The 67,793-nt window shown below is 46.4% G+C and overlaps 6 protein-coding genes across 23 annotated transcripts in view; 2 read left to right on the top strand and 4 right to left on the bottom strand.

The window, feature by feature from the left end:
• Positions 1 to 3,174, bottom strand: part of LOC120691965 (protein WEAK CHLOROPLAST MOVEMENT UNDER BLUE LIGHT 1-like) — a 4,386-nt gene extending 1,212 nt beyond the window's left edge. The window contains exons 1-4 of the mRNA XM_039975169.1: positions 2,829 to 3,174; positions 2,423 to 2,520; positions 911 to 1,579; positions 1 to 769 (exon numbers count right to left, since the gene is read on the bottom strand). The exon at positions 1 to 769 is cut by the window's left edge and continues 1,212 nt beyond it. Of these exons, the coding sequence (XP_039831103.1) occupies positions 1 to 769; positions 911 to 1,441 (1,300 nt within the window). The 5' untranslated portion in view covers positions 1,442 to 1,579; positions 2,423 to 2,520; positions 2,829 to 3,174. The remainder of the gene's footprint in view (positions 770 to 910; positions 1,580 to 2,422; positions 2,521 to 2,828) is intronic.
• A 5,893-nt stretch (positions 3,175 to 9,067) lies between these two features.
• LOC120690713 (E3 ubiquitin protein ligase DRIP1-like) lies at positions 9,068 to 15,978 on the bottom strand. Of its 14 annotated transcripts, XM_039973485.1 has the most exons (8): positions 14,646 to 15,974; positions 14,445 to 14,551; positions 14,300 to 14,364; positions 14,108 to 14,194; positions 13,519 to 13,995; positions 13,378 to 13,428; positions 13,222 to 13,294; positions 9,068 to 9,533 (listed from the first exon to the last, which is right to left on the bottom strand). In XM_039973485.1, the coding sequence occupies exons 4-8, from the start codon at positions 14,164 to 14,166 to the stop codon at positions 9,285 to 9,287; spliced, it is 909 nt and encodes a 302-aa protein (XP_039829419.1). In that variant the 5' UTR covers positions 14,167 to 14,194; positions 14,300 to 14,364; positions 14,445 to 14,551; positions 14,646 to 15,974; the 3' UTR covers positions 9,068 to 9,284. The 14 variants fall into 14 exon arrangements, with proteins under 14 accessions (XP_039829419.1, XP_039829424.1, XP_039829426.1 ...); XM_039973490.1 differs by having other exon boundaries at positions 13,519 to 13,708; positions 13,799 to 13,995; positions 14,108 to 14,551; positions 14,646 to 15,978; XM_039973492.1 differs by having other exon boundaries at positions 13,519 to 13,708; positions 13,838 to 13,995; positions 14,108 to 14,551; positions 14,646 to 15,978.
• A 17,915-nt stretch (positions 15,979 to 33,893) lies between these two features.
• Positions 33,894 to 43,353, top strand: LOC120687622. 2 transcript variants are annotated; one of them, XM_039969646.1, is made up of 7 exons: positions 33,894 to 38,726; positions 38,819 to 39,045; positions 39,126 to 39,276; positions 40,780 to 40,966; positions 41,039 to 41,356; positions 41,449 to 42,137; positions 42,243 to 43,353. In XM_039969646.1, exons 1-7 carry the CDS (start codon positions 34,170 to 34,172, stop codon positions 42,933 to 42,935), a joined length of 6,822 nt encoding a protein of 2,273 aa, XP_039825580.1. In that variant the 5' UTR covers positions 33,894 to 34,169; the 3' UTR covers positions 42,936 to 43,353. The 2 variants fall into 2 exon arrangements, with proteins under 2 accessions (XP_039825580.1, XP_039825578.1); XM_039969644.1 differs by having other exon boundaries at positions 33,933 to 38,726; positions 41,446 to 42,137.
• Positions 43,354 to 43,527: 174 nt separating this feature from the next.
• On the bottom strand, positions 43,528 to 48,004 carry LOC120687623 (cold-regulated protein 27-like). Of its 3 annotated transcripts, none has more exons than XM_039969648.1 (6): positions 47,891 to 48,004; positions 47,743 to 47,825; positions 44,585 to 44,785; positions 44,255 to 44,483; positions 44,052 to 44,149; positions 43,528 to 43,966 (listed from the first exon to the last, which is right to left on the bottom strand). In XM_039969648.1, exons 2-6 carry the CDS (start codon positions 47,779 to 47,781, stop codon positions 43,934 to 43,936), a joined length of 600 nt encoding a protein of 199 aa, XP_039825582.1. In that variant the 5' UTR covers positions 47,782 to 47,825; positions 47,891 to 48,004; the 3' UTR covers positions 43,528 to 43,933. The 3 variants fall into 3 exon arrangements, with proteins under 3 accessions (XP_039825582.1, XP_039825583.1, XP_039825581.1); XM_039969649.1 differs by adding an exon at positions 46,503 to 46,603 and having other exon boundaries at positions 47,743 to 47,972; XM_039969647.1 differs by having other exon boundaries at positions 47,743 to 47,972.
• A 7,089-nt stretch (positions 48,005 to 55,093) lies between these two features.
• On the bottom strand, positions 55,094 to 58,277 carry LOC120692216 (protein TRIGALACTOSYLDIACYLGLYCEROL 1, chloroplastic-like). Its single transcript, XM_039975458.1, has 2 exons — positions 57,063 to 58,277; positions 55,094 to 55,342 (listed from the first exon to the last, which is right to left on the bottom strand). The coding sequence occupies exon 1, from the start codon at positions 58,196 to 58,198 to the stop codon at positions 57,182 to 57,184; it is 1,017 nt and encodes a 338-aa protein (XP_039831392.1). The 5' UTR covers positions 58,199 to 58,277; the 3' UTR covers positions 55,094 to 55,342; positions 57,063 to 57,181.
• Positions 58,278 to 58,419: 142 nt separating this feature from the next.
• Positions 58,420 to 65,579, top strand: LOC120692215 (CLK4-associating serine/arginine rich protein-like). 2 transcript variants are annotated; one of them, XM_039975457.1, is made up of 13 exons: positions 58,420 to 58,689; positions 59,036 to 59,074; positions 59,158 to 59,306; positions 59,483 to 59,558; positions 62,924 to 63,218; positions 63,294 to 63,400; positions 63,514 to 63,561; positions 63,635 to 63,841; positions 64,165 to 64,266; positions 64,475 to 64,605; positions 64,694 to 64,823; positions 65,101 to 65,196; positions 65,287 to 65,579. In XM_039975457.1, the coding sequence occupies exons 1-13, from the start codon at positions 58,493 to 58,495 to the stop codon at positions 65,309 to 65,311; spliced, it is 1,602 nt and encodes a 533-aa protein (XP_039831391.1). In that variant the 5' UTR covers positions 58,420 to 58,492; the 3' UTR covers positions 65,312 to 65,579. The 2 variants fall into 2 exon arrangements, with proteins under 2 accessions (XP_039831391.1, XP_039831389.1); XM_039975455.1 differs by having other exon boundaries at positions 58,421 to 58,689; positions 65,098 to 65,196.
• The last annotated feature ends 2,214 nt before the right edge of the window (positions 65,580 to 67,793 follow it).

Below are 67,793 nucleotides of genomic sequence, written 5' to 3'. Positions count from 1 at the left end.
TTTCCTTTGCTTCGTCGAAACCTTGCTCCTGAACCACTCCAGCTTCTTCGTTCAATTTGTTACCCATGTAGGCAGCTAGCTCACTTTTCAGACTAAGCATTTTGCGCTCATTTTCATCAACTTCGGCCTCCACATTAGTTTTGGACATAATTTGTTTATTGAGCTGTTCCAGCTCCTCTTGTGCCTGCTGCAGCTCTTTCTCCCAAGCCAGGCAATCCTGCTCTTTCGCCAAAGCTGCTCCAAGTCTATGCTCTTCAGCTTCGTGGTGCGAAGCATGGGCTAACTCAAGAGACTCTTTGGATGCAATAAGTTCTAAAGTGAGTTCCTCTACTTGCTTCTCAGTATCCTTCGCAGCAGAAACAACTTCCTTAGCCCTTTTCATTGCTACATCCCTTTCAGTTGCTAAGACAGCATATTGTTCATGCGTTGATATCAACTCCTCTTTCAGCAATTTCAGTTCCTCAACAGCCTTTTTATGTCTTTCTTTGGCAACTGTCAACTGTGTTTGGGCTATTACACTAGCTTCATCATCAATCCCCTGCTCCATCTCTTGTGCCCTTAGCAGGGCGAGTTCAGAATCTTGCTTCGCTTGGTCCACTTGAAGTTGTGCCCTCTCCAGCTTATGCTTCAGCTCCTCAACAAGTCTGTTAGTTCTGTCTAGCTCCTCCATCACGTTTGATTTGGCCACCTCAGCAGTTTTCCAGTCTTCTTTGAATTGTGGAATCTCCTGTTGAACCTTTTCAAGTTCAAGTTGCATGACCCTGCGTCTCTGCATAAAAAAAATTACTTTGTGATGGAAGTCGTTTCTCAAAAATAAAGAACTGTATCTGTACATGGATGGAAATGAATAGAACAAGATAATCATTTGTCCGACTAGGATCCATATTCAGTGTGAAATAAGAGACATTACCTCTAATGATTGAGCCCTGTAGGCTTTCCAATCAACAATTCCTCCAAATTTGGTGACAGCTTCTTTAACAGACTCAAATGGTGCAGTAGTGTCAACAAGACTTCTGTATGAGCCTTCAGATCCCTTTGCTGAGTTAACTATATTGTCTTGTGCGGCGCCATTGTTCTCGTGATAATTCGTATTGTCTTCTTTAGATTTAACTTCAGCTGTTGGCATCATACTTACTCTGGTAAAACCATTGTCAGATATGTCTTTCACTTCAGTCTTATTTGTTAAAGGAGCATGATCTCCCTCCTCCTTTGACGAATCATCAGATGCCTGAGCTGGTACTATGTGGGATAGCATTTCCAATGACGAACTCACAGTGTGGCCTACAGGGGACCCCAATTCTTCTTGGAGCTCTGCCAAATTGTGAGGTAACTTTTCTTGGATTTCCAAGGACATATCTGGACTCTGAACAGAAACTGGTCCTGGATTTTCAGCATTCTTTATCCTTGTTTCACTGTGACCATTACTATCAAGAACTTCCATCGAAGCAGGAAAAGATGGCAGTAAAAGAAATCTTTCTGTTATTGACGAAGATGAATATGGAGAGAGACTATTTGGCTAGTTTATTCAGCAGAATTTGCCATCTCCACTCCCAAACTTAGTGCTCACAGAGCTTTTTTCCTAAACAAAACAGAAAAATAGGGGAATCAGCTTATTGAACGTGAGTTGATACTACAGGTAAATCAAGCAGAATATGTTCTTATCCTGCACCTCGTTGCCATGGGAGATAGCTTTATTATTATTATCGTTATTATTCAATGCAATAGGGAAATTTTAAATACTGCATTTAGTACTAATTAAATAATTATGAATCATCCCGTTTTTCCTCGAACAAGCAGTAGAGCGCAACATTGTTTTTTTTTTGTTATGAATCATCCCGTTTCATGTGTAATTATCATGCAGGTATCCATAAACATGAAGTAAGGATGATAACAGGCAACACAGGAGAAGTATTATCTGGTGCTATATGCACTAATCATTGCCACCCATTGACATGAATTCACTAGCTCTGCAATTATTCAGCCTCTGTTCCGCACTTGCACCTAACCTTTTTTTCCCGTGTGATCTTTCCAACAGATAGCAAGCAACAATTTTCTATAAAACCTTTGCTTTTAAATTTTAAAGCAGAGTAAAAAAACATCATGATCAAACAAGATGATGATTGAGATTGGGCCTGCTAGCTCAAAGTTTGTGTTCTGCCATCATCTCTAAACCATGGAGTCACTGGACTCCATCAATTTTCTAGGTTCTCTCCCTAAAATCTGTCAAAAATTCTGGGCATCAAACGCTTGAAATTACTATGTACTTGCCCGCAGGTAGCACGCGGGAAAGGCTTAACTGCTGAACCATTCATCGAAGCTATATTAGCATGACAGATGAACTCGGCAAGAACTGTTGTTGACCACAGCTAAAGTGTAGCACTGGATGTTTAGCAGGGAAGCATTCATCTTGTGATTTCCTCACCTCGAAATTCCAGGACGTGTAGGAGGAGGAGGAGCAGAGGAGCTCAAGTTTCCTTCACCCGAATACCATGTATAAAGGATGCATTCACCACACCACGCCTACCAAAACAACGTTTGCATCAGACGACATTAGACAGGAAGAACCACCACCACTTCGCTGCCACACCAACTCCAGAGTCCAGACCAAGAGAGGTCAAACCCCCAACCAAATAATCCCCCCGCAAGAACTGAAGAACAGCAAAACCCTCCGAACCCTGGCACCTCGCCTGCATGATCGAGAAACATAAACGGTCGCAAGCCAAAGAACCCCGTGTCCCCGTCAAACACGCCAAAGCCCAGCTACAGGAGCTCCACCGGATCAAAATTAAGCTCAGAAATTGCAGCGAAAAGGGAGGCGAGCTTTTTACCCGGTGGCTGGCCGGGGGGACGGGATGCCTTGGGGGCGAAGCGACCGGAGGAGAGCCTTCCTTTTCTCCGCCGGCTGGGGTCTTCGTCTCCTGTCCGCTCCGCTCCTCGGGTCTCCTCTCGCCTCCCTGCGTCCGCCCCCTCTTTTTCCTCTGTGCCGTGCTGTGCTGTGGGCGCGTGTTCTTTGCGGGGAGGGAGTAGGAGCGGGTGCGTGTCAAAGCTTTGTCCTTTTGCGCTCGCGTCACCGGCGCACTCGTCGTCGCCTCGCCGGGGGACCTCAGCTCCGCCCAGCTCAGCCTCAGCACGGCTCGGGATTGGCGATAAGCAGGGGGGTCGGGGGATTAGGCTACGTGGCGTCCTTTTCTGAAAAGACCCTCATGCTTTGTTGGTTTTAGCGTGGAGACTAGTCTGTGTCTGAAACTTGGAAGGATTGGGGTTAAACTTTAGATCATATCGTATTAAAAAGAATTTTAGTATTTAAAAGTATTAAATAAAATTTAATTATAAAATTAATTGTAGAATTTCGGGGCTAAACTGCGAGACGAATTTAATGAGATATATTAATTAATAATTAACAGATGATTAATGTAGCATCAATGTAGCAAATAATTAATTAATTAGGGTCATTATATTAGTCTCATGAATTAGCACCCATGTACAAAAAATTTTGTAAATAAATTTTATTTGATACTCCTAAATATCTATTTACAAGGGCCATAATTAGTAAGAGTTTTTTTTAATGTGATAGGGTTAAAAAGAAATCTCTGGAAATAGGGTCTAAATAAAGAAGGCCCTTGGAGAATCCTTGTTTGCTGAAATGCTCCCTAGCAGGCTCGGATCGGAGCATGCGAGAGTTTCTGGAAACGGTCGGCGTTGGCTTTGCGAAAGGAGAAGGCTGACGGGTTCGGGATGAGTAGGTGAGTGTGACGCCTCGCCGACGGAGTCGTCGGGCTCGTTTGGAAGCCGAACCCCGCTCCGTGTACTCCAGCCACGTCCACATCGGTTCTCCGGCGCGCCACTCAAACTCATGGGTGCCTTTATACTCCGAGTTAACTTTATCTTCGTGTAGAAGCGCATAATCGATCGTGGACAGCGGAAACTTAAATTCTTTTCAACGTAATCTGATGCTCCCTTTGTTCCAAATTATATATCGTTTTGATAAATTTAGATACATATTTTTTTGTCAAATACCTAGATATAGTGTTTGATCTAGGTGCATAATAAAATCTACGTATCTAGATTTGCCACAACAATGACCTACAATTTGAAACCAGGGAAGTAATTCTTTCATAAAGAAGACATAGCTGTTTGATAATTGGCGCATGGAGAGAATTCAGGGTCGCAGTCTAGACCTACAAATTGTTAGTGGCTGCTTCTCTGTATTGCTGTTTAACTAGTGACACGGGAACATGTATGATTATTGGAAGAAAGTTCTTAACCTCCCAAAATGCCAAGAAATTCAACTCAGAATGCATATCACTTTAAAAATGGAAAACTATATTTGGTGTTACAACCTATTTGGTGGTGCTTATATCTTTTCTAAACCTTGTTTCTTTTTCTTCAAAAAAGGTTGTTCATGGCTTGTGTCGTTTTTCTTATATTAATTTTTAACACTAACAATTTGTAGCTTGCTATAACTTTAGAATTCATCCTATGATTCTTTTCAATATTTAGCAGTTAATGTGTAGTAATTGAGGTATCCTTTATGGTTTTTTTCTAGATTTAAATCTTTACAACTCCCTGTATGTCCTCTAGTTGTTCATCAATGGATCGCATAACTACAACTCTTTGTCGCCTCCATTGTCCTAAGTTTTGGTCAGGTTAATTGAACAAGGAAGACAAGATGCCTATACAAATAAAAACATTTCTTCTTTTTTCATGGTCCAAGTCACCAGTGGTGACCCGTAGCAAAAATATGTACCGACCATGGTCCCATCGTTCTTTACCGACCTCATTAATAAGTTGATTCCGTGAACATGTCTTGCTCCGCACCCCTTGGTTGTTTTCAATGTTGCCTCTGCCCAAAATTTTCAAATTCCGCTGTATTGTCTGCCCGTTCATAGCACAATTTATAATTTCCACTTTCATTGTCATTGTTTTTAGAAGACTTTACGAATAGATTCTATTAAAGGAAGTTGGAGAGCCCTAAAGTCCTAAGCGAAAACTCGGGAGTATAAACATAACGAGGGGTAAGTAAATGAAAAAAAATCAAAATTTCTAGTTTAGGACTTTATATCACTTTAATGGAAAATAAATAGGAATCATCATTTTTTTTGACATAGGGCGGGCTCTTTTTGTCTATCTTTTGTGTCCAAACCTATACTTAGCTCTCCAACACAAAATAAATAGGAGGCATCATTTTTTTTTACAAGGGGCTCTTTTTATTTCTCTTTTGTGTCCAGTCCTATACTTATCTATCCAACACAAAATACAAGAAAATCCGACAATAAGATGCTGACGATTGGTATGGCAAGAAGCTGGTTTCAGTTCAGTCAAAGCGCAAAAGGAGCGGAACAAGGAAATTCCCATATCGATCGATATCGTTTTCCGTATTATGATATTGTTTCTGCTTTTAGAAAAATATTAAAGTTATCATTTATAATTATTTTCATAGTTATTTTTCACCATATTTGATTTTATTAAATGCATAAATACGGGAAAATTCCGACCCGACCGTTTTCATTTTTCGTATTGTAATACCGAATCCGACCCTTTTCATCCCTCGAGATCGACGTCTGCTTGGTGGTCTCTTCCATCGGAAGGATGTATTAAGATAAACATTGATGGGTCGTTTGTGGAAGCATGGGGAAGCAGGACTTGGAGTTGTGGCCAGATATTGTGATGGTGAGGTTCAGTTCACAGCATTGCGAGTCCTCTCTCGATCAGGGTTTTAATTTCCGACCGGACCGGCCAAACCGCCGGGCTCCGGTACCGGTATACCGGTCCGGTTTGGACGGTTACCGGTCGGAACCGGTGGAATTCAAATTTGAATTCAAATTTCGCCGTTCAACCGGTTCGTACCGGTATACCGGCCGGTTTGACAGGTATACCGGCCGGTTTGGCCGGTATACCGGTGATTTGAGAATACCGGTATACCGGCCGGTTAGACCGGTATACCGACCGGTTTGGCCGGTATACCGGCGATTTAAAGAAATTTTCCGACGGTTACAAAATAAATCCCCGGTGTGAAATAAAAGGAAATTTCGGCATGAGCAATGCAAATATTAATATAAAGACAACATCAAAGCAACAATTTATAATTATGCATACAAATACAATAGTAATAAGCGTGCATACAAATACGGAGTCATACACTTATACACATGAAATAAAAGTTCAATGTAGGTATGGGAAGACCCCCCATTTGTGACACAGTTTGGTATTCGGCGGTGGACATCAAAGCGATACCTCGCACTCTAAGCAGGTCAGCCTTATAGTGTTGCCAAGTTTGGCCCGTCCACGCCGATGTTGTCTGCCATTCCTGAACTAACATAGTGTAAAAATAGGGGTCTTCCCATTCGTACACACATCTCGTCGGTGGCTGCATGCTGATGTCAGGAATGGGATAGTGAAAAGAGTGCCTGGAATCGCTGTAGGAGGAAGAAGAGTACTGTGGAGTGTCGTTGTCCGTCGGTCCACCTGTTCTCCTCTGCGATTGCGGTGCTCCATGGTCGGTGTCCTGAGTAGCATGTGTGAACTGAGTCTCCCCTGCAATCAATCATATATCATAATTAGTAATTAATACTCATAATCAGAAATATGTGTGCATTTATATATGCAATGTATACCTATAAAATGAACACCACGAGCACCACCACTACCACTAGTAGCACCACCAGCACCATCACCAGCATCAGCACCATCACTATCATTATCATCATCGGCCGAGCTGCTATCCTTGGACTCTTGATACGGAGGACTACGCTCACCTTCGCCATCATCAGTATCGGTGTCGCTGCTCACTGGTTTTGCTGTTCGTTTGCCTTTTGGACACTTCGGGTGACCCTTCGTAGGCCCCTTCTGCAACTTCCTCTTCCCTAGGTGAGTCACCCACATTTTTACGTGCCCGGTCAGCAGTTGCCTTCTTTGCCCTATCCAACTCATGCTGAAAGAAGTCCCGCACATCAGGTGGCACATTCCTGCAATGGACCACCTCTGTCCCGCGCCCAGTCAAATGTTGTTTCAATCTAGTCGCACCACCTCCTCCTTTCTGCGTACGACAATAGTTGCATCGCCATCTGGGATAAAGATTTTCACCGTGTTCCCATACAACATCTCTGCCTGCCATTGTCTATCTGCATACATGGACAACAAAAATATATCAATCATATAAATAAAATCATAAATCCTACACCTAAATCTTACCTAAATCCTAATTCCTACACCTAAATCTTACCTAAAACCTAAAACATATCAGCCATGCACCTAACTCTAACCTAAATCTTAAAACAAATCATCTAATATTCTAAATCATACACCTAACCAATCATTCTATTAAAAAATTTCACTTCTTACCTTCTCGCACCGGCTTACCGTCGCTTTTTTTCTTTTTCTTTTTTTGATTTAACTTCTAAATTCCGCCAACTATACTAAATGAATGAATTTTTGAGAAAATTTGACACCATTAGATTCGTCACACCTTGAAGTATTTTTAGAAATTTTTTAGGAATTTTTTATTTTTTAAATTCAAATTTGAATTTTGAATTTGGGCCGGTTTGGTGCCGGCCCAAACCGGAACCGGGCCGGACCGGTTTGACCGGTAACCGGACCAGTTCCCACCGGTTTTGCAAACCCTGCTCTCGATGCGCTAGAGCTGTGAAAGCTAGCTAAAGCTCAAGCCGGTGTTGAGGGCATAGGACTGGTGGCGCCATGGTGCCGCAAACCCATCCTAATCAAGTTAGACTGTGCGAGGATCGTCCAAGCTATACAAAGTAAGAGCATGGATAAATCAGAGATTGGTTTTGCAATCACCAAATGAAAGTACTATCCCAAGCGTTGGACGATTGGAGAATAGTTCAGGTGAGGAGGGAAGGTAATAAAGTTGCAAACGAAATAATACTGTTATCTAGAAGAAATATTTATTCCATAGTTTGGTTAGACAGTGCGTCTATTTGCATTATGAGCCTAATTTCAGATTATTGTAACTCTTTTGTCTAGATAATAAGGCACCCGCTTTACCCACAAAAAAAATTACAAGAAAATGAAATTTTGGCTCCAGTTAATTCAACACAATTGGATATTTATATGCTGTTGGGGAGAAATGTGTAATGTGTTTGGAAATATGAAATTCCCATTCCTTCCTCCCCTACATGAAATCCACACGTGGGTCCAACTGCACTCAGACGCAGGGTCTCTTTGTAATGCTACATAGGAGGCTCATCCGAAATCCTCATAGTGGGAACCGGTCGAAAAGAAAATGATCTATGTTTCATCAATCAAGTTGAATTAGGAGGTTAAATGATGAAAGGAAAGGAAAAGGAAAAGGAAAACTTTGTAGATGAGGTGGGGAAACATCATGTTTTAGAATTAGCCTAGTAGCCATGATAACACATTAACACAGATATTACATAACACAGATTTAGCTACTTGTATATACTGGTCTTATTTCTGAAAATGTCATATGGATATGGATAATTATATAATGCATCTCCGTCTTTCTGTTTTCAAGTATCTGAAGCCATCAATAAGAGTTATCTCAACCTCTTGATGCTAAGACTATCTCCGACAAGGGCACCAAAAAACAAAACATATTTCACGTTTTAGCTAGTGCTACAGTTCACAAGTCTCTCACCCAAAATCTTCCTTCTCCAACAAGGGCACCCATTCCACCCAGCCAAGCGTCGTGCCCGTGAGCCCCCCTCATCTTGGGCTGGAGAGAGAAGGATGGGGGCGGATTGCGTCGTGGAGAGAGAGACTCATTTTTGTGTTCCCCCTCGGCTGGTAGGCAAAATGGGTGGCCAGTTTCGTCGTCCGTTGGAGTCCATTTTCAGTAGGCAAAAGCACTGTGTGTGACCCATTTTGGGTTTGGGTCTCCCTTTGCATGAGCTGTTGGAGATAGTCTAATAGAGAAATACTATATGGGTATCCACCTTGCCATAATTGTGTGTTTTTTTATGTTGTAATTGTGTGTATATTTGAAAGCACTAGTGGTTATGCACGTGCCCAGGCACGTGTTTACTTAATGGTTTTGCACGTTTTCAGTCACATATTTAAAACTAATTCTATATCAACTTTACGGAGCTACATAATATACTCCATGGTGTAAGAGTTTCACCAAGTAGACAAATCAAGAATATATAAACTTGTTTACAGACATGGTTGTCACTAATTAGATTTTATACACTTGGCCAAAAAAGGAGAGGATTACATACAAATGTTTCCCACTTTGGCAACGTAAGAATCATTTTCAGGAATGAAATGACGCGTCGCTGCTTCAGAAATGAAGTGGAAGCTCTTGATCAGCCTTGGTTATTTTCAGTTTCAGGTTTGGACGACCCTGACCTGCCATAGAATACCTTCGCAATGAATCCATCAGCAGGTGTGCCTACAGATGACCGCACTCGGCCCTTTTGTCCTTTGTTGAGCCAGCAACCTGCTAGATCGTGCAGTGTCATTCCTGGGCTTACTGGCTTGCCACCGCACAATATATCCACCTGCAAGAACAGACACCTCTGTTGGTACCAGATGAACCTGGAACAAAATGGCCGCTGTCGCGGTCCCACAACTATGGCCTTCCCACTACCTAAACGCAAAAAAGCCGTAAACGCAAAAAAGTGAAAAAGAATTTTACTAATTTGAAGTACTAAATGAAGTTTATTTACAAAACTTTTTGCATGGTTGGACTGTAAATCGCGAGACGAATCTAATGAGCATACTTAATCCATGATTTGCAATAGTGATGCTACAGTAACCACCCGCTAATTATTGATTGACCATGGATTAATTAGCATCATTAGATTCGTCTCGCGATTTACAACTCATCTGTGCAAAAAGTTTTATAAATAGACTTCATTTAGTACTTCAAATTGGGAAGATTCTTTCGCAATTTTTTTTTGCGTTTACAGCTCCCCTGAACTAAACACGGCCTATATCATCAACCAACGCCAAATGTGTAACACCCTAAAATTCGAATCAGGAACCCAAATAAATTTAATTAGTTTTGTTATAGGCCGATAAGGTTTTATTTGCTTTGTCTTGCATTTTAAAGCATTTATCGGGAATTAAATAATTTATTTAGCCATAAAATAAATATAAGGAAAATAGGTTGTGAGCATTCATGCCGCTTTGCATCTTTTTATTGTCTGTTGTTCCACTTGAGTTTGAATTCCTTGAATTCAAATTTAATTTGAAAGTGTTTGGATCAATTTAGAAAATGGAAAGCCTTTCCTTCCCCTTTTCTTCTTTCAGCCCAGCCCAATCTCTTTTTTTCTTTTTCTTTCTCTCGTAGCCCAAACCCGGCCTAATTTTTTTTCCTTCCTTTCTTTTTCCCCGTGGGCCGACCCTCTTCTCCGCCGGCCCAACCCCCCTCGCGGCCCAGCTCCCGCGCCGGCCCGTCCTGCACCCTTTCCCCTCCCGCGGTCGCTGCCAAGCAGGCCCCGCGTGTCGGGCTCGTCCCCGAGCTCGGGTCCGAGCCGGACTCCCGGCCAAATGCGACCGGGATCTTCGCGTCGCCGTGTTCCCCGGGCCCGCACGCCCAGGCGCCAGGTCGCCCCTATAAAAGCGCCGCCCCTGCGCCCCCTTGATCTCGCCAAACCCGCAGCCACCGCCTTAGCCCTCGCTAACCCTAGCTCCCAAAGCCGCCGCCTTCGTCGAGTTCGGAGCTCGCCGCTGTTCCGCTCTGCTTCCTCGGCAACATCGCCACTCCGGAGCTTCACTGTAGTGAGAGGAACCTCGCCGACCCTCTCTTCTTTCCTATCTCGCTTTCTTGCCGGTGCATTAGCTCGCCGGAGCTCTGTTCCGCTGCTCCGCAGCCGCACTCGCCTTCTGCTGCCTCTGCGCGTCGCGCAGACCCCGCTATCGCGTTCGCGATCTCGCGAGCTCACTCTCCATCCAATCCTGAGCCAAAACCCCCGACCGGACGGCCGATTCCGGTCAATTCCGGCGAACCGCTGCCGCGTAGCCTCGCCTCCGGTGCACTGCGCCGCCGCCCCAAACCCCCTCCCGATCTCAGCCGTCAGATCCAAAACCAACGACCCAGATTAGATCTTGAACCGGTATCAAACCCTAGCCGCCCGATCTCGATCCGACGGTCCTGTTTAGATCTGAGCCGAGTCAACCCGGTCAGCCTTGGCGTTTTTGCAAAAGAACCCCTTAGTTTTCCCAAAATCAACCCACCATCCAAGCCTTTTGAAGAATAAACTCAGAATAGTCCTTTTTCTTTGTGTTTAACCCCTGTTGTTTTAAAACCTTTACAAATAAACCCTTAGAACCTTGTTTTACTCATAACTTCACCGTTTTAAATCCGTTTTCGGCGATTCTTGCGCTCACGCGATCCTTGCAACGTGTAGAATAGTTTTATGCTCTCTTTTTGTACTATTCATGCTGTATGGTGTACTGTTTCTTATTTGTTGTATGTGTTTGCTTGTATGTGCTCGTGTGATGCGTAGACGATGCGCCGTTCGAGGGTCAGCAAGACTTTGAAGACGTTGGTCAGCAGCAGCAGTTCGAGGAAGGCAAGTGGCCCCTTGATCATATTTTTGTCCCAAATAATTTACAATTTATTCACATTTACTTTATTGCATGCATGTGTCTATAATATGATGGGAACCCAATTAAGGATTTTACCTAGATTGTTTATCCATGCCTTGATCAAACCGGGTTCTATAATTAAGTTGTGTAGTACTGCTAGTTGCTTATACATAGATCATGGTTAGAGATACTTGATACAAATGCTACACATGTTACTTCATGTTCTATGGTTAATGTTGTAAAGCAAGATCATATGATTAATTGGAACATGGAGAACCACCCAGGAAACTAGTACAACCACAATACTACATGGCTCTGGTCTTGGCTAAGTAATTAGATGAACTATATGTGGTGTTGGGGTGGCTAGTTTGGTGGTGTTTGGGCTTGTGTCGTGGAGCAGGTGAAGGAAGCGGCGTCTTCTGAGGGACTGCAATTGTTGGGACCAACACTTAAATATAGGGATTCTTTGGAAAGGCCTCGTAACGTCCCTATGCAACCATACCTTGGAAGTGTGGTATTCTGTCTGATCAACACATGCGTGGTTGGGTTCAAAGTTCTTCGGGACTTTTACGCGAATTGTGGGGAAAGCGTACAACCTCCACAGGGTTAAAACTAACCGGTTAGCCATGCTCACGGTCAAGAGTGGCTTGGATCCTCACATGATAATTAAATTTGAAGATGAACTAAATCGATGCTTTATTTATGATGTTGATGATGGTTACTTCATATGCTTATTTTTGGGTTAATGGTATAAACTTACATCTAGTTAATGCTTGCTAATAAAACTTGATCAATTAAAAGTGCTTATCGCAGTTAAACCATGTCAGCTATTTCTTGTTTTAGCCATGCATGTAATATATAGATATTTTATTGCCACTTGTTGAATACCAACCATAAGTGTACTCACCCTTGCATAACGCTGTTCAGACCAACATAACGACTGCCCGGAGTACCCAGAAGACTTTGAAGAATACTAGGCGTATGTCTCCCAGTCGACTGCCTGTGCTAGAGGATTCCGCTGTTACTCTGAGACGCTATTTATTTGTTTAAGATTAAGATATTCGGTTATGTAATAAAGTCTTTAATACTCTCTTTCGTTATGACATTGTTATGATATTCGCTTTATTGTCTATCGTATGTGTGTAAACTGATCCTGGCGCACATATGAGAATGCATTCGATTTCCTTCACAAACCGGGTGTGCCAAAATGGTAACAAAGTTTATCAAAACATGCTCAAATGGCATTCTTAAAAAAAACTGCTCAAATGACATTCTTGAAAAAAAAACATGATCAAAAGCATTCAGTTATGCAAAGTTTGGGGGCTATTGCACTTATGGAAGCTATGTACAGCACACAGCTTTGCTACTTTTTTTTTGTGAAACACAGCTTTGCTACTTGTTATCAGCTGTATTGAACAAGGAACAAAAGAGAATTGGATGGAATGATGGTGCCAGGAACCGGGTTTGGGTGGTCTTATTATTCGCTTTCGTAGATGTTTCTCACCGCAAACAGAATGACAAGAAACTCATCAAACTGGAACCAGCTTCAAGGAAGCAATATTTGAAAATGAGAGGTTGAGTTTTTCCAGGATAATACAGATATCAATATATCATAATGAAACGATATACATTGTTTTTTCAAACATAAGTAACTGGACCTTATGAGACGTAACTAATTGATTATCACAGGGAGAAATAAAGACAAACCTCAGCTTCACTTGAAAGATTAAGTTTCTGCATGAGGTACTTCTGTATGAAGGACGCAGGCAAGTCTACATCCCTAGGACAGAGTAATAAGAGCATCTCAAGTTAGTGCAGAAAAGCATATAACATTTTGAGAAAGAGCGCCAGGGGATAACTCACTTGATCCTCAAAATTTTTGACACTACCTGTGGTAGAGGAGGCTGACCTTTCCTGAAAATGATTGTAAACCCAATAGCATGATTTCTTATGCTCCTTTTTTAAAAAAAAACAATAAATGAAAAGACAAGTCTAGTTTCTTACTGGTCAAAAGCAGCAACAAGGTTGAACCATAATGCTCGCAACTTTCTCTTCTTGTTAGGCAGCTTTGGCTTGATGTTTTTCTGTTTTCCCGTTAAAATCAACAGTTTCTTGCTTCCTGTTCTCTTCTCCAGATTTCCACGTCTTGTAAACTGCCTCTTAGTCTTTGATTGACTGGTAGGAGTTTCATCAACTGGATCATCAGATTTATTTTCTGTCATCTTTGCATCTTCTGATTTGGATCCAAGAGACCTTTTATTTTTAGCAGCTATAAATTGAGAACCTAAAGGTCTCCATCCCCCAACTTTCTTTGTGATATTACCGCCGGAACACCTAGTGCTACAGCGACGCCGTGGTGAGGAAGAAGATGACCACGGCACTGGCGACGCCATACGCCATCCACCCGATGATCCGCCGCCGGAACAGCAGGTTCTGGGGGCTCTCCTGGTACAGGGGGCTCTCCTGGTATAGCATCGGGAACTGCATCGATCGCCATTACAGCAAGTCAGCAGCAAGGATCAATTGTATTTTGTATTGTACTTGTAGTGATCCACCAAAATAGATGCCATAACTCAGGTGGTTGGTACGATACCTTGAGACAGAAGCGAGCATCAGGTGGTTGGTACGACATCCATTACATGCTAATACCATTAAAATTTAGCAATGCAAGGGTATGAACCTATGTCCGTAGCAAAAAAATATAACATATGTTATTTACAACTATCAGTTAGCTAGGCACAGCAGACACCAAGATAGCATCAACAACCAAAAGGAGCTCTAGCACCTTTTCGTCGACCAAAACAGGCTCTAGCCAGGCATGGCAGGCATTCATCAAGCAGTTCTCCTATTCTGCCAATCTTGACTATTGAATACCAATGTGACAAGAAATGAAAGAACTTTGAGTCTGTCCAACTATAAGTATTGCTCACAGTTTTTATGGAACAGATAAGTCCTGCTTGCAGAGATTGTGTGCGCCTTTGAGTCATGGAACGATTTATAAGCTGTACCAAAATCCAGCTCTGAAAATCTTTAAAACCTGCAACAGTACAGAAGAATTTTGCTCATTAGGAATACATAATATATGCACTGATTTAAAACAGGATCAGATACAAAGAGTTTGGGAAAGGTACCTAATATAATCACTGATAATATGTACTTTTCAGGCCAATATAGACTGAATATAAACAGCTTGAAGGTGCCAAACTTTTAAATTCTGTAGCTTCAGGTGTGCAGAACAAAATCCACACTCATAGCTCCATCAGATTAACATGGTAACAAACAGCTGTCATGAGAGCAAGCAAAATATTGAGATTACCGAGCACCTGAACCAGGAAATAAAGCATAATAAATCAGGAAGAAAAAATGTGAGTACAGACTTCTCATTAGGAGGAGAAGACATGTCTGGTTCTTGTGGCCAGCGATCAACTTTGTCCAACAAATCTATCTATAAAAGCGTTAGGTAAAGCAGAAAAGTGGATGATTCGCATGGCATGACCTTAATGCAAAATGGAAAAGACATATATACAACTAAATAGCTAATTGTCCTTTGCAATAGTTTATAGCTATACATCAATTAATTATAGGAGCCTATTTTCAGAAGATTAAACAAACACAAAAGAACAAATAGTTAGCATGTCCATTTCATGCCGCCTGATGCTGCACATACGTGTGTTAATTTCTCAAACTGATGCTGCTCAAATAACAATCTTATACGGTTCAACTTATCGCCCTTGCTCCAAAACAAGACATGCGTCCAGAACCAAAAAAAAAAATCGATGCTTTCACCGCAAAATTCCCAGGTACTCAGGCTAGAAACCCTACCCCAGGCCCTATACTCGAATCGAACCCGCCTCATGCGAACAATTACAGGCTCCAATCGCCCAAAATACCACCGAGGAACCAAACAGACTCGCAATCGAGGTGGAGGAGACCGGTAGCGGGGTCGCGCGGCATGCCTTCTTGCAGGTGCGGGGCGAGGCGAGGAAGTAGACGCCGAGGGTGCCCGGCAGTGGCGAGCGGCGAGGAGAGGTAGAGGGGCTGGCGTGTCGGAGCTCGAGGGAGAGGGGCCCCGCCCGCCGTCGAGGAGGCCGAGCAACCGGCGCGCGTGGACGCCATGGCTACTGCACCACGCCACCGCTGCACCACCGCCGTGACTGGCGCGAGGACGCCGGCGCCGTCCCCTGCAGCTCGCCATGGCCGGGGCTCGAGTGCAAGCCTCGAGGGAGAGGGGCCTCCGCCCACGCTCGAGGGGGCCTCGCCGGAGGAAGGAGGTGCAACCGCGCACCGATGCGCCGTTCCGGGCCCCGGATCCGGCCGCCCGCGCGCGCCCTCCTGGCCCTCGCGGCCACCACCGCCGCGGCCGAGCCCGTTGGGGAGCTTGGCTCGCCGTTGGGGAGGCCAAATCGAGGCCGAATCGAGGGACCAGGAGAGGGACCAGGAGCTTGGACGCCGACGGAGAGGGACCAGGGGCGTGCATGTGTGACAACCCAGGTTTTTAAAATGTTAAGCAGGAGAAATTAAACCTGTCATCATGCAGCATTAACCAAGGAGTATCAGAATGAATGCATGTGCATGCATGAATGTCTATGTGTATGTTTGTCTATGTGCATATGAAATTGAGTTGGCATGTCACTAATGTCACGATAAACCAAAGTCTAGTTGAAATCAAAGTGAGAAAGTAAAATTTTGTACATGAAATGATGAGTTCTTCAAATTACAGTTTCGAAATGTTTAAATTATCATTCAAATTGTAACAAACATGTTTTCAAAATAAATTATAAACCATTGCTTAAATGGATTTTTGCCCAAAACCAATATTATAGGTTTTCGAATGACGAACAACTTTCGTGTTCAAAGCTTTTGGAGTCGTCACACAAAAATGGGAGAAAAATTTGAATTTCGAACTGTATAGGACATTAATGTCTTGATTTCAAAATTTCAAATATTAAACCATGATTTAATCTCCAAATGAAGTTTTGCCTGAAACAAAAGTTGGAGGAAATCAAATTTTGAACAACTTTCGTTCTTGGAATTTTTCACGTTTCAACACAAAACTTTGAGAAAAGTTGAGTTTACAAAGCAGACTCTGCAATTTCCATCTATTTACCATTTTGCCCCCAACTCCATCTCTCTTCTCCCTCCTCTGTTTTCCCTGCGCCCCGTCCACGGCACCGGCGCCGTGCCGAGCCGGCCGACTTGCGCCCTCGCCTCTTCCTCGCCCAGCCCTCTTCCCTTGCTTTGCGGACGAGCACTCCTCCTGAAGCGTCCCCTCATGAGAGAAGACTTAAATGTGATACAAACATCAGTCCCAGGAGGCTGATGACACATTTATTACATCAGATGGTTCATCACCGTACAACTCTACGCGGTAGTGAGCAGAGAAGTGCCACTATCGCGAGGATTACAACCCACACCCACACAACGATATTAAATATAAAAAGGGGGTCATTAGAGTCTTGCGCCATGCGGTATCTCCTGCGGGTGACCCTAATCCACAGGCAAGGCTGGGTGCAGGACGGTACCCTACTCAACGTCCTCTGGAATGAAGTCGGGGTCTTCCTCTGTAAAAATTAAGAATGGGGGTGAGTACAAACATACTCAGCAAGTCCAACCACACCCACGGAGGGGGGGATAAACAGAATATAATGCACAGGGTAAATCAAGGATAAGGCTAGGGTTTGATTTGCGGAAAGCAATATTTTATGCAGGGGTTCATTTGAAAGAAAGCACAACTGCCGGACACATTTCCAAAACAACTCATGCCAGCCCATCCCACAATAAACACTAGTTATGCGACCACACCGTAACTCGCCCAGTACCGTGGGCACGACTATTCGAATAGATTCTTAACTCTGCAGAAGTGTGCAACTTTACCCACAAGCGGGGTACCGCAACTCGATCACCGTAGTGTCGGTGCAGATCCCAACAAAGCCATTACCCACCTTAGCTAGACCTGACTAGCCATCACGGGATGCACCAAGGGTTCATTGACCTATCACAGAGGTTTTAACCGGGGCATAAGTCACACAGAGCTAGTCCCTTCTCCTTGATCACCCGTTGCTCTCAGCTCTCCTGATGGCTATCAGACTAACTAGTGGGGTTTATGCTAAGTCGTTGCCCATACAACGGTCGAGTGGTTTGCACGATAGTGGAGTTAGGTGAGATGACACATCAACTCGGTCCTTAATTGTGACAAGATGGATATCTCCCTTCCTTGCTCTACCACACAGGCACGAGCACACCAATCGGCAAATCACACAGAAATGCCATCCATCCCGTCTAGACTCATCTTTTGAAATTCCACTTTTATCCCTTCCCACACACGCACACCTTTTCTTTGTAAAACAAGTTGTATTGTGTATAAGATCCTATGCGTTCGAGCAGCGATTAACATCCAAACAAAGCACATTCAGACATTAATTTAGGTGGTCAAGGAATGGTTATAACAAATCAAGGGGTGGCTATCCAACCGTGTTTTCAGCAGGCAAAATATATGCAATTTTGTAAAACAGGCCAATAGATTGTGTTTATAAAAACTGGGACAAAAGCATGCATCAAAGGATGGGAATGAACTTGCCGTCTTCGAAGCCTTCGGGGAGGTCCTGGTCGAAGCACTGTCCTTCGGGCTCGGAGTCGCAGAACTGGTCCTAGTTCGCTGGCTCGCAGTACTGCTCATCAACAGGCTCTCCTTCATTCACACCGTGGTCTACGATGCATACAAACAAACACACAATCAAGAAAAAGAAATAAAAGTTTTATCGTTGAGCTCGAATCGGAAATAATTAAGATATGTAGATAGAAATGATATTTTCAGGTGGTTTCTTAATGGCACAGCCAGAACTATATTAGAAATGGCGTGGTAAAGTTTCGGGTCGGTCAGAGATTATTTGGTGCATGAAATGATAGGTTAACGGGGTGATTAGGGTCTCCACAGGGGTCCAGGGACTTGTTTATAATTAACGAAAGGACTTGATTAGAATTTCGGGAAAGGTTTGGGTTATTCGGGAAAAGGGTAGGGTTCTATTTGTAAATAAGTTTATATAGTGGTGGATTTGTTTGGAAATATAATAAAGGATAGGGCTATATTTGCAAAAGGGCCAAAAGTGGAAGGTCTCTTTAATGAATAAAAGAGAGGGGAGGGGGTTTTGGGCTAATATGCCCCCTCTCTTCTTCCTCCCGACCGCAGAACAGGGGAGGGAGCCGTGCGGCGGCCAATTCGGCCGTCCAGGGCCATGGCGGCGCTCGGGCCTAGGTGAAAAGGGAGAGGGAGCTACGGGGGATTGATTCCCTGCCTCACCTCGGGTGGAGGTGGCGCGTGGCGTCCTGGCCACGGTGGCCAGCGGCAGCGGGTGGAGGCGCTAGCGGCGGTGGTGTTGCAGCTGAGGAGAGGGGGCTAGGGGTGGCTGTGTGGCTCGTGGTGGTGGATCTGGTGCTCGGGGGGCTCTTTATAGCCGAGGAAAGGCCGTGGGGGGCGGGGCGCATCGGTGGCGGCCGGTGAGCGGCGCGAAGCGTCTTGAATGGTGTTCGGCCGGTCACGTGCGTCGTGAAGCAGCGTGCGGGCGGCGAGGACGAGGTGCAGGACGATTGGACACCTCGGGCAGGGGCGAGCCGCGCGGGCGAGCAGTGCACGCGCGTGCATGGCCGGCGGCGAGAGCGGGCACAGGGCGGAGCTATTGCGGGTGGCACGCGGCGTCACGTGGGTGGGGTCGGGAGCAGTGGCGGGCGGGACCAGGGTGGCCGACGAGCGGCGCGCGTCCCGTGGCGCACGCGCACGTCGAGGCGGCGAGGAGGCTCGGCGTGCTTTGCGTCGTCGGCGAGTGGCTGAGCAGCGGCGTCGCGGCGGGTGGCGCGGCGGGTGGCCCGTGCGCATGGAGCACGTGCGTGCGCGCACAGTAGCGCTCGCGCAGCGTGGGCAGGGTAGGGGAGGCGGGCCGGGCGTGCGTGGGCCAACGGCCGCGGCATGGCGCTGGCGCCACGGCTCGTTGTGCCGCGCGCGCGGGTGCGCACGTGCGTGGGCAAGCCGGGGGCGCGCGGGAGCGGTGCGTGGGCAGGCCGGGGTGCACGGCCGAGTGAGGAGGCGCGCGCGAGGGCTGGGCCGGGAGCGGCTGGGGCGAGCGCGGCGTGAGCGGCTGCTCTACAGCGCGCGGGAGAGAAGGGGAGAGAGAGGAAGTAGAGAGAGGGAGAGGAGAGAAAAAGAAAAAGAGAGAAAAAGAGAAGAGAAAAGGAGGGAAAGGAAAAAGGAGAAAAAGAAAAGGGAAAGGGAAAAGAAAATGGAGAAAAGAAAAGAAAAATGGGGGAGAAGAAAAAGTGAAGAAGGAGAGGGAGAGTGAGCGCGCCGGCGGCGATTGCGGCGAGCGGTCGTGCGTGGCGACAAGCCGCCGAGCGGCGCGGGACGGGACAACGACGAGGAAAAAGGGAAGGGATACGGTCGGCGGATAAAAAATGGAACGGCGATGGAATTTGGATGTCAGGACAGCGGAAAATTCAGGGATTAGGTCTTGAGCTCAATGATGAAAAATTTTGAAAATAAATTAGCGAGTGATTTAATTAGTAAATTTTTCCGGGACGTCACAAACCTACCCCACTTAAAATGAATCTCATCCTCGAGATTCGGCTGGCTCCTAAACAGGTGGGGGAATTCTTTCTTCAAGGCATCTTCACGTTCTCATGTAGCTTCTTCTACTCCGTGTCTGCTCCACTGGACTATGCAAATCCGTACTTCGTAGTTTCTCGTCCTCCTTGTGACAGTGTCTAGAATCTTGACTGGTATCTCCTGATATCATAAGTCTGGCTGCAGATCTATTACTTCTATTGGCACGTGTTCTGCCTCGGGTACCTTCAAACACCTTCTTAATTGCGAGACGTGAAACACCGGGTGTATATCCGACATTTCTTCCGGTAGCTCCAAACGGTACGCTACTGCTCCGACTTTCTTCAGAATTCGGTACGGTCCAATGTACCGAGGGGCCAACTTTCCTTGTATCTGAAATCTTCGAGTTCCTCGGATGGGTGAAACCTTGAGATACACGAAATCTCCTGGATTGAAACTTATTTCCTGTCTTTTCTTGTCCGCGTAGATCTTCTGTCGAGACTGGGCCGCCTTCAGCTTTTCTCTAATCTCAGCAACTCTTTCTTCCGCTTCCTTTATGAGTGCGGGTCCAACTAAGGCACATTCTCCAACCTCTGACCACATCAAGGGAGTTCTGCATTTTCTCCCGTAGAGAGCTTCGAACAGTGACATGCCTAAACTCGCTTGATAACCTTTGTTGTATGAAAATTCTGCATAAGGTAAACTTTGTTCCCAATCCTTGCCATAGGTGAGAACACATGCTCTCAACATATCCTCAATAATCTGATTCACTCTTTCTGTCTAGCCATCCGTCTGTGGGTGATAAGCGGAGCTGAAATCCAACTTGGTGCCCATGGCTTTATGCAGACTTTTCCAAAATCTGGAGGTGAACTGGGTCCCTCTATCTGAAACAATTCTGCTAGACACACCATGTAACTTTACTATGTTTTTCACATAGAGCTTGGCTAGCTTTTCTCCGCCGTAGTTGGTTCGTACAGGTATGAAATGGGCTGATTTAGTAAGTCGGTCCACTATTACCCATATGGAGTCGTGTCCTTTCTGTGTTTTGGGCAAACCCACTACAAAGTCCATTCCTATCTCATCCCATTTCCAAACCGGGATGGGTAGGGGTTGCAACAGCCCTGCTGGCTTCTGGTGTTCGGCCTTGATCCTTTGACAAGTGTCACAACGGGCGACAAACCGTGCAATATCTGCCTTCATTCCATTCCACCAATATTTTTGTCTTAAGTCCATATACATCTTGGTGGATCCTGGCTGGATGGAGTAGGCCAAGTTATAGGCTTCATCCATGATTATTTGTCTGAAGTCTCCTTTCTGGGGCACACAAATTCTATCTTTAAACCATAAGGTTCCCCTATTATCCACCCTAAAATCTGGTGCCTTATTTTCTCCAGTCTGCCTCCGGATTTCCATCAACCCCTTGTCCGAACTTTGTGCCTTTCTGATCCTGTCTTCTAGTGTGGATTGGACGTTCAACACTTGGCTGGAACCTCGAGGAACAATGTGCACATTCAATCGTGCCATTTCCTCTCGCAGATGATCACCCTTGGGCCCATAGGATTTCCGGCTTAGGGCATCAGCTACCACGTTTGCTTTTCCGGGGTGGTAATGAATTTCCATATTATAATCCTTAACCAGTTCTAACCACCTTCTTTGCCTCAAATTCAAATCCGGCTGAGTGAAGATATACATCAAACTCTTATGGTCGGTGTAAATCTCGCACTTATTTCCGATCAGATAATGTCTCCAAATCTTAAGGGCATGCACTACGGCTGCAAGCTCCAAATCATGGGTTGGATAATTCTGCTCATGAGGCCTGAGCTGGCGGGAAGCATATGCAACAACTTTCCCGCCTTGCATGAGTACACAACCCAATCCTTGTCGGGATGCATCACAATAGATGACAAAATCCCGATGAATATCCAGTAGAGTCAGCACTGGGGCGGTCGTCAACCTATTCTTCAATTCTTGAAAACTTCTCTCACATGACTCTGTCCAGGTGAATTTCTTCTCCTTCTTGAGCAGCTCGGTCATGGGCCGGGCTATCTTGGAAAATCCTTCAATGAATCTCCGATAATACCCAGCTAATCCGAGAAAACTTCTGATCTCACTGATGTTGGTCGGTTGCTGCCAGTTGGAGACTGCTTTGACCTTCTCGGGGTCCACTGCTACTCCTTCCGCGGTCAGAATATGACCAAGGAAAGCTACTTTGTCCAGCCAGAATTCACATTTGCTGAATTTGGCATATAGCCTATGTACTCTTAATTTTTCCAAAACTACTCTCAGATGTTGCTCGTGCTCCTGGACACTTTTGGAGTAAATAAGTATGTCGTCAATAAAGACTACGACAAACTTATCTAACTCGTCCATAAATATCTTGTTCATGAGGTTCATGAAATAGGCAGGAGCATTTGTGAGTCCAAAGGACATTACAGTGAACTCAAACTGTCCGTAGCGGGTGACAAAAGCTGTCTTTGGAATATCACTTTCTCTGATCTTAAGCTGAAAATATCCTGACCTTAGATCAATCTTGGAGAAGTACTTGGCTCCTTTTAATTGATGGAAAAGGTCATCAATCCAGGGAAGGGGGTACTTATTCTTGATGGTAACTTCGTTCAGTGCCCGGTAGTCCACACATAACCTCATACTCCCATCCTTCTTCTTGACAAATAGGACTGGGGCTCCCCAAGGCGACGAGCTTGGTCTGATGAAGCCAATTCATTGCAATTCTTCCAGTTGCTTCTTTAATTCTGCCAATTCAGAGGCTGCCATTCTATAGGGTCTCTTGGCTATAGGGGCGGTTCCAGGGACAAGGTCGATGACAAACTCTATATCCCTATCTGGTGGCATTCCAGGGAGTTCCTCCGAGAAAACATCTGGATACTCATTTACTACTGGGACTTCTTCCAAGGACTTGGCTTCCATGCTAAACACCATTGGGTCTGATCCACTTACCCGGGTATGGCAGGTCACTCGTACTCCTTCCGGGTTTGTTAGGTGTACCACCTTGTCAGTACAACCTATGGGACCATTGTGTCGGCTTAACCAGTCCATTCCAAGAATCACGTCTATTCCCTTAGACTTAATTACTACTAAGTCTGCTAAAAATTCTACCCCACTTAAATTGATCCTTACCCGTAGACACCCTAGTTGACACTTGATGTCACCTCCAGGCGTCCGGGTTATTAGGGGCGTTTTTAGTAGTACTGTAGGTATGTTATGCTTTTTCACAAAACTCGAGGATATGAATGAGTGTGATGCTCCCGAATCAAATAATACTGTTGCAAGAGCTGAGCTAACTAGGTACTCACAGAGCACCACGTCTTGAGCTCCCTGAGCCTCCTGTGCGTGGATGTGGTTGACGCGGGCTCGTCCAAATGACTGCTGGGGCTGCCTCATCTACTGACTGTTGTTGTTGGTGTTGTTGTTGTTGCGGATGGGCACTCGGTTGGCACCTGACAGAACTGGCCTTGGTCCATTCACCGTGTTGGAGAAGGCTGATGTAGCAGGCTTGTTCTTGGCATATGGGCAGTTAGCAATGAAATGCCCTGTCTCTCGGCAGTTGAAACAAAGCCTAGCATTGCTGTTGTTGGTGGTGACTTGACTGACATTGCTCTGCGGGGCCCTTATGGTGTTCTGGCTCCCAAACTGTGTGTTAGGGGCCTATGGTCTGGTCACCTGGAACTGAGTCCTATACTGCATTGGGGCCTGCGATCTTGGTGCAGTGTAGCTGAAGCTTCTTGGTTTTTGGAAGCTTTCCAAAAACTTGTGCTTGTTATCCTTCCTTTCTTCAATCTTGGCCCTTTCTGTAAGAATCGTCTTGTTCATCAGAGTATTGAAGTCAGGGTAGATCTGAGAGGTAAGCAAGGTCCGAAGTTCTGGGTTCAGTCCCTTCTTGAACATGTCCTGCTTCTTTTCATCATCGTTCACTTCTTCTGGTGCATATCGGGCCAACTCCGTGAACTGATGGGTGTACTCTTCCACCAACATGCTTCCTTGCTGTAGTGCACAGAACTCATCCGCCTTGCGCTTCATGGTGACCGAGGGAATATGATATCGGCGGAACTCCTTCACAAACTCTTTCCATGTGATGGTGGAGGCATCTTCGGCAGCGGCACAGTAATTTTCCCACCAGGCTAAGGCAGTCCTGGTGAGTTGGTGAGCTGCCAGAAGGACTTTGTCTCGGTCCTGGCATTCGAACGGCTCGAGCTTCCTCTAGATCACACGTAGCCAGTCGTCTGCATCCAAGGGGTTGCTGGATCCGGCAAAAGTGGGCGGCTTGGTCCTCAGAAAAGCCGTCAGCTTGTCGTTCATGGTTTGCTCTCGTGGCCGCTTGTTGATAAGGGCATTGGCCAGTGTTTCTAGGATGAGGGTCTGGTTGTGAATTATCTGTGCTAGGTCTCCGAGGGGTGGTGGTGGTGGCACTTCTTGATTTCCCCCCTGTTCTGGCTCACTTCCTGTTCTTCCGGAGGACGGTTCTGTCCATTAGGCTGCACTCCCGTACCAGCGACTGCAGGGTTCCGAATGCGGGAGGCCCTCATAACGCTTCGGGAAGCCATCTGTAAATTGGGTAGAGTTTTTGTGAGATTGGGATTAGGTGATGTTTAAGTTGTTTAATTCGTTTTTTTTAAAAGGCAGAATCTACCTTCTGCCTACAAGCACACAACTAACAAGCACACAAACATGGCAAACAACAAGCACAAACAACTTTATTACTGCAAGGGAGGGTACAACACGAGGACACGACTAAAACGCGTACTACACGTCCGGGTACATGTTCACACTTAAGATTACAAATTAAACCGGTGGGGCTGGGGAGGTACAACACTAGGGTGGCGTCGGGCATTTTACTCGCGGGGCGAGCCTTCTTCCGGGGCGGAGTGTGCGAGTAGTTCTTGCTCGCCGTCCTCTAGGTTTCCATTTGCCAGGGGTTGCGTAGCAGCTTCCCTTCCGATGGCGGCAGTAGGCCCTTCGGGGTTCTCGGGTGGGGCTTGTGGGGTTCCCAAGAGTGGTCCCCATCCTATGACGAGCGTCCCGAGTAGAACTTGGTCTTCTCCAATTGCCGGGACTGGGGTTCCACTTCCGGTCCATTCTTGCATACGCCGGTCTCGGGCTTGCCTGAGGCTCTCCTGAGCAACTGCTTCACTGTTGACTGCTGCTGCGGCTCTTGCCTCGGCTTGGGCTGCTCGTATCTGTTGCAGTCTCACCGCGAGCTCTGCTTGCTCGGCTCGATGGGTCTGCTCCCTCAGAATATTGGCTTGCTCGTCAAAGAGCTGATCCAAGGCGGCTAGGTAAGTGGCCACTTGGTACAGAGGATCTTCTTCATGGCGGCGCCGTTCCAGACTTCTTATGCGTGCTTCCCAAACTGGGGTTCTGATGGCCGGCGGAAAGAACCTCATTGGTGTGGAGGCGAGGTGTCTTTCAAAAATCCGGCACAGGTAACGAAGCACCTTTCTGACGGCCAAGGGATAGGTGTCTTGGTGCCTAAACCCGGTAGCGGTCACTCGCCATGGTTGGATGTCGGGGTAGCGGTCACTTCTGGCGATGACCAGGATCACCCTGCAGCGGAGAGTGCCATGATGCTCATACTCTCTGCTGTAGTACCTTGGGCGTTCCGTGACGCCAAGGCTTTCCAGGGCGTTGATCAAGAGTCTGGGGAAGCCAGGTGCAGCTTGGCAATTGCCCAGGGTCCATCCTTCCTCAGCCATCTGAAAGCAAATATAGGGTGAATAAACTTGCACAATTATTCGGGGTATACAAAGGGAGTAGATGATATTTATTATTGCAACATGGTGGGATACAGACTTCATGGATACACAGTTATTAGGGCAAAGGTTCTAGTCTGGGGTGCTACTCCTATCATGGGGACTCTTCCTCGATCCGGATAGGGCGCTTCTTCAGTGGAAGACACTGATCCATCACGTCATCTTCGGTCTGAGTACCTTTATCCCAATGGGTTTCTTCGGGTTCTTCTTCTTCGGTCTGAGTGCCTACATCCCATTGGGCTTCTTCGGGTTCTTCTTCTTCCTCCTCTATCCACCCACCTATTCCTTTGCGAGCCTCGTATTCTTGCATTCGGGCTTGGAGAGCGGCTAGGGAATTCTCGGCGTGTGCGGCTCTTGTCCGTTGTTCCTCCAGTTCTGCCGCACATTCTTACATTTGGGCTTGGAGAGTGGCTAGGGAGTACTCGGCGTGTGCGGCTCTTGTCCGCTGTTCGTCCATCTCTTGGGTTGCCTTTTCTGCTCTGTGGACTTGTTGCTTCAGTTGTGCCGCTTGTTCGTGGTAGAGCTCATCCAGGCCGGTGAGATAGATGGATAGGTGGGAGACCGTATCTTCCAGGTCTTCTTCTTCTCTTCCGAGTCCTCTCATCCGGGCAATCCATGTGCGTCCCCTTCCTTCAGTAGGCGGGAAAAATCCCATAGGAGTCTGTTGAAGATGGTGCTTGTAAATCACACGCAGCCGTCGGAGGGCTTTACGGGCGGCTTTCCGGTAGGTGTCAGGGAAACGAAATCCAGTTGTGGAGATGAACCAGGGATCCACATCAGGGTAGTGGGTGCTCTTTCCCATGAAAATCATTACGTCGCACCGAAGAGTGCCCCTGGAGTCGTACTCCCGGTAGACGTACTCTAGTGGGTCCACCACTCCAATGCGTTCCAGGCTGAGTATCAATAACTTAGGAAGGCCGGGCTCTACGAGACAGATTCCGCCAATCCATCCATTGTCAGCCATCTGTAACAGGGCAAGAACCAGTGGTGAGTGTTTGTGTGAAAGAAGGATTAAGGAAAGAAAAGTCCTAGTGTGAAAGGGCCAGAAAAAGGGTTTTGCTCCTAGGGTTACGTCCTACGGCCAACCTACAGCTCAGATACCACCTGAAGCGTCCCCTCATGAGAGAAGACTTAAATGTGATACAAACATCAGTCCCAGGAGGCTGATGACACATTTATTACATCAGATGGTTCATCACCGTACAACTCTACGCGGTAGTGAGTAGAGAAGTGCCACTATCGCGAGGATTACAACCCACACCCACACAACGATATTAAATATAAAAAGGGGGTCATCAAAGTCTTGCGCCATGCGGTATCTCCTGCGGGTGACCCTAATCCACAGGCAAGGCTGGGTGCAGGACGGTACCCTACTCAACGTCCTCTGGAATGAAGTCGGGGTCTTCCTCTGTAAAAATTAAGAATGAGGGTGAGTACAAACATACTCAGCAAGTCCAACCACACCTACGGAGCGGGGGGATAAACAGAATATAATGCACAGGGTAAATCAAGGATAAGGCTAGGGTTTGATTTGCGGAAAGCAATATTTTATGCAGGGGTTCATTTGAAAGAAAGCATTTTCCAAAACTAGTTTTCTTGTACCGAGTAACACGAGGGGTTGATCCACACAGGATCCAAGTTTTAAGCTGCTACCAAACTCCTCATCCGCCGTAGCACACGGCACAACTGCCGGACACATTTCCAAAACAACTCATGCCAGCCCATCCCACAATAAACACTAGTTATGCGACCACACCGTAACTCGCCCAGTACCGTGGGCACGACTATTCGAATAGATTCTTAACTCTGCAGAGGTGTGCAACTTTACCCACAAGCGGGGTACCGCAACTCGATCACCGTAGTGTCGGTGCAGATCCCAACAAAGCCATTACCCACCTTAGCTAGACCTGACTAGCCATCACGGGATGCACCAAGGGTTCATTGACCTATCACAGAGGTTTTAACCGGGGCATAAGTCACACAGAGCTAATCCCTTCTACTTGATCACCTGTTGCTCTCAGCTCTCCTGATGGCTATCAGACTAACTAGTGGGGTTTATGCTAAGTCGTTGTCCATACAACGGTCGAGTAGTTTGCACGATAGTGGAGTTAGGTGAGATGACACATCAACTCGGTCCTTAATTGTGACAAGATGGATATCTCCCTTCCTTGCTCTGCCACACAGGCACGAGCACACCAATCGGCAAATCATACAGAAATGCCATCCATCCCGTCTAGACTCATCTTTCGAAGTTCCACTTTTATCCCTTCCCACACACGCACACCTTTTCTTTGTAAAACAAGTTGTATTGTGTATAAGATCCTATGCGTTCGAGCAGCGATTAACGTCCAAACAAAGCACATTCAGACATTAATTTAGGTGGTCAAGGAATGGTTATAACAAATCAAGGGGTGGCTATCCAACCGTGTTTTCAGCAGGCAAAACATATGCAATTTTGTAAAACAGGCCAATAGGTTGTGTTTATAAAAACTGGGACAAAAGCATGCATCAAAGGATGGGATTGAACTTGCCGTCTTCGAAGCCTTCGGGGAGGTCCTGGTCGAAGCACTGTCCTTCGGGCTTAGGGTCGCGGAACTGGTCCTCGTTCGCTGCCTCGCAGTACTGCTCGTCAATGGGCTCTCCTTCGTTCACACCGTGGTCTACGATGCATACAAACAAACACACAATCAAGCAAAAGTTTTATCGTTGAGCTCGAATCGGAAATAATTATGATATGGAGATAGAAGTGATATTTTCAGGTGGTTTCTTATTGGCACAGCCAAAACTATATTAGAAATGGTGTGATAAAGTTTCGGGTCGATCGGACATTATTTGGCGCATGAAATGATAGGTTAACGGGGTGATTGGGGTCTACACAGGGGTCCAGGGACTTGTTTATAACTAATGAAAGGACTTGATTAGAATTTCGGGGAAGGTTTGGGTTATTCGGGAAAAGGGTAGGGTTCTATTTGTAAATAAGTTATATAGTGGTGGATTTGTTTGGAAATATAATAAATGATAGGGCTTTATTTGCAAAAGGGCCAAAGGTGGAAGGTCTCTTTAATGAATAAAAGAGAGGGGAGGGGGTTTTGAGCTAATATGCCCCCCTCTCTTCTTCCTCCCGACCGCAGAACAGGGGAGGGGGCCGTGCGGCGCCGGCGGCGGCCAATCCGGCCGTCCAGGGCCATGGCGCCGCTCGGGCCTAGGGGGAAAAGGGAGAGGGAGCTGCGGGGGATTGATTCCCTGCCTCACCTCGGGCGGAGGTGGCGCGTGGCGGCCTGGCCACGGCTGCCAGCGTTGGCGGGTGGAGGCTCTAGCAGCGGTGGGTGGAGGCGCTAGCAGCGGCGGCGCTACAGCTGAGGAGAAGGGGCTAGGGGTGGCGGTGTGGCTCGTGGTGGTGGGTGTGGTGCTCGGGGGGCTCTTTATAGCCGAGGAAAGGCGGTGGGGGGCGGGGCGTGTCGGTGGCGGCCGGCGAGCGGCGCGGAGCGCCTTTAATGGCGTTCGGCCAGTCGCGTGCGTCGTGAAGCGGCGTGCAGGCGGCGAGGATGAGGCGCAGGACGATTGGACACCTCGGGCAGGCGGTGAGCGGCGCGGGCGAGCAGTGCACGCGCGTGCGTGGCCGGCGGCGAGAGCGGGCATAGGGCGGGGCTGTTGCGTACGGCACGCTGCGGCGTGCGCACGTGGGTGGGGTCGGGAGCAGTGGCGAGTGTGACCGGGGCGGACGGCGAGCGGCGCGCGTCGCGTGGCGCACGCGCACGTCGAGGCGGCGAGGAGGCTCGGCGTGCTCTGCGTCGTTGGCGACCGGCTGAGCAGCGGCGTCGCGGCGGCGCCCTCCACTGCACAAATTGAGTAGCCCACAACCTTCCCCACCCTGCACTGGTCCTCCCCGGCCCGAAACCCCTTTCCCGGAACCACTAGAGCGCCGCCGCGCCGTACCGCACCCTCTGTCGTGCGCCGCCCCACGCCGGCGAGGCGCCTCCGAGCACTCCAGACCCCACGAAGCCCCTCTACAGGTGCAACTCGAGCCCCTCTAGCTCCTCCACCCCCTAGCCCTCGCCGCCAGCGAGCCTGCCGGCGAGCCTAGTGGCCGGAAATGGCCGGCGCAGCCCCTCCCCTGTTCTGTCTCCGGCCAGGGGCTGGGTTGCGAACCCCAATTCTTTTTAGAGGCCTTTCTGCAAAACCCAGGGACTTAAACATAATATTAGATTTGTTTTTAAATGTTTGCAGTGAATTTTTAAAATCAATAGAAATTCGTAGAAAAATCCTAAAATAGTAAATAAATACTTTTTGGAATCCTTATCAAAATCCTAGAAAAATAGATTTATGTTTAATAGTGCATAAAAGACTAGTTGTTCTTACCTTTTTAATAACTGATGTTTGAAGCCAAGTCATGCTATGGAATTTTTATGGTAGAATATACATGTGATTTTAGTGTTACTATAAAAATTTCATGGTCATTTCTCATGTTTAGCTATAGTTTTAATTAAATCTTGTTTTATGCCTAGTTTAAATAGTTTTATTTCTTCAATCTGTCTAATGTGTTTCATGAGTTGAAACTTTTACAGTACCTTTAATTTGGTTCCTAATTACTATAGAAAAAATTTGAGAATTTTTAGTTGAGCCCAACTTGCCCAAATGATTTTTATTAAGGAGAATTGCATTAATTAGTGAAAAATAGGTTTTATGTAGGAAAAAATCAGATATTTTTTACTATAGACCTTAATTGAATATCTGAGCATGCCTGCAAATGTTGAGCTTCTGAAACTTAGTAGTTTACTCTGTATAAATTTATCTTTACACATGCTTTAGAAAGGAATCTTATTTCTCATGGCTGTTGTATAGCTCTTCTAGTTCTGAAAATTTTATAGCAAGCTCATCTTAAGGAATCCAATCTTTAGTTAAAATATCATTACGAGCACTTACATTCCCTAGCCTGGAGAATTATTTTTGGGTAGAAATGTTTTTTCTGTACTAATATAAAAGAAAAGCAACACACCCAGCTCTTTTATGAGTTAGTATAGATAAAATTCCTACTATATAAATGACTGCCCAACAGGATGAAAAAGAAAGTAGCAGCACCCTCCAACTTGAGTTTGGTTGACCTCCATCTACGTCAAGAAATAAATGCATTATATTCGTCTCATACATATGCATTGTTGCATTTCATTTAGGTACGATAGATAAATCACGTGAAGGATGTGACGTTGGAGCCGAGCCAGAAGACGGTGAATGGTGAACACATCTAGAAGATGGATGGATGGATCCCGATGTGCATGACCGAAGGAAGATGCTTGCCGAGTAGTTGTTCTCTAACTAACACTGACCTAGTGTTAATCCCAGGCAAGCCCCGGAGCATGTCCTATATATTTTAAATTTATGCAACTTATTATTATTCCTATCTACTTGCGCATTTAAATTTACAGGAGTTGCTTGGAACCTTAGCTGCATGATCCTACGTACCTATGCTTGAACACTAGTATGTGTAGTTCACTAGTTGGCTAGGCTAATGGTTCGGTAGAAGTCGAGTGATTTTCTGTCACTCGCGAGAATTATAGGAGTTGAATGTTTACTATATGCTGCAACTATAAGGCCTACGGGCGGGGTCAGGGCACTATATTTCTGGATGAGACCCCGTCTGTTTAGTGAAAAGTTGATAAGGTCGCAGTGTGTGGTAGTGGTGGTTAAGCGTTTGAACGTACTAACCACATGCCGAGAAATATGGTAATCAGTAAGCTTAAATACTGGATTGCACCGAGGCCGGAACATACTCCCCACCGTCTTTGAACGGTGTTCTCATGCGGCCACATGCCGGTGCAAGAAGGCTCACGACCCGGCGTCATACCGTGGCGTGGATTCTTGTAGTCGAGGGCGGTGGGCCTGTTTCGTGCAGCGGGAATTGAAGGGAAAACTCGCGTGGGCGAAGCGAGACGTCGATCCCCATGCGTGTGTGTTAGGTCTGCCTGACCAGGTTAACAAATTCGATTCGAATCGTCCGCTTCTCATGGTTTGTGACTGTTTAACCCTTTTGCCACATAGAGTAAGAAGTGAAAGATGATGATGATGATGAATATGGTTGGTTGGATGATGAAAGATAATTGTTTCCCACCATGTATGCTATTGGATAGATACTCACCTAGAATGATTAATTGAACTAGAATTTGGAAGCTAAAACCAGAAATTAAGGATCTACTCTTTACTATTTTTCGGCAAAACAAACCCCTCAAGCCAAAAGCCTTACATGTCCAGATTAAGGGCTAAGTATACCCTTAGTCGGGTAAGCTTTGCTGAGTATTAGTATACTCAGCCTTACTTGTGGCTTTGTTTTTCAGGTGGTACATCGGAGGTTACGGTTGACGTCTTGTACGAGCTTCATCATGACGTCTGGTTTCGACGCTAGACTATCGTTCGTTTTACGTTAAACTTGAACTTTGTTGTACTTTTATAAATTCAAACTCGGTTTGTAATAATAACAATCAGTTTTCATACTCTGTACTGTAAAATTTGTGGAATGTTGCATTCTCTGGACTGCTTTGTCGATCCTGTTTCAAGTGGTTTAATCGGGATTTTACCCGACAGCACTGCCAGATTACTCCGTTTTAAGTGCGTGTTAACCCTAATTACCGTTTCGGTGATGGTTAGCGCACTTAAGCCGGATTAATTTAGGCGGGACTGCCACAGCATGCACCTCCGTGCTACCCTGCTTTGCCTTGGGCCCCGCCGCGCCGCCGCAGCAGCTCTGTCCGGCCACCGCTGCTTCACCTTGGGCCGCCGCTGCCATGGCCCTCGTTCCGCTAGCGAGGAGCCGCCGCCCCTGCTCCTCCCTCCCGCGGCAGTCGCGAGGCCCGCCGTCCGCGCCGCCGGGCCGGCCCATTGCCTCGCCTCGCGCAGCTCGCCTGGGGAGGGAGGAGGCCCCTCGCCGCTCCGGGTGCCCGGCGATCAGGGGGAGGAGGCGTGCGATTCTGGATCTAGAAGAGGAAAAAATAAGGAAAGCGCTGATTGCGGCCGGCGCTCGCTGGGTGAAGGCGGTGATTGCGGCGCAGGCGGGTATCCGGCGGTGGCGCAGGCGGGTATCGTGGGCGTGGGTATGCGGCCGGGTAAGCGAGAGGCTCGGTGAGAAAAGAAAATCGATAAGAGGCGGAATCATCCTGCAAATAGTGTTTTTTTCAGTCCACTCTTGGTTCGTCAAGCATCCAGCCCTTCCACGTGGGCCATTAGGAGGGATTTTGTGAGGGGTATAGGTGGGCTAATGTTGGTACAAAATGTATTAGAAAATTTCATCATTTATAGTATAATCCTAGATAGATATTACTGTAGAGTATACTGGGCAGCGAGGTCTGTTTATTGCCAAATCCTTCGCCCCGGACAATTTCCTTTTTAATAAATAAAAAAGGAAAAGAAAAATCTCCTCAACTAGGCTGCGGGCCCCAGCAACAGCCCACGCCTCACAAGTCACGACCAGGGTTTTACTTACCGACCGGTCCGGTACCGATATACCGGTCCAGTTTGGCCGGAAACCGGTCGGTACCGGTGGAAGTCAAATTTGAATTCAAATTTCGCAGTTCAAACGGTTCGTACCGGTATACTGGTCGGTTTGACCAGTAACCGGTCGGTTTGACTGGTAACTGGCCAAATTCAAATTTTTATCTTTTTTGTTTAAATTCAAATGCCCGCAAAGTATACTAAATGAATGTTTGTATAACATGTTTTATTCTAAATGAACCCTCCAATTCTTTTTTTACTATTTTTACATTGTATTTGTATACTTTTGTATGCACACTTTTTTTGTTTTACTTCAAATCCCCGCAAACTATACTAAATGAACGAATTTTTGAGAAAATTTGACACCATTAGAATCGTCGCACCTTGAAATATTTTTAAGATTTTTTTATTTTTTTGAATTTAAATTTAAATTTTGAATTTAAGCCGGTTTGATACCGGTCCAAACCGAAACCGGACCACGACCGCCCCACAGGCCACAGCCGACGCGGCAGAACCAGAGGCCGCCTCAAGATTCGTGCGGCCGCGCAGCCTCACGGCCCATCGACGCCATCACCGTCACCTTCCTCCCTCTCCCCTCAAGCCTAGCTAGGGCTGCCTCCCCCTCCCCGTACCGTACGCCGACCCGACGCCACCAACCTTCCCCATCGCCTCCACACGCACCCCCGCCGCCGCCTCCTCATCGGCCGGCGGCGAGGGCGCGCCGTATCCTACCCACCCCATCAGGTCCTCCGGTGGGCCCCGCCCCGGGCGGCGCGTCGGGGGGTCGCGGCTTAGGGTTTCATGCGCCGCGCCGGCCGCCGATGTCGCACCCCGGCAAGTTCGTCTCCGTCAACCTCAACCGATCCTACGGCCAGCCCGCCCCCTCCTCCCACCATGGCGGCGGTGGTGGCCGCCCCTCCCGCCCCGCCGGCGGCCACGGCGGGGGCATGGTGGTGCTCTCCCGCCCGCGCGGGGGCGGCTCCTCCCTCGCCAAGCCGCAGCCGCCCAAGCTCTCCGTCCCGCCGCCGCTGAACCTCCCGTCGCTCCGCAAGGAGCACGAGCGCTTCGACGGCGCGGCTGCCGCGGCGGGGGGCGGGGTCGCCTCGGCCCCGCCCCGATCCGGCGGGTCTGCCGCCGGCTGGACCAAGCCAGCCCCGGCGTCTGAGAAGCCTCCAGGCTCCGCGGCGCTCCCCGGCGGGGCCCCCAGGCCACCATCCTATGGCTTCGTGGAGAAAACAGTCGTCTTGCGCGGGGAGGACTTCCCGTCCTTGAAAGCAGCTGTCGCGCCGCCAACACCTCCACAGCCTCCGCAGCGGCAGAAGGATGCTGATGGGGCACGGCTTGCCACACCTGAGGCGCGGCCTGGGTCCCTTGGGATGCGGCCGCAGGTGATGCCCTCGCGGGCCACTGAGCCACTGGCCTCTGCTGGAGGCTTGGGAGCTGGTGGACGTGCTTCTGCGGAGAGGACGCAGAAGCCTGATCTGGGGCCGCTTCCGATGGTCCGCCTTAGGTATGATTCTGAGTGGGCTGATGACGAGCGTGACACGGGGCTCAGCCTTCCAGAGCGGGACAGCAGGGAGAGAGGATTTGGCAGGACTGAGGCCATGGTTCCAGGGCATGACCTTTACGGGGCAGTGAGGGAGCCCTTAAAAAAGGAGCCATTTGGGAGAGATGTGGCTGCAACAAATAAAGAGGCTGTCCAGGACGGGTTATTGTGGCGATCTCCTATGTCAAATCAACACGATAGAGATCGAACAGATGGCCGACCATATAGTGGAGGCAGAGGAAGCAGTGGACAATCGTATCGGGAAAGCATAGTTGCTGGTGGCTCCAAAGATATGTGGAATAATAATAGGGAGCCTCTTATGCGTGCGAATGGACAAAATGGGGTTGAACAGTATGGAGCCACACGTGTTGGGGAAACTGCCAGCGACCGTTATGGTGACAGTTCAAATAATTGGCCTAGGTTGAATTCTTTCCAGAACAATGTTGTTTCTAAGGCGCAGCCTTTTGCTGCTAATAAAGGGCCTTTAATTAACGATCTGGTGGCAAAGTTTGGTAGGGAGAAGCGGCACACTGGTTCCCCTGTTAAACCTTTAATAGAAGATGGTGGTTTTGATAGCATTTCTGCCGTTAGTTTGACTGCAATAAAGAAGAAAAAAGAAGCAGCCAAACCAGCTGATTTTCATGACCCAGTAAGGGAGTCGTTTGAGGCAGAGCTTGATAGGATATTGAGGGTACAGGAGCAGGAAAGACAACGTGTAATCGAAGAACAGGCAAGGGCCAGAGAAATTGCCCGGAAGCAAGAAGAGGAGCGGGAGAGGCTGATAAGAGAGGAGGAGGAGAGGCAGCGTCTGGTGGAGGAACAGGCAAAGCAGGCTGCTTGGCAGGCTGAGCAAGAGAGGCTGGAAGCTGCCAGAAGAGCCGAGGAGCAGAGAATTGCCAGGGAGGAGGAAAAGAAGAGAATTGCCTTGGAGGAGGAGCGGCGTAGGGAGGCAGCACATAAAAAACTCCTAGAGTTAGAGGCAAGAATAGCTAGGAGACAAGCAGAATCAAACATTGGTAGTGCAAGAGACGGGCAACTTACTGTCAATGATGAATCGACTCCTGGAGATTTCAAGGACAGGGATTTGCCACACTCAGCTAACTTTGGTGACAGAAAGGATATCGACAGAATAAGTGAGCACATCAATACCTCTGCTCCACTTGTGTCCTCTAGTCTCAACAAGTACAATGAGACAGTTCCAAGGGTGCACACTCTTAGGGATGGACACTCTTCGCTTATTGACAGAGAAAATGCATACTATGGTTCAAGGGCTGCATTTCCAGAACAAGAGAATGTTCATCACAGTCCACGGCGTGACCCTTTTGCTGCAAGGAGGGGAAATTTCCCTAAGAAAGATCTTAATGATGGATTTGGGAATGTGTCGGTTAGGCCATCTTCAAGAGGTCGAACATCTGACTCTCCATGGGCAATGGAAGACTTCCGTCATGAAAAGGTTCCACAGTGGGATGCACCTAGGGAGATTGACCGTTTTGACAAGCAATCTGACTTTAACACTGAGCTTTTTAACAGTGACATGTTTGGAGATGTGGCTTTGCTGCCTAGTAGTTCTCATGAAAGCCCCAATGCTCAACAAGGAGATAGGATGTTTCAGAGTTCTGACTTTAATGAATTCTCTGCTTTTACTAGACCCCGTTACTCTATGCGACAACCACATGTTCCCCCGCCCCCAACTGTGACCTCAGTGAACAGAAGTTCAATCAGTGCTTCTGCTCAACATCTCAATTCATCCTTCATGGATGGTGGGATGGGAGAGAATTCTGGTAGAGATGATGAGCAAATTATGCAGGGTCAGTATGGAAGTGCATACCAAGAGGCATCTCGCCAGCGTGGGATACGACCTGACCACATTAATGAACACCAAATAGAGGACAGAAAAAGCCCTGTATTGGGTTCACAATCTTCTCTTTCTGTTTCAAGCCCTCCTAGTTCACCTCCACATGTTTCACATGACGAGATGGATGTATCTGGCGATTCGCCTGCATTACCGACTTCTGCTGATGGTGAACGAACGGTGCTGTCTGACAGTGACCATGCAGTGCTGACTCTAGACGCAGCCAGTGCAAGCAGAATTGCTGCATCAGGAGTGTCCCACTTGGAGGATGATGAATGGTCAAGTGAAAACAATGATGTTAGGCAAAAACAGGATGAATATGATGAAGACGATGAGAGCTACCGGGAAGATGAAATCAACGAAGCTGATGGAGAGAACCTAGACTTGGACGATGAGTTCTTGGAGGAGCATAATACATCCGTAGAACTGGAACCAGTTATACTTGGATTTGATGAGGGTGTGCAGGTTGAAATTCCCTCAAATAGTGAACTTGAACTAGCTTCTATGAGGAGCACTGAAAGGACAATTGGAGTACATTTAAGCTCAGGTGTTGCAGAGCAAGATAATGCCAGTGGTTCAGTTGTCCATTCTGACCCTGTTACTGAAGCAGAGAAAACACTGCAGGCACTGACTCTTGATCATGTAAATGCCCTGACAGAAGACAGTAATGGAGAGCGATCCAGTAGCTTAGTGAAACCTGCTTCAAGTTCCCAGTTACCTCAGGCATCTTCAGCAGCTGCTACTACGTCGTCAGCTTCAGCAGTAGTTGGGCAGAATGAAGTACCTGTTAGCCTCCAGTTTGGTTTGTTTACAGGGCCTCCTTTAATACCAACTCCGGTTCCAGCCATCCAGATTGGTTCCATACAGATGCCAATCCATCTCCACAATCAGATTAATCCATCCCTGGCCCGTATGCACCCTTCCACGACCCCTTTATATCAATTTGGCCAGTTGAGGTATGCCTGCACTGTTGCTTCAAGTGCACATTCTCAGGCCGTCCCACTTGCACATTCTTCTGTACCAGCTCAGCGTACATTGAATCAGAATGCTTCCAGTGTTCTACCTGAGTTAATGGATCGAGATGCACACCAGAATGTCCCAAATCAGGGAGTCTCATCTACCTTTATCAATAAATCAGCAACACCTACAGCCAAGCTTCCACATGTAATGGGCGATTCAAATTCTCAGTATCTCAACAGTCCTGCAAACAACCAGACAGCTGCTGTGGAGGGATTTCATGGCCAGGTGGACAGACAGCCTGTTGGAGGTACAACTCCCAGTGAGAGGGATCAAGATCTCTCTTTGAACAGGACCTGCAAACCTACCTCTGAGCACATAGAATCTTCTCAGTTTGGTTTGGAGGGGAGAGTCTTGAATGGTCCAAAGCCTCCAGGTGCTGTCTCTGCTGGAAGGGGGAGGAGATATGGATATGCTGTTAAAGACATTAACATGAGATCAACTGGTTCAGTTGTTGAACCTGCTCATAAAGATCCCAGAGGAGGATTCCAGAGGCGGGCTCGTAAGAATGTAAGAAGAACTGAGTTTAGAGTTCGGGAAAATGTCGAGAAGAACCAAAGCGAAGTTTCTGAGTCATTTGCCCATGGTGAACAGGATGAGAGGCCATACTCCAACGGAACAGCAAGAGATTTTCCAGTGAGAAATGCTAACAGAAAGGAACTTGATACAATTAAGTCATCTAGGATAAATGAAGGAAGTGATCATAGTGCCTCATTTAGAAGTACACATAAGGCTCCTTATGAAAGATCACATGGTGGGAACAAGAAATCAAGAACAGGTGCTATTCCTGAAGGAGATACTAGCTTGTTGCAAGCTGGAGCTGTACGTGTTGTTAAGAAGCAAGGTATTGAGGTCCCTGTTGATGCAGATGGCTTCATTGAAGTAAGGTCCAAGAGGCAGATCATGAGTGTCCGGCGAGAACAGAGGGAGAAGGAAAATAGATCCAAAATGAGGACGACAAAGGTGCCTGTCTATCATGTTTCATATGCTTAAATTTCTGTCTTATTTGTTTTTGCCTTTTTTCAGTTAATTAATTCTTTGATGTTTTAATTCAGGCTCCCCGCAAACAGCATAATGTTTCTCTACAGAGTTCGGTTGCTCCTAGCGTGAATAAACGGACAGCTACTTTGGGTGAAGTTGCAAAGAAAGTTACTTCAGATTCTGCCATCACAGAAGGAAGGATTTCTGACTACGCTGAATCAACAGTTGCTAGCAATTCTATGAACCCCATTGGGCCACCTTCAACCAACACAGAAACTCATACAAACTGCTACACCAATCAGTATGTAGCTTAATCATTGTCAAGTTTTCTTTACTAATTAAGAATATTCATTAAGATTTCACTCACAAAAGCTTTTACAGGACTATCCAAATCCAGGCATCCTCTGACTTGGTCACATCCAGTCCTTCTGCAAAGCTTGTGAGTGGCTTATCGGAAGACAAAAATAAAGGGACATCGATTAATACTCCATTTAACATGGTTTCCTGGGATAATTCACAAATGAACCAGCAGGTAGGTTGCTTTTCTCAAGGTTATTTGTGTTCCAATGGGGACAAGTTGGATATTCTCTAAAGAAAATTTTGCATTCAATATCTGTTATTGATTTTCGATGTCAGAATTATTTGTGTGAATGAATTGTACATATATGTTCACTCCCAGTGCATCTTGGTGTATTTGCACTCCTTCCGTCCCATGAAAAAGTGCAATCTTAGCATTTGGGAAAAAAATCCCGCAAAAGAGTGCAATCCAAGGAATGGGGCAGCAATTACTGCCCAATTTAGCGGTATGATTTGATTTGCATGCCAAAAGTAAATTTACTCCATGATTTTAGGAAGTCTAGTTAGTTGCATGCAGTCAATAATGAGGGTATGGAGGTCATTTGACACCACCAATCTGTCTGACAAAAAAATAGGATTGCACTCTTTGTGGGACTGAGGGAGTATTTTGTTTTACATGGACCCAAACCAGATATCTTGCTATTTTTAGGAAAATTATGAACAGTTAAACAGTTATTATGATTTATGCCCTAGTACTTCCATGATCCAGGGACTGTTTTATCCTTAATTTGTACAAAATCATTAATGAAAACACTAGAATAGGAAAGACCAGGAGTCTCATGATAAACATCACGAGACTACAATGCTAAGTAACCATTTTTCGACGAGTTTCATTTTTGTTGTCTTTTCCTTATATTTGCTGTCTTAAATGAAGATGCTGGTGGAAATGCTCTCTGAAATCCTAGACTATAAATAGACCACCAACAGAGCCCTCTAAGTTAGGGTGAGCTAGAGATGAAACCCAACTAGAGCTGCCACCAAAGTAGGTTTAAAAGTAAAAAAAAAAGGTTTTAGTAGCAATATGGCAAGGAGATTGATAAGCTAAGTCATTGTCTGCGCATACGGATTGTGATTTCCATATGCTCCTTTACAAGGATGTTGTTCAAGTAGCTAAGGGCGTGTTTGGGACTGCGATTTCTGCAGCGGCGGCTACGGAAAGCGAAGAATCCCGCCGAACGCCTCGCGACAGACGCGCTTATCTCCATCACAGTCGCAGACGGCAGCTCATTTTTTTAACTGGACGCCGCTTATGCAGAAAGCGAGGGAATCTAGGCTTATCTCCATCGCAATTTTGCGTATCGCGCGACTGGTGGCCACAGAAACAAACGGCCTAAGTTTAAGTAAAAGAAGATAGATCAACAATCCTAGATTAAATGTGACCTTTTGAAGTTCTAATATTTCTTTTTTGGCTGCATGCAGTTTAAGTAGTTCGTATTGTAAACTGGAGTGGGTTCTGGTCCTTAACTCCTTATGATCAAAATTTTTATGCTTTTCTGTCTCACAGTGAAGCTCAAACACATTTCGTATTGGAATGCGCAGATTGAATAAAATTGTACACTTCTTCTGGATTTTCAGGCAGCTACTTTTTTTTTACTGTCTTGCATATCTAGTCGCTGGACTATGCTTAGCTTAACTCTCTGGTCTTTATAATTTTTTTGGCAACTTGTTCTTATGTTAGGTTATGCCATTAACTCAAACACAACTTGAAGAAGCTATGAGACCAGCTAAATTTGAACAGCAGGCTGGTTCCAGCTTTTCTTTGGAGTCGAACAATGCTTTGCCTCCAACAGTAACCACAGAAAAGGCGTTCCCTTCATCCACTAGTCCTATTAACTCCCTTCTGGCTGGCGAGAAAATTCAATTTGGTAAGCACTTCTCATCAGTATTGTATGATGTCACTCATGACTTGACTTACAATGAATAACAATAATGCTCAGGGGCAGTAACCTCACCAACCATGCTACCCCCAGTCAGCCGAACTGTTTCAAGTGGTCTTGGAGCTCCAGGTTCATCTAGGCCTGATATGAAGATTGATCGAGGCTTGCCTAGTGAGAACAGTGGTCCTGATAAGGTGAATTCTAAGGAATTGTGTCCCAATACCGAGGATGTGGAAGCAGAGGCTGAAGCAGCTGCTTCTGCTGTGGCTGTGGCAGCTATTTGTACTGATGAGGGGTCTCCAGCTGATGCAACTACAGCATCTGCTCCAGACAACAAGAGCTTTAGCAGCAAGGATCTCAGTGGGTTAACATCAGGAGGTATTGTCTTGACATTGTTCAATTACTTCAATTAAAACATTAACATTTGTCTATGCATCTATATTTATATTTTCTATGGACAACTGAAGCAGGGGCAATAACAGGCCAAGCCGGTCAATCATCCACGGAAGAGCCACTCTCAGTTGCTCTTCCTGCAGACTTGTCAGTTGATACTCCATCCATGTCCCTTTGGCCTCCTCTAGCCAGTCCACAAGCATCAGGGCCAATGCTTTCTCAGTTTCCTGGTGCACAGCCATCCCACTTTTCCTGCTTTGATATGAACACGATGTTAGGAGGGCACATTTTTGCATTTGGGCCGAGTGATGAATCTGCTGGCTCTCAGGGTCAGCACCCTCAAAGAAGCAACGCAGTGCCTTCAGCACCATTGGGAGCTTGGCCGCAATGCCATTCTGGGGTAGACTCTTTCTACCGTCCACCAACTGGGTTTGCTGGTCCTTTCATTACTCCAGGAGGAATCCCAGGTGTGCAAGGTCCTCCGCATATGGTGGTCTATAACCACTTCGCTCCAGTGGGACAATTTGGTCAAATGGGCCTTGGTTTCATGGGAGCTACGTATATCCCTGGTGACAAGCAGCCTGATTGGAAGCAAAACCAAGGGCCACCTGTTGTTGGTGTAAGCCAGAGTGATCCAAACAACCAAATTATGGTGCCTGGTCAAGTTAACCCTTCCAGTGTTCCTACTCCAGTGCAGCATCTACGCCCAACTTCTATAATGCCAATCCCATCTCCACTGACCATGTTTGACATTGCTCCTTTCCAGGTATGCATTAGTAGTCCTAGATACATGCCAACGTTAAATTTTTATATTATGATGTTTTCACCTCCATTTGTGATGTAACTAACTCTGCTCGCTCTGTTTTTCCAGGCACCCACAGACATACAGATGCATACATGTTGGCCACATATGCCTGTACCGCCTCTACACTCTGTTCCATTATCAGTGCCACTTCAGCAGCATCCAGTAGATGGTACAGCAGCGCAGCAGTTTGTTCATAATGTTCCAGTAGACAACAAGGCAAGTACAAATATCCGATTCCAGGAGCCCTCTGCTTCTACCGTGCCATCAGATGGCAACAAGACCTTCCCAAATGCAGCTGCCACTCAGTTCACATATGGGTTGGGTCTTGTCGAACAACCAACATCCAGTAGTTCAAGCTCCCAAACAGTTCAGCCTTCTTCATTTGGCCAGGCAGGCGTGATCAGCAATGAAGTCTCAACCAGTGCCAAAGTCATGGTTAGAGCGACCCCATCGAAAGTGAACCCTGGGACTGTAACAGGGGTGGCTAGCAACCCCAACGGGTGCCAGGTCACCAACATGCCCTCTAAGACCCATCAATCGTCATTGTCATCAGACCAACAGTACCATCAAGTTAGCAATCAGGATCGCAGAGCCCGTGCGACCCAAAAGACTGGTACTAACAACGAGTGGCAGCGGCGATCAGGATACCAGGGGAGGAATCAAGGTTCTGGTTCTGACAGGGGCCCAGGCACTGGTAGGATGAAGCAGATCTACGTCGCGAAGCCCTCAGCTACAAGTGGCCATGCCCCATCAGGCTAGAGCAGTTGCTGCTCTTCACCGAGCCTGCTTCATGCTGTAGAGCTCAAATCGCCCTTGGCATCAGATACATGCGAAACATATTTTCGCTTCATCTGTCTATTGTGGCTAATTTGGTGATTATGCCCTGTGCTGGTTATGTTTTCGGTTCGTTTTCACATAGAAGAAAAAAAGGGTGCTGTTGCAGTGCCGAAAACGTTTGTGGCGATACATGTCATGCCTGGATAAATTTTGCAGCCGATGGAATCGGCTGCCCGTGTAACTGGTGTGTGATGTCAGGATAACTATTGTTTATTATTATTATTATTTGTTGGCCGGCTAAGTGGCCTGGACAGCCTGGGGGCGAGGAAATGTATCGTAGGATGTGTTGGTAATCCAATTTGGTACCATCTTATCGAATCATGCATCTATGTTCCTTGAATTTTGATGCTAAAATCTCAGGTTGCTGTAGAATGTCCGATTGAAATCATGTTGAGCTGTGTTTTCTCTCTTTCGCATTTTAGATGCGTTCCCAGACAGGCTAAAAAAGCAACCTTTTAGGATCTGCAACAGGTTAGATCCACAGACAACACAACCAAACCACATAAACTGGCCCTAAGGAGAGAATTTGGCAACCTGTTCACTATCACTACTTAAAAAAAACTCATGTCATTAGGAGGCCAAATGAGCTTTGCCGAACATCTTTACATAACGGAGCACAACAGCTGTTAATGGACAGCACCAGCTGCTGCAGTTAAAATCTCTGGACTGGAACCTCCCCGTCTTCCTGGCAATCCTGGATGATCTTGCAGGAAGCAGTAAAAAAACTACAGCTTTCTCTGTACCAGATGTAATACACGAGACTACCTTATCATCTCACTACCTAGAGATGAGCAGACTTATATCTGTACAACAAACTTCATTACTACTTTTTCTTACAAACTTGCAGCTAGTTTACATGGACCGTCACTTTGATCCCTAAGCTTCCCACGACGAAGGGGTCCTGAACCATGAAAGACCTGCTAATGTAAACTTATACCTCCAGATGGGCCGACCTAATAAAAAAATATGGATGGATTTGAACATGTTGACGAGTGAAGAGTATAAACAGGATGGAAATAAAAAACTCAGAATCCAAACCTTGGCTGTACTAGCAACTTTTTGCTGGTTTTCGCTAGACCCTCTGCCTTTTTTCCTGCTACCTTCAGCCTCCGCATCAAAGTTCTGGTCTGATGACTCTGAAAAAGCAGGCAGTTTTTTAATAGTAAACAAAGTAAAAGCAGCAATACATGTTGTATTAGTCCACAATAAAACAAAACATGAACAGGCCATAGGCCACCTACCTGTTTTCCAAGAAAAGGAATGGTCATGCTGCCGGGAGCGGAAAGCAACAGACCCTCTAGAAGTTCTTTGTCTTGAGTGGTAACTAGTTCTATCTTGTTTTGGACCATTAGTTGATGCCTCATCCATATAATAGGACGAACCCCTAGAACAAGGTGAACCAATATACCCAACCTCTGAGAATCTTGATTCAGCTTCATCAACCCCGATCATCCCCCAATATCCTTGGCCCTGAAATTTTGTTACAGAACAGGATGGCAGTTTTACAGAGAACAGAACACCCTTGATACGGCTGCATATATGATAGAGTAGTGAGAATTTGTTGCCAATACCTGATCATATTTTGTGTTTCTACCATTTCCACTATAACAGGTGTGTTGCCATACACCTGAAGTTCGATGGAATGACTCTAAAGAATTGATTTCCCCATTACCACTGTACAATTGATTAACAAACGATTCCTCCAATGAGGTAATGTAGAGCATGTGCTTCTCATCTGTCCATCCAGTCGATGAACCTATATTCGACATGTCCTGGTATAACAGAATAAAGTAAACCTATTAAACTCAATGGCATCCTTCAATTATCTGATTTAATACAGGGAACTCATATATTTAGCAAACAGTATTGAGGTCCAGTTAGAAGATCTGAACATTGAGAATTCCTCCCACCATTCAAGTATTGAAATGAACTACTAATTAAATGCGAGTATATAATATGTTTGACACAAAGTTTTGGCCTCGTGCGGTATAATAAAGACCCTGGAATCCATGATTGTCAAAGTTGACATTGCTTTAGCAGTCACTCTACATCTGGAGCCATGAAATGTTCTGTTCCAAAATCCAAACCGCTTCTGTGCTGTGTTACATGGACACGGGTGCGGGTGTCGGAATCCGACTCGGGTGCGGGTGTCCGATTCGGCAAATCCTAAAAAACAGGATTCGGAGATTCGTCTGGGATTCGTCTAATATCTTTTTTATTTTTAAATTTTACAAATAAATATGCAGAGACTGGACTGAAAGTTAGACAAAAGGCCCAAAAGGCCCAGCCCACTGGTCATAAAAAGGGAGAAAAAAGCCCATTTGAAGGCCCAACTCTCCACATTAAAGCCTCAAGTCATGAAAAGGGAGAAAAAGGCTCGTTTAAAGGCCCAGCACTCAACAGTTGTACCCTCAGACCATCTCCCGCATCCTCTCGCAGCTTCTCTCGCACGCCGCCGCCAGTTCGTCTTCCTCTCTCTCCCGCACACGGCGCTCGCCGCCACCAGTTCCTCTTCCTCTCTCTCTCGCCGCCACCAGTGCCTGCTGCTGCCGCCTGTTCCTCTCCCGCACGCGCCTGCCGCCGCCTGCGCCCTCCGTCCGACGGCCCGAGGCTGCTCCTCCCTCACCAGTGACCTCCGCCCGCCTAGGGGTCCGCCTACCCCCATAGGCGAGGTAGAGGGTGTCCGATTCGCGATTAGTCGCGCCTAGGCGTGCCTAGGCGAGCGCCTAGCGGAACTATGGCGGCAGCTGCGGCTCGGCGGGCGCCAGACGAATGGCAAGCGCAACTGCAGAGCTCCCGGCAGACGACGGGTGGACGGCGGATGGGCGGACGACGAGCGCAGCTGCCCAGACATGGCTGCGGCGTGTCTGGTATGCGTCGCATCGCGTCCGACGCGAATCGACGCGCGGATACGCGTCGACGCGCCAAAATATTTTGGACGCGCGTGTCCCGGTAACACAGCTTCTGTGCGGTTGCATAAGGTGATCAAATTGAGCAGTTACATTACATGGCAACATTGCCTTCTTATTTCCTAATAAACCCTTAGTAAACGCTGGACACCTCAGACAGGTTAACTCGGTCACTGTTCTCAGTTGGACCTATCCTCGAACTGATGCTTTGTCTCGTGAACAATCCACAGCCAAACCATGGAGGCTGCTATTCCAGTGAGTACCCATGGAAATAACTAAAAAGGACTATTAAAACTAAAAGAGTGGAACATGAAACAACTATCAGGTGCCAGATTGACAAAAGTACAAAACAACACATCTAACTAAGATGCACTATGAACAGCAAAAATAAATCTAAACTTATCTATAAGCAAAGGAAGCAGAGAACTATATCTAAACAATAAATTATAAGTGACTTTAGATGGTGATTATTCTACTCAGGCACAACATGACATCACTATATTGCACGGAAACAATCAAGCTGTCATATCATTTTGGTATCAGACAATTGGAAATGATGAAGCATATCGATCAAACTTACATTCAAGTAAAAGATCTCTTCCTCCAAACAAAAGAAAAAGGTAAACACTTCTTTCACTCCTCGACAAAAGCTCTGAGTTTACTTGCCCCATCTGTTATTAGCTGTTACAAAGTATATTCCATTTGCATCAGGGAGGTGGTGACTCGGTACAAGAAGAGAACCACTTTGATCCTTAATGTTAATGTTACTTAAATACAAAAGAAAGGTAACAATTTGAGGAGACATGTAAGAACAAACAAAATTTAATGTAGCTAACCAGAATAGACCAGAACAATACCGGTAACTGCCCGTTACGACTGGTTACCAATCATACCGGCCTGGACAGGTCTAGTAATCTGGTTTTCAGTTGCTTGATTTGTAATGGTACCCATTTCCCCCTTTATTATCTAACTGCAGCCCAGCACTCTTTGTACTTATCCCAAAATGTTTTTTGTGTCATGTATAAAGGAGCAAACATGGAACAAACCAATATCAGTAAGCCAATACAGTCATCATGTCGGACTCGCCCCTACGTTTTTACACCCCCTTGGTTTCATCAGGAAGCCACATGAAGCCAACTGTTACCCTACCTTAGTTGCGAGAGTTCCTGCCAAAAGTTGACCTAACATTTGCAACAAAACCTAATGCAAAAGTAATTTCTAACCTCAGGACCTTCAACAATAACTTGGCCGTGGTTACAGTAATCCTTGAGACAACTACACGAATTTGCTCTCAGGAATCGATAACAGCTGACTTGGTAACGACTGGAAGGCTCGAAAGCGCAAGCAGGCAGGCAATTAGCTACATTCGGGCAGCAAAAGCATTCTGCTTTTGGATGCGGGGTTGCGGACACAGCCACGAACAAACCTTGTAACGATCCCCATCCAGAACCTCCCTACCTCTATCGTGCATCTTCCATTTCTATGTCTGCAGTTGATTCTATCCGCAACGCACACTCCCGAGTCCGGAACCAAACCGAATCAAGTGCGTGGTCGTGGAGCAAACAAGACGAGGGTGGAAGGGAGTCAAGGTGGTGTGCTCCAGCTAGCAGGCCTCGCGTGCTGCCGGAACGGAGCCGAATCTAGCTGGTGTGGTCATGTCGCACGCGCACTCGCAGGGCCATACATGGTCAGAGCAACCGAAGCGAGACAAACATTTCGAAGTCGGCGTGGAGCCGAAAGGAGCGGAGCCGGCACCCCTCGACGAGAAATCGAAAGAGGAAGGAGAGGCGAGGAGCAAGGGATTCGATTAGATTACCCACCCCAAAGCGCTGCGGATCGGTGGGCGGCCTCTCCCCCATCGATCATCCCGCTCCCTCCCGCACGCCCGACAGGATGAGCAGCCCTGCACAGGAGCGCGAGCGTGAGGACGGCGTGGAGGGGGGGCGGGGGGATTCGGCGACGGCGAACCCTCGCGGCGCCGGCGACGGACGCAGGCGGCAAGCCGTTGCTGGCGACGGGGAGGGAGGGAGGGGGCGGCGGAGGGGAACGGCCGGGCCCGGGGGGGCTCCCTTTATCCTGCGTGGCAGGGCCGCTTTTCCACGTGGGCGTGCCCCGCGGCTGGTGACACCTGGCGGATATATCTGATGGGCGGACGGACGGGCGGATGGATGGCTACGTGGATGCACGGACGCCCACCGGACCGGCCGCACTGGCGCGCTGGTGGATCCCGTGTGGGCTATCTGTGAAGCGGCCGAACCGAACAGCGTCCGCTGCCACTACCAGGATCAGGCGATCAGCACGAACCGGAGTAAAATGTTAAAGGAACATACAGTCTCAGTTCCAGATGTACGAGTCATTCTAAAAAAAATTTATGATAAAAGTAACAGGAGTTAAAATAACCATATTTTATCTCTATTTATTATTTGGCACTAATTAATCAGGCTGATCCGAAGGCTCAAATTGAAGTTTGCACGTTTTGCACGAAAAAATTAGTTTGCATTTGATATATTCTCTTAATTGTTTGCATTCATATCCTACTTTCTAAATAAGGGAAAATAGTTAATTTCTAGGATAAATTTTGAATCCTAGAAGGCAAAATAGCTATTTTGATCCCTCAACTTTATTGTAAGGGTCTAATTTGTCCCTCACCTTTCAAATTAGTCAATATAGTCTCTCAACTTTTATTTTAAAGTTATACTCGTCCTTATACTAATATTATAATCTATAATAATATGAGATAAATGCAAAAAGTTCTTTTTACCCTTGGCTTCTTCCTCCTAATTCCCATTGCGCCCGTAATACAATGCGATGCATGAATAAAGAAAATTCTATGTTCCAAATTTAATATTTGTGATGTTCAGCTCCTAAAATATATTGATGCTCATGCCACTATACTGATTTGCTTGCATTAGCTAAATATTTTTTAATAGTAACAAACTGTTGAAGAATTTAGAAGGGGAAGGAGACAAGGTTTTTTGCATAAATATCATGTTATTATGGAGTATAATATAGCACAAGGATAAGTTTGACCCAAAAATAAAAGCTTAGGTATTATATTGGTCTATCTGAGAGTCGAGGGATGAACTTGACCCTTAGATCAAAGTTGAAGGACTAAAACACCTATTTTGCCATCCTAGAATGATTTACTTTTTAAGTACATATATATTAAAAGCATTTTGAAGTGGATTTTATCCATCAGAACAATTACATAGCTATATGCCATTTTGGCAACCATCTACATGAAAATATTAAAAGTACAGCTCACGACATTACATAGCTGCTTGCTGGCTATCTGGCTATTGGTCCATTAGCGTTGAATCTCTCTATTCATGTTCTTGCTTCTTGCTGGTTATTGATATGATGATTTAGCTTTAATTTGGGGAAACTATACTGGATTCAAGAGGTTGCTCGATTAGTATTTAACAATTTGGCTTTAATTCGAGGAGGGCGCAGAGGCGACGGGCACAACGCTGGCGTGTGTGATGCCGAGCAAGAGGTACTCAACCCACTCGATGTCGCCGTTGCCACCGACTTGCTTGCTGCCGTCCACGAGCATCGGGGCCTCCGCCTCCTCCTCGCCCTGCGGCCGTGCGAAGAACCGGACGCCACGGCCTCCGCCGGCACGCCGTGGCCTCCTCGGTGGGATTCTAATTTGAATTTTGAATGGTGGATGGATCATGGATGGATCGATGGATGGGGCGCTCGCCCACCCGTGGCTCTGCCGGTGGAGCCAAGATGGCAATGTGGACACTATTGTTTTATTAGTAGAGATTAGTTGTAGAGAATGGATAAGAGCTCCGTTGGAGATGCTCTATTTGATGCCATGCCTTAATTATTTTCTTGTAAAAGTAAATCAGGTCGTGGTTCTTAATATTTGATACTTAGTGGCGGAGGCAACGGTGGGTCTGGGGGGCTCCACCTGTCAAGACCGCACCGTGAAGCCGTGTTCATTGGGTGGAAACGTACTGTGTAGCGCGCGAAAGAAGAGTGACGCTGTGTGTGGGCCCTGCGTGGCAGTGACTGGCCGGGGAAATATATCCCGCGCCATGTAATCGTGCGAGGACACGTATCTACTCTGTTTTCGTTCCCTGAATCGAATCACCGGGGCGACAGGGTCAGCTGTCCGCCGCCGCTACCGAATCCGAGCCTTGCCGCACTTCTCACGCCGCGGCGATCACCGGCGGCAATGGGGGTGTTACAAGTGGTATCAGATTCACTCCTTCCTCGGTACGCCGCTGCTCTGATTCTCTCGTGCGTTCGTCCCTGACCGTCTCCGCCTCACCGACGCACTCGGTCTGCTCCGCCGTGGATCGCTCCAATTCCGGCGTCCTCGCCCCGCCCACCGGCTCCCAGCCGACGGCGGCCACCGCTCTCGCCGGTTAGCGCTCCTGTGCCGTCGACCACCTCCTTCGCGCCGCTTAGGGTTGTAGATCGGGAAGAGCATTTTTCAGACCATTCGCAGTTCATTGGCATCACAGGCGCGGCGACGAACATTTCGTCGCTGTTCGTGGGTTTTCTTGGCGATTGATGTATTCCTTCGGCTTGGATCGACGCTCCTCGGCCTCGCCGTGCGGGGTTTCATCAATCGAGCAGTGTCTCCTTGTTTGAGGTGCAGTCGCCACGGCACCCCCTAAGCCATCGGTGCTAACGCAGCTCCTGCTGACCAGGATGGAGGAACACTTTCATCAAGACGACGAGCGCTGGGATCACATCAATCAGAACGTAGATTTGCTGTTCGCGCGGGTGGAGTCTCTGGGGAACAACCAAATTCGTCTCGAGGCGCAGATGGACTTGGGCAACAAGGTCATGGAACAGATTGCTCCGAGATCAGCAGATTCTAGCCAAGCAAATTGAGCTCACAGGTGAAGCCGTCGCGAGGATTTCTCTGAATCAACAACCCCTCCCAGAGGATGATGTCGATCCCCCAAGTCCCACATACACACATCGTTCGGGTTCCTCTTGTCGTCATGGCAGACCTCCTCCGTCAGGTGTTCCGCCTACTTCTCGGCCATCTGGGTATCGTACTTCTCGACCCCATACCTCATCTGATGGTTATCGCCATGTTTTGCCTATGATGTCTTGTCCTACATTTGATGGCACTAACCCGCATATTTGGAAATCGAAATGTTTGGATTACTTCACTCTGTGCAATATCGATGAAGCTTTTTGGACTATTGCGGCCTCTCTGAGTATGGATGGCAACACTGCTAAGTGGTTGCAGGCTTATAAAAGGCAGCATGAGTTAGGTGATTGGGAAACTTTTATGTCTGCAGTGGAGCAAAAGTTTGGTGCACATGACTACAGAGACGCTATGGATGAGTTGCTGGACCTTCGACAAACTTCTTATGTTGAGGATTATGCTCTTGCTTTTGAGAACCTGCAATTTGAGATATCTATGCATACAGATGGATTAGATAATACTTTCTTTGTTTCTCAGTTTGTTAAGGGTTTAAGAGCTGATATTGGTATAGGAGTCCTTGCCCATTTTCCCAAAACTGTTGATCAGGCTGTCCCAAGTCCTTGCCCCCTAATAGAGTTCATGACCACACCATTCCATTACTTCCTGGAGCTGTCCCAGTAAATGCTAAACCTTATAGGTACTCTCCCCAACATAAAGATGAAATAGAAAGACAAGTGAAGGAAATGTTGTCTGCTGGTCTGGTGATCCCTAGCACCAGTCCATTTGCTTCTCCTGTACTGTTGATTCAAAAAAAAGATGGGAGTTGGCGTTTTTGTGTCGACTACAGAAGATTGAATGATCTTACAATCAAGAACAGATTTCCTATGCCCATCATTGAAGAAATTCTCGAGAAACTGGTAGGCAGCAAGTATTTTTCAAAGTTAGATATGAAATCTGGGTATCATCAGGTTTGAATGCAGGCATCTGATGAATACAAAACAGCTTTTAAAACACATCATGGTCACTATCAATTCAGAGTAATGCCCTTTGGCTTAACTAATGCACCAGCTACCTTTCAGTGCATCATGAATGAGGTTCTGGAGCCCTTTTTAAGAAAATTTGTCATGGTGTTTCTTGATGATATTCTCATATATAGTCCCTCTTTAGACACCCATCTGTCTCACCTGGATCAGGTGTTTGCCAAACTCAGAGAACACAAACTTTATATGAAAGCCAGCAAGTGTTCTTTTGCCCAACATCAATTGGAGTATTTGGGTCATATTATTTCTGATGAAGGTGTCTCTACTGACCCTAGTAAGACTAGTGCCATGCTGCAATGGCCTACTCCAGTATCTGTCAGTGAGCTCAGGGGTTTCTTGGGTTTAACAGGCTACTATAGAAGATTTGTGAAGAATTATGGGGTTCTTGCTAAGCCACTCACTCAGTTACTCAAGAAGAATCAGTTTGTTTGTTCTTCTACTGCACAGCAGGCTTTTGATCTCCTCAAACAAGTTATGGCTACCACACCTGTTCCGGCATTGCCCAATTTCCAGAACCCATTTGAAGTGGAAACAGATGCATCAGATCATGGTATTGGGGCAGTTCTTATGCAGAAAGGACAACCTATTGCTTTTCTTAGCAAGGCTTTGGGGTTAAAACATCAGCACATGTCCATTTATGAAAAAGAGTTCTTGGCCTTAATCATGGCTGTTGAGAAGTGGAGGCAATATCTTCAGAGACAGGAGTTTGTCATAATTACTGATCATAAGAGTTTATCCTTCCTTAATGAATAGAATTTACATTCTGAAATGCAACGCAAGGCAATGACTAGGCTCATGGGCCTCCAGTTCAAAGTGGTTTACATGAGAGGTAAAGAAAATGTGGCTGCTGATGCTCTTTCCAGAATGGGACATTTGATGGCCATTCAGTCAGTGTCTTCTGCACAACCAGTTTGGGCTCAGGAAGTTCTTAATTCTTATGCCACTGATCCACATGCCAAGGCTTTGCTTTCTCGGTTAGCCCTTTCCAATCCTGATGCCCAAGGCTACTCTCTGCACAATGGCCTCATTAGATACAAGGATAAAATTTGGATTGGCTCCAATTCAGCTCTGCAGACTAAACTTATTGCAGCACTGCATTCCAGTGCAGTGGGAGGACATTCTGGTCAGTTGCCTACTTATCATAGAGTTAAGAGATTGTTCAGCTGGAAAGGAATGAAACAAGATGTGGAACACTTTGTCAAACAATGTCAAATCTGCCAACAAGCAAAGCATCTCAATACTCACCCCCCGGGCTTGCTACAACCATTGCCAGTTCCTCAAGGAGTGTGGCAGGATATTTCTCTAGATTTTGTCGAAGGCTTGCCTAAATCTGATGGCCATGAGGTGATTCTGGTGGTTGTTGACAGATTCACGAAATATACACATTTCTTTACTCTCAAACATCCATATTCAGCTCTTTCAGTGGCCAAGGTTCTTTATGATGGAGTCATTAAGTTACATGGCCTTCCACAGACCATAGTGTCTGACCAGGGCAGAATTTTTACTAGTGCTATTTGGACTGAAATATTCAAGCTGGTCGGGGTTAAGCTCAGGTTCAGTACTGCCTATCATCCCCAAACGGACGGGCAGACTGAATGTGTTAATCAATGCCTCGATATGTATCTCAGGTGTGCTGTCAGTGACAATCCACGACAATGAAAGAATTGGTTAGCTCAGGCTGAATTTTGGTATAACACAAACTTTCATACAGCCTTGGGCTGCTCTCCCTTCAAAGCTCTTTACGGTTATGAACCAACGTTGGGGGTTCCTTCTCCTGTTCCTCCAGATGCTGCTCCCCAAGTTTCTGACTTCCTAGTTCAACGAGCACTACAGCTCCAGTTGCTCAAAGAACATCTCCTGAAAGCTCAAGCGCGTATGAAGCTGTATGCCGACAAACAGCGTCAGGATGTCACTTTTCAGGTGGGCGATTCAGTGTTGCTCAAACTCCAGCCGTACGCTCAGTCTTCTCTGGTGAACAGACTGTTTCCCAAGTTGGCCATGAAGTATTTTGGTCCCTATACTATTTTGGAGCGTATAGGAGCGTGTGCCTACCGGTTGGATCTTCCTGCTCACTCTCTTATCCATCCAGTGTTCCATGTGTCACAGCTGAAGGCCTTTGTCCCCGATCATACACCGGTATACTCTGACCTCCCTGTTAACATTCAGTTGGATGCCGCAGATGTGGTTCCGGAACAGGTGCTCGATCGTCACTTGGTACAGAAGGGCGGCACGGCGGTTCCACAGGTGCTCATCAAGTGGAGTTCCATTCCATCATCATCCGCTACTTGGGAAGACTACTACGTGCTCAAGCAACGCTTTTCCAGATGCTCTTGCTTGGGGACAAGCAAGTGATCGTGCGGGAGGAGATGTCAAGACCGCACTGTGAAGCCGTGTTCATTGGGTGGAAATGTACTGTGTAGCGCGGGAAAGAAGAGTGACGTTGTGTGTGGGCCCTGCGTGGCAGTGACTGGCTGGGGAAATATATCCCGCGCCGTGTAATCGTGCGAGGACACGTATCTACTCTGTTTTCGTTCCCTGAATCGAATCACCGGGGCGACAGGGTCAGCTGTCCGCCGCCGCTACAGAATCCGAGCCTTGCCGCACTTCTCACGCCGCGGCGATCGCCGGTGGCAACGGGGGTGTTACACCACCCCCTGGACCCCCCAAAACAATGAAGCCCCCTTGAGGCCCCTCTCCATTTTCGAGGAGAAAGAAGAAGAAAGAAAGGGAGACAAAAAAAAAAAGAAATAAGCCCCCCTGCTAATCCATTCTTGGATCTGTCACTGTTGATACTTGCAATAGTTGGACAGAGAAAATGAGAAACTATTAGGCAAAGTGATGTTCGTGAACATATATTGTCAACCAATGGTTAACAGGCTGGCTGCGACCGTAGTGATTATCTTTGTTAATTTTAAGGGACTGCAGATTGTTATTACAAACCTCACCTCATAATATAATTTTCATACTTCAAGATGTATTTGTATAAGGTCGTGGCGAGCTACTTAGAAGCAATCTTGTGGATTTTTGTTTTTCAAGGAAGAGTGGAACCTACCTACTCAGTCATTTTATTTCCAAACTATAGCTCATTTTGACTTTTTTAGATGTATAACTTCTATTATGTATCTAGATATTGCATACATTTAAGTGTATAGCAAAAAATCTATGTATCTAGAAAAGGCAAAAGAATCTATAATTTGGAATGAAAGGAGTAATTTGCATGACAAGCAAATCAAGGGCCACAGTGTGAAAATTAACCAAATGATGGTGAAACGGTCCAATTCATTATTCCATAGACATGTCCAGATGAGGCAGTAATCCTGTGGACAATAGTACATAACTTCTTTTTTTTTGGAGGAAGAGTAGAACCTACCTAAGTAGCATGACAAACAAATAATGATGAAATTTAACCAAATAAGTGAAGATGAAACAGTCCAATTCGTCATTCCAGAGAGGCAGAGACACGTCCTGATGATGCAAGGGCTGGCAACATAAAATATTGGTTTACCAAGAATCACATAACTTTCCAAAGCTTTATTCTAGAGGTGTATGTTGAAATCAAAGGTGAAATGTGCAATAATAACAGCTAATCACATGAAGCATCTATGATACCAATAGTGTGAACGCTCAACCGAGGAATTCCAACATGTAGTCACCACAAAGAATAAAACATCTAGGATATTGTTCTAACAATTTTCAATTGTACCATTATCTTGCTAGGTTTTTTATAAAAAAAATAACCTTGATGACAATGTTTTCAAATCGTCTAGTCGGACCTAGTCGCCATGGGACCGATAAGGCGACTAGTCGCGATTAGTCGTCGATCAGGCCGATTAGTCGAGCCTAGTCGGTCCTAGTCATCTGTATAGTCGTCCTATGTGTACCAAGACTGATATGATATATATGCTATATATTACTTAATATAAAGCAAGCATGAAGACAACAATGATGGTCGTTGATCCACATCTGCACATACACATAACACTAAGCAGAGGAGAGAAAGAAGCTAGAACAATAGCAAAGGAAAGCAAAAGTAGAGCAAGAGTGGAAGCGGAGCTCGAGCATGAGTAGATAGTAGAGCAGGGGAGGGGAGAGCACAGAGCAGAAGCATGACACCGTCGGAGGATGAGGAGCTCATCTTCAGGTGCTGCTGGCGGTGGCAGCTGGTGGAGGCAGAATAAAGCAGCAGAAGGAAGAGGGTCACTGGGTCCTGCCCGAACTCCTGGGCAGCAGGCCAGCAGTTGGGCCGGCGGACGTGCAGCAAGTGGCGACGGACTCCTAGAGTGTGTGGACGGCAGCTGCTCTGTCTCAGGCTCTATAGACCAAAAACCTAATGGGCCACCTCGCCAGCCTACCACCAGCCGAAGCCCACAACTCAAACAACCCAGAAAACAATCCTGAGTCTGATCGTTTTCCTGCCTGATCGGTCCGACTAATCGCGATTAGGCGACGACTAGTCGGACGACTAGAAAACTAGTCGCTCAGACCTACTCGGTGTCCCTTATCAAGGTCACTGGACCGATAAGCTCGACTAATCACGACTAATCGCGATTAGTCGAACGACTAGATAACACTGCTTGCTGAGTATAGCTATGTGCCTATGTCTCACACATCCATCAATCTGGCGGATCGCTCTGTTCGGCAGGCTGTGGCTGGTAGCTGGTGCTGATTTTTTGTCAGAGAAAAGTACTGCTGGCTGGCTAGTGGCTGATGCCGATTTGGTGTGAGAGAAAATCACTGCTGGCTGGCTAGCTTGGAACCTAGAGGCACTGATTTTCTTTTCAATAAACAAGGCTGTCCAAACACCTTATTTTCCAGAGTTGCTAACAAAATATTCAGGTCTTATCATCCATGGATGCGTAATGCTAAGGAGGCAAGATTATTTGTACTGCTATGAAAACAATGTTCTTAATAGGAGTATATGTGCTTTTCCAGGCACAACAGTATTATTTCATTGTTTTGTTCTGAAAGCAGCAGATCTCTAAAGCAGTCTGTATTTACATAGCTGCCCTAAGCAGACAATAACCAGATTTTCTTTATACTTAAATTAGTATGTGTTACACTGGTTCGACCAATAGTTCCGTGAATAAGTTACACATGAATCAATGTCAACTAATCAAGCGGCAGTTTAGCACAACAAAGGCATAACAAAACAGTAAATGACTTCTTGTGGATATGAGGGGGAAAAACTAATGCATGTCACCTGGAGAGCGGCTGATGTTGCAATGTTTGCCTATTTGAATCTGCTGCACCATTCTTGTTAATGTACAAGACTATGCTACGCTCCTACAAAGCAAAAATTTCCTCTGCAGTGACCCTGCCTCAACCCATTGCATACTTGAGTGAATCACCAGCACCCTGGAAGAACAGGCAGGACAGAGCAAAGTCTGCAATGAAAACCCCAACCAGAGAAACGACCACTGCAGATGTTGTAGACTCGCCAACACCCTTGGCTCCTCCATGGGTTGTGACACCCCAGGCACAGCTCACCACCGCGATAATGGCTCCAAACACTTGAGATTTCAGCAAGGAGCTGATCAAGTCCCATGGCCGCAGCGCCCTGCGCGCCGACTCCAAAATAATGCTGACGCTGACGCCAAAGACAGAGTCGGCCAGGAACGCCGAGGAGGCGAGGCCAAGCACGAAGCTGATCAGTGTCAGCACCGGGAGCGCAAGCACGCAGGCGAGGACGCGCGGGACCACGAGGTAGTCGACGGGGTTGGCGCCGAGGACGCGGAGGGTGTCGGTCTGCTCGGACACCTGCATGGTGCCGAGCTCGGCGGCGAATGCGGAGCCGACGCGGCCGGCGGCGACGACGGCCGTGACGACCGGCGAGAGCTCGCGCGCGAGCGCGAGGGCGAGGACGCCGCCGACGGATCGGTGGAGGCCGAGGCGCGTGAACTCGCGCACGAACTGGATGGTGAAGGCCATGCCGACGAAGGCGGCGGTGAGGAGCGCGACCCCGGCGCTCCCTGGACCCACGCGACGGAGCTGCGCCAGGAGGTTGCGGCGGTGGACGCGGCCCGTGAGGACGCGGTGGAAGACCTGCCCCGCGAGGAGCAGCGCCGAGAGGCCCCGCCAGATCGCGCGCGGCGGGGTCCAATTCGCGAGCACGGGAGGCGGGGCCGCGGGCTCAGGCGAGGGGACCGGAGGGGACGGCGCGTGAGGGGAATTGTTGCTGTTGCTGGAGGTGGTGGGCACGAGGGAGAGGCGCGGAACGGGCAGGCGGCGGCGAGACGGGTGCAGGCGGAGGACCAAGGATTTGGGGCTGGGTAGGTGGAGGAGCGGGCGCGTTGTGGCGGAGGTGGGGCGGAGGAGGAGCGCAGCGGCGGACGACATGGCGGCGGCCGTCGGAGATCGGCTCGGCGGTGAGCCTGAGTGGGGGTGGTGGGTGGGGAAAGAGATGGGGAATGGCGTGGCGTGGTGGTGCGCTGAGGAGGGACCGGGGGTGACGGCGGCAGTGCGCGGAGGGGTGGGGGTGGGACCGGGAGGGGGGCTGGGGCCTGGGGCTCGCCCGCTCGCCCGTGGACAAAGTTTATCGCTCCCCCTCCCGTGGTTTCTACTTTCTCGCACCTCCTCCTAGGGTTAGGTCCTCCGTCTTCGCTTCCAGAACCTTCCGGAAGGGCGTGCGCGATGTGGCACGAGGCGCGGCGGTCGGAGCGGAAGGTCCACGACCTCATGGACGCGGCCCGCCGCCGGGCGCAGCGCCGCGCCGCCTACCTCGCGCGCCGCCGCGGCGACCCGCAGCAGGCGCTCCAGGTCTCCGGCTCGCGATGTCGCGTCTACCGCGACGACGCCCTGTACCAAGCCACCGAGGACCAGCAGGGATTGTGCGTGCCCCTCTCTCTCTCACCCTTCCTCTCGGTGGCGTGTAATGCTTGGTCGTAGCGGAGGCTGGGTTAATCTTACTGGATGGCCGCTGACGAATTGAAAGTTCGGTGTAGCTGATGCAGATCGCGTCGCCGTACCTTGTGTTTACTGATTCATGGATGGCCTGATTAGTTCTGTGCACTTAGTGTAGATGTTTGATTTGAGCCATGCATAGAAGTTGTGGATTCATGAACCTTTTAACCATGGCATTGTCGGTTAATCAATATAGTGATGGTGCAGACTGCAGAAGGATAGTTTGTTGGCATAGCTTGACTGATAATACTGACTAACCATGCTTTCTTGTAGGATACCATGGAATGGAAAGCAAGATGTCTTGATTGACAGGTAACCAACTTTTCCTGATTATAATATATCCTTTTCCTTTGTAAAAAATGAAAATGAAATTAATACCCTGTCTTAATGAGCAGATTTGATGGTCGTGCTCTACTTGATTTCATCCGAGACCCGAGCTCTCGTCCTTTTCGAGTCCCAGAAAAGTCTGAAGAAGAGGAAGAGTTAGAGGAATTTGTTAATTTTGAACGTTATCGGGATTTGATTAAGCACCGTCGTAGAGGATGTCGGTACCTTTTTGGTTTCTCTTCCATCGTTGTAGTACAAATTTCATGTCTTGCTTCCATTTATATCACTTGAGGGATTCACCTGGCACATATTTTGTTGCTTCCTAACTTTTAACAGAAAGGATGCTAATTTTTCTTGATTCCTACTGAAGATTTACCTAGTTTCTTCTCGCAGTTTCTGATGAGGGGGCTTTGCAGCATGTTGTGCAAGAGCTGGAGGCAAAAGCTGTTCTTCCTTTTAGCTTTGAGAAGTATGCCTGCTCTAAGTTTGATTCCATCTATTTCCAGTTTTGTTCTTGCAACTTACATTTATGTGCAGAATAATGTTGTGAAATGTTTAAGGAATGACTGCAGTATTTCTCTGCTCTACTAATTGACAGTTGACACCACCACCAACCAAATACTTTAGTCCTGAGCAGTTTGGCTTAGCATAAAGACTCTGCCCTACAAGAGCCGAAGATATAAAATGTGAATATAGAGCTAATAATGACAATAGTAATGAAAGAAACTTGTTTCCTATGCCACTCAGCCACTGCTCTGGCATGTGGATCGCTATTTTTCACACACCTACCTAAAGAAAGTTCTTCAGACACATCCCATTCTTTCGAGTTTCGTTTCTGTTCTTCCAAATGAAAATTGATTTAATCCAAGTTCTGAATCGGTAATGTACATCAATCAAGTTTCGCAAGGTTATTTGTATTTTGTTGTTGCTCTGGGAAGCTAAACTGACAACTGGCATTCGAGTATTGTTATTGAAACTTCCTGGTGGAGCAAATGGTGTAGCCTTATAAGGTTCTTATTTGACCATTTTTGTCCGTTGGAGGATTAATTGCTTTGGCACGTGCATCCACATATGGCTGGCTATCACCGATACATGTTTAACTATTTCCATTTTGCATAATCTGGATGCTACAAGTCTGATAAAAAAAAGTCATCCTGTGTCACTGGATTGGTTTTATCAATTTTTTTTAATGCTGATTCAGTCAAGTGTGCTAGAACATGGATAAGTTATCTTGAATACTTTGTATTTTCTATGTTGGTGGCTGCTAGAACACTATCCAGTTGTTGGTGAAAGGAAGCTATTTTCCTGAGAATCTACTCTGATCTTTTGTCACTTTTCGCTGCAAATGACAAAGACAAACTATGTGTGCAACATTGTTCATCTTAAGAAGCACAGAAGTAGACTTGCAGATTCAGTGTGGCGAAAAGTTATGTTTTTATATTTTAGGAAAAAGTCCATTTTTGGCCATCGAACTATTGGGCGGGTTTGTTTTCGACCATCGAACTGTGAAACCAGGAATCTTTGACCATGGAACTGTGTAAACCGGTTAAACATGACCACTGAGCTGGTTTTGCTCCGTTTTGACTGGTTTTGACCGCCACGCTGGATCCAGTCGCCACATCACCGTGTTGACTCAGCAATAGGCCCACACGTCAGGTCGCCTCCGCCCTTATCTATCCACGGACGGCTCGCTGCAGGGGACGAACCCTAGACACGCCGTGGCCGCGAGACGCGCCGCCGTAGCGAGACGCGCCGCCGCCCCGAGAATCCATCACCGGCGAGTACTTGCGACGGTCGATTTGGCAAGCGGAGGACTCCGGGTGGATGAAGCACGGGTTAGTGGTTCTCTATTGGTACCCATCGTACTCCCTTCGCATGCAACCTCGTTTTGGTTAATTTTTTTCTGCAATTTGGAGCTTAGAGGCAATGAAAACAACTGTGCAGGAGGACATGTTTGCTGATGTTCACATATCAAAATTAAAAAGAGCCAAGTCCATTGTCAATACAGTAACCTCTCCCTTGTGTTCCTCGACCGTCACTGCTGTATCAGCAAGCTGGTTCATCAACTCTCTGTTTTGCCTCTTCAATGCCCATACCGTCACTGCTCGCGGAGGAATGGAGAAGGTCGTGGATCAAACCAGCACCAAAAGTTGCATCCGCCCTCCTGTGTACGAATTTGGACTCCCAAATCAAACAAGACCCCAAATCTCAACGGAAATCAACAAATCGCCAAGAAATCGAAGCAATGTACTCACCCGGCGATGATAACACGTGAAGTAACGTCGGCCTGGGTTATCGTTGCTCCAAGAAATCCACCGCGCTGCCTTCTTCAAGCACTTGCACATCGTCGGCGGCGAGTACTCCAGAGGCCCCTCCCTGTACGGGATGGGAGCGGATGATCCCTCCCCCCTTCTTCCTCCCGGATCCATCGAGCTGCTGGAGCTCCACGAGCTTGCCATGCCGCTCAGTCCCCACCTACTCCACTCCAACGCCGCACTCAGTCCCCGCCTCCTCTCTAACCCTAGCGCCGCCGCTTTACAGCCGCACGCAGCCGTCCGTGGATAGATAAGGGCGGAGGCGACCTGACGTGTGGGCCTATTGCTGAGTCAGCACGGTGATGTGGCGACTGGATCCAGCGTGGCGGTCAAAACCAGTCAAAACGGAGCAAAACCAGCTCAGTGGTCATGTTTAACCGGTTTACACAGTTCCATGGTCAAAGATTCCTGGTTTCACAGTTCGATGGTCGAAAACAAACCCACCCAATAGTTCGATGGCCAAAAATGGACTTTTTCCTATATTTTAACACTCTAAACATGGCTGATTGCTCTTCTGTTACATCTGTACATGACCTTTTCCCCCCAGATTCAGTGTGGCGAAAAGTTATGTTTTTATATTTTAACACTCTAAACCTGGCTGATTGCTCTTCTGTTACATCTGTACATGACCTCCCCCCCTTATTGGTTCAGTAAGACCCTCCACTACTATTTGCCACTAAGAAAAAAATGAAACTGTTACTAGGAAATGATTATAATGGACTCCAAAAAATATTTACATAGTCTCGAGGTGAACTTGTAATTGCCTGATTGTCATTCAGTACACCTGAAAATAATATTTTCAGTTAATTACACAAGTTAGTATACTTGGCACTGTTTTGTGCAGATATGCATGCCATTGCCAATATCTGCTGTTCGCGTGTCTTCCTAATTTCCTAGCAAGATTGGCTTGCAATGCTCTGTTTATGAGCAAAAAAGTTCAAGCTCGGGCCTTGGAAACATTTGTTTCTCTTAAATGACAATTAGATGGAAACATTTATTCTCCTTAATGACAGTTATAATTGTTTGATTTGAGGGGCCTGCAATTTCGCATAGGCAAGGAGAGGGAGGGAGGAAGCGTGAGGGAAGCTATTGTGTGGGAGTGGGGTAGATTTTATAAATAATATAGCTCATTTGTGCACCAGGAGCCAAAGCTTTGAACAACCAGGAACCTTTTAGTTGGACATTCCAAATTCTGTGAACTGGTAGGTCTATAGCTAGACTTGGGACCAACCGAATACATGCATGGCACTCGCATAGATAACAAATTATTTATCTATTTTCCTTTGTGCTGAATGTTCCAGAATCCAGAGGTAAACCAGCTTTACATAATGAGGCACATAACATTGTACCTGGTACCTAGACTTAACTAATGCCTAATGTTTATTTTTACCATTTGTATGAACTTTATCATCTGCTATGAAATGCTATAATGTTTTAGCTAGCCTTTATATATTTTTTTGTCACATCCTGTGTTCTTATGATTTTACTCTTTGTTATGGTTTGTTCTTGTTTCTGGCAGACCTCAAGCCTCACAGCCTCCTGCTAGCAAAGGTGCATATTCACAGGTTGGGTACTCATATAAAGGTGATGGAAATGAGGAACCTGAAGACCTAAACAGTGATGATGACGATGAAGAGGAAGAAGATGATGACGATGACAAGGACTTCAGTAGTGATGACAGCAATGATGAGCGGATGGAAAGTATAGCCAAGGAATTTGGGGTAAAAAGATATAACTGGCTTGTTTACATGGACAAAAAGGCTAAAGAAGAAGAGAAGCGGCAGAAAGAAATTATTAAAGGCGATCCTTCCATCGTGAGTACTTTAATATCTTACAGTATTGTCTACCTACTTGCTTCTAGCATGTACTGATATGATAAAGTTATACAGAAAAAGTTGAGCCGTAGGGAAAGAAGAAAAGCTTCCCAAATTGAGAGAGAGAAAGAGCGGGAGGCAGCACGTTCTGTCGGAAGGGTATCTTATCGTGATCCTTATAGGTAACATTATCTACCATTCGTCTAACAAAGATGATAAAAGTAGCAGAGTGAGATCATTTTTATGACAAGGTTAATTCCCCTTAGGTCTGACACCTTAATGTATAACAATACAGGGAACAGCGAAGAAGCCCATCATATGAAGCGTATTCGAGGGGCAGAAGGTAATTCCATGTTTGCTGTAGTTTTATTTTGACAAAAGTATTCGCTCTCTGCATAACTATTTCATGTTGACAGATCAAGGTCACGATCAAGATCTCGTTCACCATCCTATTCTAGACGCCATGGCCGTAGCATACATGCTGAAAGCAGTTATCGAAGCAAGCCAAAGGCTCCAAGGGTAGAATACATTACTGAATTTGGAGGTTCAGATGACAGCAGTGAACCAAAAGTTTCAGGGATCTCTCCGCCTTCGTCTCCAATACGAATTGACATACCTAACCGGTCGGGAAACTCAACTTTAATATTCGCACATATACATTGGGCGAACTTTTCTCTGCTGGAGCCTATTACATTGGTCCTGGTATTCTAAAGCTGACTATGTCTGGAATAGGTTAGGTGAAGACATGGTCTTGATGTTTATCTATGATGTAAAAAATAAGTCAATTTGCAGATAGGCATGCATTATATGATTTCATATGTGTTCTGAGCAGGAAGAGGATTTAACATACAGTGATACATACATCTACCATCAGCTATTGAGTTCATGACCTGTGTTTCTTTGCTCCTGCTAATTATTATGCCTATAATGTTCCATATCCTTGCAGGTCGTCAGGTGGTCAAATTCTTGAGGCACTTCACAGTGATCCTGCATCTTCTTTGTCTGTGGAACAGGAAAGAAGCGCAAAACTTTTGAAACCCCTCCCCAGGTTTGTCATCATGATTACAATGTTATGAAGAGAGAGCAGCTGTATGTGCATCCAAGTTGCTTGCGATTGATATTCCGCCTGTATTTGTCTAGAACCCTTCACTCTATTTGATTGGCATGAAACGCTGTCTTAACTTGAGCATGTCTCTGTTAGTGGAACATTATCTCAGTATTTTTCATCATTACTAATATGTCATTTATGTTAACAGTACATCAGCAGCACTAGCCAAACTAAGCAAGGGTGCTTCTGGAGTAACTGGTAAAACTCCCCAGACTGAAAAGAAAGAAACACCACAAGAAAGACTTAAGAGGATAATGAGCAAACAGCTTAACAAGCAAAGTATGCGCTTATTGCTACATTCTACCTGTATTACACCTTGGTTGATACTACTGCATGTAAGATGCTAATCCTTAGTTTGTGTCAACAGTTCGAAAGGACACAGCTGCTGAGATTGCAAAAAAACGAGAACAGGAACGGCAAAGGCAGGAAAAGCTTGCAGAAGTGGGTCGATACAAGCGTCGCAGCCGCAGTAGAAGTCTTAGCCGATCTCCACCAAGGTACTTTAACCAATCTTTGTTATTTCAGTGCCAATGTTTTCCTTTTCTTTTAGCATTGGACAATTATGCCAAGTATGTGGTTTAGTTAACTTAGTAAAAGCCATTTTGTTTTCTTTGCTATGCAAGTGGCTGCTTCATTCATGATTTTTTTTTCTTCCAAAACCACATTTTCATTTGGAGATCAAAAATATTTTTTTAACAAGTTATGGTTTATGTTGACTAGTTCAATGAACATCTTCCGTTTGCACTGAAATATCATAATCTCCTCGTGCAGAAGGCGGCGATATAGCAGAAGCTCTAGTAGGAGCAGAAGCCCAAGAAGGTACCGTTCTCGCTCACGCTCCAGTTCCCGGTCACCCTCTCGCTCACCAAGGTAATTTGTCCATGCTAGTTTAACTAGAGGTGAGAATGGATCATCCACACCAATCATCAGATAGCAGCTGATAGAGTGATGGCACTGCAGGTACCGAAGCAGGTCAAGACACTGAAAGCATTCCAGATTCCCAGCTCTGCATGATTGTAGTCTTACCATGTTTTAGTTTACCATGTTTTAGTTTTATTTAGCTCTTACCATTCCATGCCCTGTCATTATGTAGCCATGGGAAGCTTATTTGTTCGCCCTTTTAGTATTATTATTAGAGTAAATTGCATCCACCATACACCAACTTATCAGGTGGGTGCAAATTAGTCCAACAAGTTGTAAAATATTCAATTTAATGCAATAACTTGACAGGTGGGTGCAAATCGGTCCAAAAACTTGTAAAATGCCCAATTTAATACGATAACTTGGTAAATAGGTGCATTCACAGTCCAAATATTACATAGCAATGTAACTAACACAAGGTCTCGATAAAGAGTATATTCACGTTAGGAAAAATTATTAAGTATTATTGGACCATTGATTTTTGTGCTGCACCTGCATGACAATGTATTTGGCCAAGATAAGAACCCTCAGTATTTAGAAATTAATGTTATGTCTTTACATAATTATTTTTGTATAGTAATTTAATTTTGATTAAAACTATTTAATTTGATATTCAATTTTGAAAAAGTCACCCTCACTATTTTCGATATGTTTGATTATATGCACTGTTAAGCTAAAAAATTAATATATTGATACAAATTATTGATACCTTTTATGAGCTTGGTACATATATTCTTATTTGTTCGATATGGGAAGCTTATTTGTTCGCCCTTTTAGTATTATTAATTTATTATTATTATTATAGTTGAGAGTGTACTGTATGAATGGATTCGGGTTTGCGCTGTTATCAGCTAAATAAACTGCAATGTGTTTGTTTTACGTGAAGACTGGGTAATTTGTTGTCTACTTGAGCTTGAGAAAGTTTATTCCTTCCCGTCATTTCTGTGGCTTACCCGGGTCGAGTAATATAGCGTGCTTAGCCTTTTTTGAAAGTGGATGCTAGGGAGTCTGAACAAAGAACTCGCCGGTAGTAATATCCTTTTCTTCATAGCGGACGACGGTTAAAAGATCCGAGAATTTTTGGCATGCATGAACTCGGCAGTCCCGCGATATATTGACACAAGCCACTTGGAGCTAGTTACAGGTAATAGAGCTGTAAAACTCCCAACTTCTGTACCTTAACTGTAACGTCTGAATGACTCGATTGGAACATAACATTACCTGAATTCGGTCCGTTATGTGATCTTCCGGACACTGGCTAAATGCCAAGACCTGGACTGACAACATGTGCCACCATGGCCTCGTTCTAGAGTGCGGTTGCTAGGTACTCCATTTTTTGGAGTAGCTAATCTTTGTTGCCGAGCGAATCTTTGTTTAAACTGAGCTCCTGCTCTGCTGAAGAATCTCAGAATCACTCTTCAGTGGCGCACGCACGTGAGGACCCAACGGCCTCCTGCCGTGGATGTCGGCCCTCCCTTTGTTCGGTGCTGCTGCCGTGCTGCGGCCACTTCTCGTGTACAGTAGTCGTGTGGGTTGCAGCTCACGGCTGGTTCCTATCCATCCGGGCCGTCGCACACGTGTGCCGATGTGCGCGCGGGTTGATCTTTGCGTTGCGGCTCAACTTGCTCGGTGGCACGTGCCTAGCTCCAGCGCGAAACAGTACCCGGACACGTGACAACGATGCATTCTGTCTCCTGTCACCAGCGCATTTTGTGAAAAGGTATAATTAACATGATCTATGGTTGCACTAAGTTTTGCTGAGATATGATTCATTGATTCCATGCAGTTGACTAATCGAGGAGGGATAAGGAAGGTTAAATAGTACGATTTGTTATTACTGCACTGTTGAAATTTTAGAGGTGGGTATATGTGGTCCAAAGCAACTTGAAATGACAGCAGCAATGCAGCACTCTATCTTGCATTATTATTGACAATAAATGAACTTCATTTTCTTTATTTCCCTCCCTTTAGCTTGGATTCAGCTGGAGCCTATTCATGTTCTTGTTATCTGTATTAGATAGGCTCGACATTTTTGTCTTGAGATGTACAAGTTGTTATCTTTTTGGACCAGCTTTGCAACTTCTTTTCTACTGAGTGATCACTTTCTTTTCGGTTTGGGAGTTGGCAAAGATGCTTTTCATCCATGGACATCAAAAGCAAACATTTCAAAGCGAAAGCGTAGCACGACAACAAATCTCCTAGCGGCTAGCGGTACATCTTCTGTCTTTTTCATGTCACCTTTTCTTTTCCTTGGCGTGCTTATTAAGATGCTTTAATGTTAGCCTAAATATTAAACGGTGAATTGTCGCTCACCCATTGTTAGCAAAAGTCAGTATACACGACCGTTTACACGGTCTTTTATATAGTCGAAACGGCTTTGCACGACTTTACATAGCTAATCAGCCTACACGGCTACCCATCGAGTAGCATTTACACATCGTGTAAACATTGTAAACAGCCGTGTATGTGAACAGTAGCTTTTTTACCCTGCTGCGCTCTTCGTACTAAAAAGTACTCGCACGCCGTACACTTTGGACTCTGAAAAA

This window comes from Panicum virgatum, chromosome 9N (assembly GCF_016808335.1).
Source record: "Panicum virgatum strain AP13 chromosome 9N, P.virgatum_v5, whole genome shotgun sequence".
Classification (NCBI taxonomy): Eukaryota; Viridiplantae; Streptophyta; class Magnoliopsida; order Poales; family Poaceae; genus Panicum; species Panicum virgatum.
This window is presented reverse-complemented; position numbering and strand designations above follow the sequence as displayed.

What these genes read in the sequence shown, in the direction of transcription:
- LOC120692215 (XM_039975455.1), top strand. Translation starts at nt 58,493, where the DNA reads ATGTGGCACGAGGCGCGGCGGTCGGAGCGGAAGGTCCACGACCTCATG. An exon ending in CGAATTGACATACCTAACCG is followed by an intron (nt 63,842 to 64,164) that starts GTCGGGAAACTC and finishes ATATCCTTGCAG; the next exon opens with GTCGTCAGGTGGTCAAATTC. An exon ending in CAAACAGCTTAACAAGCAAA is followed by an intron (nt 64,606 to 64,693) that starts GTATGCGCTTAT and finishes TTGTGTCAACAG; the next exon opens with TTCGAAAGGACACAGCTGCT.
- LOC120687623 (XM_039969648.1), bottom strand. Translation starts at nt 47,781, where the DNA reads ATGGGGGAGAGGCCGCCCACCGATCCGCAGCGCTTTGGG. An exon ending in GAAACACAAAATATGATCAG is followed by an intron (nt 44,484 to 44,584) that starts GTATTGGCAACA and finishes ACAAAATTTCAG; the next exon opens with GGCCAAGGATATTGGGGGAT. An exon ending in AAGTTGCTAGTACAGCCAAG is followed by an intron (nt 43,967 to 44,051) that starts GTTTGGATTCTG and finishes TTTTTTTATTAG; the next exon opens with GTCGGCCCATCTGGAGGTAT.
- LOC120687622 (XM_039969644.1), top strand. Translation starts at nt 34,170, where the DNA reads ATGTCGCACCCCGGCAAGTTCGTCTCCGTCAACCTCAACCGATCCTAC. An exon ending in TGGCGAGAAAATTCAATTTG is followed by an intron (nt 40,967 to 41,038) that starts GTAAGCACTTCT and finishes AATAATGCTCAG; the next exon opens with GGGCAGTAACCTCACCAACC. An exon ending in TTGACATTGCTCCTTTCCAG is followed by an intron (nt 42,138 to 42,242) that starts GTATGCATTAGT and finishes CTGTTTTTCCAG; the next exon opens with GCACCCACAGACATACAGAT.
- LOC120692216 (XM_039975458.1), bottom strand. Translation starts at nt 58,198, where the DNA reads ATGTCGTCCGCCGCTGCGCTCCTCCTCCGCCCCACCTCCGCCACAACG.
- LOC120690713 (XM_039973482.1), bottom strand. Translation starts at nt 14,166, where the DNA reads ATGGTATTAGCATGTAATGGATGTCGTACCAACCACCTGATGCTCGCT. An exon ending in TCAAAAATTTTGAGGATCAA is followed by an intron (nt 13,295 to 13,377) that starts GTGAGTTATCCC and finishes ACTCTGTCCTAG; the next exon opens with GGATGTAGACTTGCCTGCGT. An exon ending in ATCTTTCAAGTGAAGCTGAG is followed by an intron (nt 9,534 to 13,221) that starts GTTTGTCTTTAT and finishes GGACCGCGACAG; the next exon opens with CGGCCATTTTGTTCCAGGTT.